The 67,195-nt window shown below is 43.1% G+C and overlaps 1 protein-coding gene and 1 pseudogene across 1 annotated transcript; both read left to right on the top strand.

Annotated features, from left to right (window-relative positions):
* Positions 1-16,387: 16,387 nt before the first annotated feature.
* NR2E1 (nuclear receptor subfamily 2, group E, member 1) lies at positions 16,388-47,483 on the top strand. The gene is made up of 9 exons (XM_006839951.1): positions 16,388-17,107; positions 21,563-21,708; positions 24,881-24,968; positions 26,524-26,759; positions 28,115-28,261; positions 30,554-30,650; positions 31,038-31,187; positions 31,419-31,524; positions 46,014-47,483. The coding sequence occupies exons 1-9, from the start codon at positions 17,083-17,085 to the stop codon at positions 46,174-46,176; spliced, it is 1,158 nt and encodes a 385-aa protein (XP_006840014.1). The 5' UTR covers positions 16,388-17,082; the 3' UTR covers positions 46,177-47,483.
* Positions 34,510-35,960, top strand: LOC102822921 (annotated as a pseudogene).
* Positions 47,484-67,195: the final 19,712 nt, after the last annotated feature.

Genomic DNA, 67,195 nt, shown 5'->3' with positions numbered 1-67,195 from the left:
GTAGAAGAATTAATGCTTTTGAGTTATGACGTTAGAGAAGAATGTTGAAAGTGCCATGGGCTGCCAAAAGAACCAACAGTGCTGTGTTGGAAGAAGTGCAGCCAAAGTGCTCCTTGGAGGCCAAGATGGCCAAACTTCGTCTCTCATACTTCGGACATGTTGTCAGGAGGAACCAGTCACTGGAGAAGGATATCATGTTTGGTAGGGTGGAGGGTCAGAGAAAAAGAGAAAGACCCCCAGCGAGATGGATTGGCAAAGTTGCAGCATCAATGGGCTCAAGCGTGGCAACAGTTACGAATTTGGCCCAGGACCAGGCAGTGTTTCCTTCTGTTGTGCATAGGGTCGCTATGAGTCAGTTCTGTCTCGATTGCACCTAATAACATAACAACAATGGCCAAAATGGATTCCTGATGTGGTGCTTTAAGATCAGCACTGGATTACAAACCACAAAGTCTGTGGTTCAAACCCACCAGCTGCTCCTCAGAAATCCAATACAGGGTCACTATGAGTCAAAATTGATTCAATAACACTTAACAACAACCACATGAGTAAAATATTTAATGATGTAGAAAGCATCAAAAGAAGGTGGAAGGTATATACAGAATCACAGTATCAAAAAGAAATGATCAATGTTCAACCATTTCAAGAGGTAGCATATCATCAAGAAATGGTGGTACTGAAGAAAGAAGTCCACAGTGTACTGAGGTATTGGCAAAAAGAAAAAGAAAAAACTCCAAGAGTTGGTGGAATACAAATTGACATCTTTCAACAAACTGATGCAACACTGGAGGTGCTCACTCATCTTGCCAATTGATTAGAAGGGATCCATATTTGTGCCCATTCTAAAGAGATGTGACCCAATGGAATGCTTAAATCATCCAACAATATCATTAGTATCACATGCAAGTAAAATTTTGCCGAAGGTAATTAAAAAATGACTGTATCAGTAAAGTGACAGGAAACTGCCAGAAACTCAAGCTGGATCCAGAGAGGACTTGGAATTAGGAATATCTTGCTGATGTCAGATGGATATTGGCTGAAAGCAGAGAATACAAGACATGTATTTGTACTTTATTGACTATACATTTGACAGTGTGATGCATACATAACAAACTATGACTACCATGAAGAATAGGTGTTCCAGAATACTTAATTATGCTCATAAGGTACGTGTACATAGACCAAGAGGCAGTTGTTTAAACAGAACAAGGAGATACTGAATGATTACAAATCAGGAAGATGTGTGCCAGGGTTGTATCTTTTCAATATTCTTATTCAATCTATATGTTAAGTAAATAATCTGAGAAACTGGATTATATGAAGAGTATGGCATCAGGACTGGAGGAAGATATGCAACAACGTGAGATGTGCAAATGTTACAACCTTGCTATCTGGAAGTGAAGAAAACTTAAAATACTTAGTGACATAGATCAAAGGCCATAGCCTTCAGTACAGATTGCACCTCAATGTAAAGAAAACAAAAATCCTCACAACTGGATCAATAAATAACATCATGATAATTGGAGAAATGATTGACGTTGTTGAAGACTTCATTTTGCTTGGATTCACAGTCAACACTTAATGATGCTGCAGTCAATAAATCAAACAACACATTGCATTAGACAAATCTGCTGTACAAGACCTCTTCAAAACGTTCAAGAGCAAAGATGTAAGTTTGAGGATTAAGGTATGCCTGACCCACGCACGATATTTTCAATTGCCTCAGATGCATGTGAAAAGTCGGACAGTGAATAAGGAAGACCATAGAAGAATTGATACATTTGACTAATGGTGTTGGAGAAGATTACTGAAAGTACCCTGGACTGTCGGAAGAACAAACAGATCTGTGTTGGAAGAAGTACAGTCAGAATGTTCCTTAGAAGCCAGGAAGGCACAACTTCATCTCTCATACTTCAGACATAGTATCAGGAGGGACCAGTCCCTGCAGAAGGATATTATGCTTGGTGAAGTGGAGAGTCAATGAAAAAGAGAAAGACCCCGAGTGAGATGGACTGACACTGTAGCAGCTGCAATAGCCTCAGGGGTAACCGCATTTGTGAAGATGATGCAAAATCAGGCAGTGTTTCATTCCATTTTTCATAGAGTCGATATGATTTGGAACTGACTGAATGGCACCTAACAACAATAACAATGAGACAGTATGTCACATAACAACAACAACAAAGTAAATTTGAATTTAAAAAGCAATGCGTCCTATTCCTGGGAATCTATAGTATAAAATCTCTTGCAGACATTTAACAGGAGACTGTATAAGAGATACTCATCACATTGTTCATAATTGCTGAAGAAAGAAAGAAGAGGAAGGGAGGGGGTGGATGGATAGATGGATGGATGGGTGGAATTAAAGGGAAGTAAAGGAAAAGAGGGAAAGAACCCAAATGCTGATCCACAGTAGTGAGGATTAATCACTTGTGGCACACTCAATGCACAGTACAATAGTATACACCAGTGAGAATGCACCATGGCACAGAAAAAGCAGAAAAGACATAGACTGAGTCTTAGAATGCATATCTAGAAATAACACCATGATTTACCATGTGAATGTACCATGATTTATTTAATACCAACGTTAAAACAGAAAGTTTCGAGAAAAGTGCAATTCCCCCAAAATTATATAATGTATGCATCCATTTAAGTTAAAACAAAATTTTTAATGTTCACAATATATTATTTATGGATGCATATATGATGGTTAAACGGATGAAGAAATAAAGTATTAGAAACGCTCGGGAGGATGATTACTTCTGATATGCGTTGGCAAAGAGGGGAAACACAATCCAAGTGTGCACACACGGATCCCCTTGGGGAGACTGAGATTCTCATTTGTAACTGTGGCTACTGGGATCTGAGCGTTTGTTTGACTTTGCTCCTTAAATTATATAGAATAAAAAAGGATATAGATATATTTATATAGTATCTTGCATGTACGATACATTTCACAATCAAAATATTTTTTTTAATGTTACCCAACCAACCAGTTACAGTTCAGTCAGTTCTGACTCATGGTGACCCTGTATTTGTAGAACTGTGCTCCATAGACTTTTCAATGGCTTATTTTTTGGAAGTAGATTGCCAGGCCTTTCTTCTGAAGCACTCTTCAGTTAGCAGCCCAGTATATTAACCATTTGTACCACCCAGAAGGCCTGGGTGTTATTTCTAGACATGTGTTATCTCTAGGATCTTGGCTAACATTCTAAGGCTCAATCTATGTCTTTTCTGCTTTCTATGTTCCAGGAAAAGCTATTAGAAAACTCTACCCTTATATTGATTTAAATCTTGTAAACTGCTGGCTTGAATGCTCATTTTGGATTATTACTACTGTATTTTAGATCTGGTGCTGTTCTTGCTACTGATTTGACAATTTTCAGAAGTCAGATTTCAGTACTTTTTTGCCAATTTGACCACACCCCCTTTCATGGATGGATCTTGTCAAAACCACCCAGTATCTCGTGTCTGAAGCCCTACATCTAAAGGCAGAAGTCATCATCAGTCATATTCTGAGTGCTTAGAGGCTGTGGTCTAATCTTTCTATTAGGAGACAGGAGAATTTGTCATCAATTCCTTCTAAACCTACATATTGCTGTCAAACGATTCCTTCCAGGTGGAAAGTTAATAAACCATATTTTTAAAAATTTTCTTTCTAGATATGCAACATCTCAGTCTTCACAGTCTCATTCACCTTTTGTGCGCTCACTATGTTCACATTGGTGTGTCCTTTTGCAGACATGGACACACTTAGCATTGTTACTCTTGCCAATGAAGGTCATATAGCATAATACTTTTTGGCAGGCCTTAGTAACTTTCCTAACAAACAAAAGCTGTGTCTCTTATTTGATTTAAACATGCAAAGATATCAATGAAAGTATATTGAGGATTGGTGGGATAAAAATGTTGATTCCCAAATTTATCTTTTGGGAATTCAAAATATACAATAGCAACAGCTGTTCTACATTTCTATCAGAGACTAGTAGCTAAGTTATTGAAATTTGAAGTTGTGACATCTTTACATAAATATTTGCCCTTAATTTTCACAGCATCTGATTCAACAGAAATCTGGAAGGGCTCATAGTCTGGCCCAGAGAAGATGACAGTTTTAAAATGGGGTTGAAAAGGAGCCAAGGCTGGATTCTGCCAGCAGGACTGTCTACATTCATTGATCTGACGTTGTCAATGTCTAGGTGACTGCCTCCTGCTGCTAAACTTGAGCGTGGCCTTGAAGGCTTTCTTCACCCCTCTTTGGGGCCTGCCACAGATTCAGTACCTGGCATCAGAGTTCTCCCCTAGAGGTGTCTGCCTAGAGAGGTGCCGGTACACAGGCTTGGTGCCTCTGGCAGGACCACACTCAAGCTCGGCTGTTCACAACTCATCCCTCTCATAAAGTCACTTTGCTAGCAACAGCAGAAGACTCCTTCATAAAATAAAAACCTTTCAACCTCCCCTTTTTCACATGGCTCAAGACTTCCTGTCAACACAGAGCTTCCCTTAGACCAGAGCATGGTTCCTCCTTCCTGTTGATTCACTTGGGATTCATGCAGAGGAATGTGGCTTTTGCAAGCAACCACTACTAACCCAGTTTACAGCAGAAGCTTGTAGGCTGGGACTTTCTTCGATTTTTGTGCTTAAAGTTAGGTCTTGACACTCACAGTGTCCGCTCTGCCTGACTTCTCATATTTTTTGAGGAGAGAAAGAACAGGAAACAGACGTCTGGTCTCATACCTCCATCTGTGCTGATCAGACCAGTGAGCATGTTACCTCGGGCAGCTTGTTAGAAAAATAAATCCTTAAGTATGGTGTATCAACAAAGAAACTAATATGTCTGTCTCCAAATGCTACACAGGCAAGATGGTGATGCCCTGTTTTGGGTGATTCCATCCGGACACGTCCCTCCACCCCACTTCCCTTGCTGAGAAGATTGATTTATATTTATAGAAAGATTGTAAATTGAGGCCTTACTCTCCTTCGTCGACTTCCTTAGGCAGACACAGTAGTTGCTCAATAAATATCTGATAATGGTCACACTTCCCAAGGACTAGAATACCAAGGGGGGATGCGCAGTTTTTACGCTCCTAAATCCCCTACAAATTCATTCCCTCCCCGTGTCCCCCACCCTCGTCTCCCCACGCCGGCGAAGATCTAAGCTCCTGCCCACAACGAAGGTGTGCCCCAAACCAGACAGGGACAGAGGAGCAACACTCGCGTCCTTGCCCACCTCCGGGCTCCCCACGGCCCCTGTCTCTCCCTCCAGTTCCTTGCTCCCCCCCCCCCCAAGTCTACACCCACTCCCCCCCACCCCACCCCACCCCCGCGCAGCAAGATCGAAGGGAAGGAGCAAGTGGAGAATCTTGGCCGCGGATCCCTCCCCTGCCTTATAAAAAAGAAATTGACTTTTGTTTGGAGTTTGTGAAAAGTGGGGCTCGGGGCCCAGTCAATGGGGCGCCCCGCGGCGCAGGCTGAGTGGAGCTAGCGCGAACCGCTCCGCCGCGGCCCCAATTAATCCGCCCTTTGAGCCGCCCGCCCGGCCGCCCCCGCCGCCGCCGCCCCAGCGGCCCATTGTTCGGCCTCGCCGGGCCGCGGGATTTACCCTTTTCAAACAGCCGGTTTTGTCCCGGGCAGTTCGAGCGGAAGTTTCTCACTGACAATTTGCCCCAAATAGATAGATTTGTCAGAAGCGACCTTCGAGAAGGAAGCAAAAAGCCACCGGCCCAAGGTTGGACAGGAGGCGGGGATTCTGATACAGTTCAGCTTCGCACCCCAGCCCCGCGGACCTGCAGCCTGCCCGGGGCCCCGAATCCCTGATGCCTGCCGTGGCAGCCACTCCGCGGGCCTGGCCTTTATTTTACTCATCTGTAAAATGGGACAGCTTGTCGCTTGCAAGCCTTGTAAATCCAGAGCTTTGGGTCAATTAGCGTGGTCAACGTTCATTTTCGTACGCCCTCCCTTCCCTTTTTTCTTTTTTAAATAACTGTCAGCATAAAACCTGGCGAGGCCCCAGTCTCCGGGTGAAGCAGCTTTGAAAATGGATCTTGGTAGCAAGTTCCGGATGGTGCACGTGCTGCTTCGGCGCTGCCCTCCGGCTTCTCCTTAACAAAGATGTCAACCGTGCTAAATCACAGGTGGTGCCTTTGTAAGGTCGGCTATTGTCCCCTCATAAGTCAAGATATAAAACGCTTTGTACTGAATGGCCCGCGATCTGAAGCTCTCAACTTGGGAGTCGGGCTTTTCGATTTTTTTTTTTTTTCCCACCCACCAGAGCCACTCTTCTCTCAAATGACCTCACTTAATAAGCAAAATTTAAATTGGGGGGGGGGGGGAGGGAAACCAACGCGCTGTTGATGAAAAGAATAGTTACTGATTTCTTCACACTTAATGGCAAGTATGAGTCTTTTAAAATACAGCCTCATACCAAACAGATCTGTGAATTTTAAGCAGAACTGAATTGTATTAATCAGTTGATGGGTTTGTTCATTTTCTCTCACTAGACGGGAAATACAAAGGTTGGGACTCCACAGCATCTATTTCCACTGTACCCTAGCAATCCCTTTCTTTAGTCCAGAAAATGTCCTGCTTAGTTGCACATGAGAGAAAAATTGAAAACAAAACAAAAATCTGTTATTTTGTTTATCCATCAGGTGAATACACACTTCAGCATCATACAGAGGAAACCCTAGGTGGTCTTTAACAAGATTTCAGCGGTTAAGAGCTACAATTTAGAGAAGATGACAGTACATACACAGTGTCAACACTATTTAAAACAAACAACCCAGACAACAGAATAATGGTTATTAACTATGATGCTTTGGGTTTCTAATTCCCCATGCCTGTTTATAGCACGAAACAGCTGCAGGATTTTTTTTTTTTCTCTTTTAAAACGATGTATGTACATCGTTTTAAAAATTGTGTTATACAAAACAGTCCCTCCATATGGAACTGAAGTGAATGATTTAGTGATGCAGCCAGTGGTAAGAATGTTTCATGCCAAAAGGACTCTTAGGAGCCAACCCTTCAAAGTAGTACTCTAGGAGTCAAACCTTCCAAGCATTGTATTTCTCTCTGAAACATGTCTGTTACTGTGTGTCATTCAGAATGGGTCATTATTCTTGGGTTCAAGAATTTTTTTAATTATGAGGCTACACTATCATGCCTAAATAAATGAAAACACATACACAAGTTTTTCAAATCTGATTAAAGTGTACAACTGTACTAACATGTGCCCCTCCTGAGGTTTGAAAATACTAAAGTGAAAATAAGGTGAGATTTTTGTTCATAATCGTTTTCTCACCCACCCAGACAAACATTATGTCTTTAAAATGACTTTAGTCTGAGCATTAAAATGAATGAATTTTCCTGTGCATACTAGGTATACAACTTTAATCATAATTTAGCTAATGTATACAAATGGAAGTATATGAGTCTATTTAAGGTTCAAAATATGTTCAGTTATAAATATTTGAATAGTATTACATTTATAGCTAACCATAAAGATGCAGACTAAAGTTGAATACCTCCTCTGTTTTTGCAATTGTTGTTTATTAAACATTCCAGTTGCACTAAAAGGTGGTAAAAAAAAAAAAAAAAAAAAAAAACATATCAAAGAGCCCCAATCTTCAAAAAAGACATCTACAGGAATCCTCCTTACAGAAAGATACACATTCTGGGTGGTGCATGTAACTCAAACATATCTTTATTTAATGTCCTGAACTGCTAGAAATGTTAGATTTGAAATCACCCCCAAACAATGTCAATTACACCTGAAATTTTAGAAACTAAGAAGAAATGCCTCGGATCTCCTCCTGGGTTGTGAACTACTATACCTGAAAGGCCAAATCCTCCTCCTCTCAGCAGGCAATCATCTTATGCCCTGAAGCATGAGATCTGATTACCCCTATCATCATCTTAGCTTGCATAGATACAGATGTTATTAACGGCTGTAGTTTATCCAACCCTTTTTAAAAACGCAGCTGCAGCATTTGACTTGGGGACCTCCTGTGAATCCCACTGGTTGACTCTGTCTTGCACAAAGCACGTGGGATTTGGGGGTGGGAGAGGAAAGAGGGAGGTTTGTTTTGTTTTGGAGGTTTTTTTTTTTTTTTTTTTTTGAAACAGAGTTTCCTAAATAGCCACTCAGCATCTTTGTAAGTGATGTGAATTCTTAAATTACTTACTAGAACAGGGCTCCAATGGAGTACTTACGTGAACTAGATTAGTGTGAAACAAAGCATATTAGAATGTGTGATGCTTTTCACTGCACTGGTAGAGATCAAATGTGTGGTTCTGACAGTCTTATTACTGTAATAAAGAATCATAGTTCTCAAATATGTTAATCACATTTAAAGCAGGCTACCTAGTTTTATTAATAATCATGCTGAATTAGTGTTTCAACTAATGTTGAAACAGTAGTATGGATAAGGTAGGTCCTAAACCTGGTGTAGCGCTGTGGGTTAATGCACTGGACTGCAAAGTCCATTTAAACCACAAGGTTGGTGGTTCAAGCTCACCAGCTGCTCCTCAGAAACCCTATACAGGGTTACTATGGGTCGGAACTGACGTGACAGCACGTAGCAACAACAATTAACCTGGTATGGTGTTGTAAGATAACCACAAGGTTATTGTTGTTGTTGTTGTTGTTAGGTGCCATCGAGTCGGAACCGACTCATAGCGACCCCATGCACAGCAGAACGAAACAACGTCTGATCCTGGGCCAACCCAGGAAATTTAAAGAGACAGTATATACATAAAGCCAAGCAGCCACCACTCGTCTGTCGTGCTGTGGTGGTTTGAACCAGCAGGGTCACCCATGGTGGACAAGTTTCAGATGAGCTACAAAACAAAGACAGACTCGGAAGAAAGAGTGACAAACTACTTCCGAATTGCTAGTCACTGAAAACTGTATGCATAGCAGAGAAACATTGTCAGATATAGGACTGGAAGGTGGGAGGGCACTCAGAAAGCGATTGTGGAAAAAAATGCCTCCTCAAAGTAGGGTTGACCATAATGACATGAATACAGTTAAGCTCGGGGGAGAAAAGCACACAGAACCTGCATTTGCTGATGGGCAACAACTTAAAATGAAGAGAAACCACAAGGTAGGTGGTTCAAATCCACCAGCAGCTCTTTGGAAACCTTATACAGGTGGCTATGAGTTGGAACCGACTTGAAGACACTGGACTACAGCAACAACAAGCCTGCTGTAGAGGGAAAGAGTGGTGTTTTTAAAATCAGAAAGCTCTAGATTGTTCATACATATGATCAAATTAAGAGATTAATTGCTCAGTCTAATTATTGACTTTTTCTCAGCATCTATGATTAGTGTTTCTAAGTAGCTTCCCTTGTCACTCACATCATCTCCTCTGTGAAACAGAAACAGACCACACAGGTTTTCTATCCCTTGGGACACAAAATTTTAAGAACTGACTGAGAGGGAATTTGAATAAAACCCTATGAAGTAAAGACTGAGGTTGCAAGAATACCAAATTATTGTTTCAAGACACACAAACCACTTTTCTTAAATCTGATTACTTCACTCCTGAGTGAAATTGCCATAATTGGAGCTTATAGAAGGCCTGCTGCAGTGAGTATTTCAACGAGAACTGGTTTCAGCATCACATCTGGGTTTGGGGAATAGTTTCTGTCTTGAGAGGTGTGACCTAGAATATACTTTGTCTCTAAGGCTCTCAACTTTCTTATTTGTGAATTGATGGAATTAAGTAATTACTAATCTGCAAGGTTCTGGTGTAGTGTTGTAGGATAAACACTAGCCTGCTAACCACAAGATTGGTGGCTCAAACCCACTAGCCGCTCCTTGGAAACGCTACATAGGGTTGCCATGATTCAGAATCAACTTGACAGCACTTAACAACAACAAAAAGTCCATTATAGGAGCTCTGATGGTACAGTGAGTTAAGCATTGAACTCAATAGTTCAAACCCATCAGACTCTCCTTGGAAGAAAGATGAGGCTATCTGTTTCCCCAAAAGATTTATAATCTCTAAAACCCTATGGAGCTGGTCTACCCGCCCCCCCCCCACCGAACTATAGAGTCAGAATTGACTTAGTGGCAGTGGGATTTTGTCCACTGTGACATTTTTTTAATGCCCCATATGACTCATGTGCAAAGACCTGGAGTTAGAAAGCCAAAAGGGAAGCCCATGCTCAACATTTCTCAAGCAGAAAGAACTAAAGAAAAAAAATCCAAGCCTTGAGTTGCAATATTGAAGGATTCTATGAGCAAAATGTTGAATGATGCAGAAAACATCAAAAGAAGATGTAAGGAATATACACAGTCACTATACCATTTCAAGAGGTAGCATATGATCAAGAGCCAGCGATACTGAAGAAAGAAATACCAGCTGCACTGAAGACACTGGCAAAGAACAAGGCTCTAGGAATTGATGGGATACAAAGTGAAATCTTTCATCAAACTGATGTAGCACTGGAGGCATTCACTCATCTATGCCAAGAAGTTTGGAAGACAGCTACCTGGCCAACTGATTGGAAGAGATCCATACGTGTGTCCATTCCAAAGAAAGGTGACCCAGTGGAATGCAAAGACCATAGTACAACATAGTTAACATCGCATGCAAGTGAAATTGTGCTGAAGGTAATTCAAAAGCAGTTGCAACAGTATTGACAGGGAACTGCCAGAGGCTTAAGTGAGATTCAAATGAGGATGTGGACAAAGGGACATCACTGCTGATACTGGATGGATCTTGATTAAAGCAAAAAATAACAAAAAGATGTTTATCTGTGCTTTATTGAATATGCAAGGCTTTCAATTGAGTGGATCATGACAAGCTATGGATAACATTTGGAAGAATGGGTATTCCAGAACACTTAATATTATTGCTCATGAGGAACTTGTACATAGATCAAGAGACACTGGTTCAAACTGAAAAAGGGGACACTGAATGGTTTTAAATCAGAAAAGATGTGCGTTCTTTCACCATTATTCAATCTGTATATTGAGTGAATAATCCAAGAACTTGGATTACATGAAGAACATGGCATCAGAATTGGAGGAAGACTCAAAAACAACCTTCAAAGTGCAGATGATATAACCTTGCTTACTGAAAGGAAAGAGAACTTGAAATACCGATAACATAACGATCAAAGACCACAGTATTCAATGTGGGTTGCATCTCAATGGAAAGAAAACAAAATCCTCACCCCTGGACCAATAAATAGCATAATAAATGGAGAAATAACAGAAGTTGTCAAATACTTTATTTTTCTTGGATCCACCATCAACATTCATGGAAGCAGCAGTCAAGACAGCAAATGACGTATTGCATTAGGCAAATCTGCTGCATAAGACCTCTTCAAAGTGTTCAAGAGCAAAGATGTCATTTTGAGGACTAAGGTATGCCTGACCCAAGCCATGGTCAGGCGCACCTTTAATGCCTCATATGCATGTGAAAGTTGGGCAATAAATAAGGAAGATCATAGAAGAATTTATATATTTGAGTTATGGTGTTGGAGAAGAATATTAAAAGTACCATGAACTGCCAGAACAAACAAATCTGTGTTGGAAGAAGTACAGCCAGAATGCTCCTTAGAAGCCAGGATGGCCAGACTTCGTCTCTCATACTTCGGGCATATTATCAGGAGCGACCAATTCTTGGAGAATGATACCATGCTTGATAAAGTGGAGGGTCAGCAAAATAGAGGTAGACCCCAACAAGACAGATTGGCACAGTAGCAGCAGCAAAGTGCTCAAGCTTAACAACAACTGTGATCATGGTGCAGGACCGGACAGTCTTTCGTTCTGTTGTGCATAGGGGTTGCTATGTTGGAACCAACTCTATGGCACCTAACATCAACAACAACCACATGACTCGTATGCTTTCTGATTCTAGGCTAAATGGAAGCCAAGTCAGACTGTTATTCAGCAGGGAATTCAGAAACTACCTGGAGGTCAATCTCCCTCAGGGTGTAGTCTGCTTTCTTGGTTCTCTAGCCATTCTTTCAATTTTGAAAAACAAAAATGGCACGTGCTGCTTCTCAAGGTTTAGAGAGCTAGAGGACCTGTTTCTGCTCCCTGCTGTCTATCTCCCTCCACTACCCATCTAAGCCTCAAGCTTTTATTGTTAAGTACCATCAGGCAGATGCACTCATAGAGCCACATTCATAAAACACCACAATGTGCCAGAGAGGAACTTGATGGTGCATTGGTTAAACACTGATCTGCTAATCAATAGGTTAGTGGTTCAAACCCACCAGCTGCTCTGTAAGAGAGAAGATGGGACAGTCTTCTTCCATAAAGATTACAGCCTTGGAAACTCTATAGGGCAATTCTGCTTCGCCATATAAGGTGGCTTTGAGTCAGAATCAAATCCACAGCAGTGGAGTTGGATGTGTCAGAGTCTAGTGATCCAAAGATGAATCTCTGCCCTCTAGGAGTTCCTTGTCTAGAGGGCTGAGTAGTCCTTGTATCTCCTCCGAACTCTTGTCACTAAGGAAATCAGAAACAGGCAGCCTTTCTACCTGAGGAAAGAAGAGACTGCATTATTTTCCTGTTCCCTTGTTCTTGGTAATCACTCTGGTTGCTTTTGTTTTAAATACATCTCAGGTCCCAAATTAAAGCAATTTGATATGAATTGTTGTTGTTTAGAGCTGCCGAGTCAGTTCCGACTCATAGCAATCCTGTTTAGTGTTTCCAAGGCTTTAAATATTTGCAGGAACAGAAACCCTCATCTTTCTCCGGCTGGTGGGCTCAAACCTTCTACCTTGTGGTTTGCAGTCCAGTGCTTACTGTATGGAGCCACTGCACTCCCATTTGGTATGAAAACCAGAGTAAATTCTTTCTTGAACAAGGCAGGGCATAAGTTATATATATATATACCAAATAGGGTAAAAGATGAAGAAAAAGATTTTTCTTGGGGCAAGAAGAGCATCAAGATACAGTAGAACTTGAAAGTCTCTAAGTCAGCCTGATCCTAGAATGCAAATGAACAAGAGAATGAATAAATGCACAGACATGATTTGTTATTTGTTTAAAAAAACAAAAGAACATTTTCACACAGCATTGTCTTATTGCTGTTGTTGTTTGTAGTATTCATCTATCCTTGTGGCAAGTAACAGACACTCCTAGACAATGTATTCCTGGGAAGTGTGGAGAAAAAAATCCACAACTCAGCACCCATTGGGTTCTAGAAAACCTGGGTCTCTTCTGGATTGTTCTCAGTGTTTCCTTCCTGAACAGGAGGAGCCAAACAATGTGTAAAGAGGCCTAAAGTAGAATGAGGAATAAGTGTGACAACAGTTTATTTTATTCTGTTACTTAACAAGCTCCTCCGGAGCCCCTATTATGTACTAGACACTTTGCTCCATCACTCATATCCATTGGACAAGCAACACCATGGCTTGAATTGTAACTTGAAAGCAAATGAAAATCAACTTTATTCTTTATATAAACAAACAATAATAACAACACTTGCATCCGAATATCTTTTGGATACTGTGCATCAAACCTCAGTCAAGCTCAACTGGCAAATTTTTCTAGTGTGGATATTTCTCTGGTGTGGGTATTTCTCACCTCTGCATGTCAGTGAGGTAAAGGACATCTCAAAGGGATGAATTTCTCAAGGTAGAATAGTCTTTGAGAAGAAGTTTAAACATCTGATTGGTGGGGTGGGGTGGGGTATTTGCCCTTTATCAATCATTTCCTTACAAGGAAATAGATCACTGACAGTTAGTTTTGGAAATGATCCTGCTGTTTTATAGGCAAGTGACTAATCTTTTCCAGAGCCTAGAAAACTCTAGTCACTTGCCCAAGGTTACAAGGATAGAGCTTGAATGATATAATCTAAGACTTAGTCCACCTCCATCTCCTAGTGCTTCAGTGGTTAGCTGTGCCTTCGGAGGCTTCTTGGGAAATTTGGAGGTGACTTTGCTCCCGTTTGCACATTTCTTGAGCACCTATTGTGAATCTGGGCCAGCGGATAAGAAGATGAAAACTCACTGTCCTTGGCCTCAAGATGCTTTCTTCTCTAAGATGTGACCACAAAACCCCAAGTGTCCACAGATCTGAAGCCCCGGTGGCCTGCAGCAGCTTTACCTTGTCAGAGTCATCAGCCACTTGCACTCCAGGATCCTCCCGAACCTGGTAGGAGACCCGGCTCCAGTCCCTCCCACCTATCGGCTTGTTTCTGCTGTTGCCATCGAACCAATCATGCCAGAAAGTCATCATGAGGATTTCAGAACTGCATTGTGATTTATGCAAAGCATGCGGATAATTACAGCTGGGCGTGCAGAACACAGGACGCACATGCTGAGTGCACGCGCGCGTGTGTGTGTGTGTGTGTGTGTGTGTGTGTGTGTGTGTGAGCCTCTTGCCAGATCAGAATGGTGTCTGTATCTACTCTGTGGACACTTCATTAAGGGCTAGTGAAAGTAGGAAAAGAGGGCATTCCCATTTTGATTTTGAGACTATTCGATGACCCTCAGGAGAATTTCCCCGAAATTTTGGTGCCTACAAATAAGCCAGTGGGAAGGGGTGGTTGATGAGTAGGAAACAGGAGTAGTTTGGAGCCCAGAGCCATATTCCTTCTACCTCCAAGCCCCTGCCTTGCCAATGGCCCACTAAACTCTTCCTCTCGAGAAAGGTCAAGGTCCAGTCCCCTGTTCTGGCCGAGATACATTACTTCAACTCTTGAAATTCTCTGTAATTAATCAAGATCCCCCACCCCCGCTTCCCGTGCCCATCTTCGGCTGTGGTGGTGATGAAGGAGGAGGAAAGTGGATTTCTGGCGAGAGCTAGAATTCTAGGGACCAAAATGGACCCTGGCAATGTAATCGCCCACCCAGAACCCCTTTCTTTTTCTGGGCGCGGAGTTCAAGTTTGCGCTACGGCGCGCGCCAGGCTCAAAGCGCACGCGTCTACCCTGGTTGGCTGTCAACAATGTTGATTTCCCGTCGCGACTCCTAAAAGAACCTTTAGGCATATGGCTTTGTTTCACAATTCCTTAATTGCGTCCCAATCCGGAAAATCGGGAGCGCAGGGTACTTTGGTAAATAGTCGTTCCCCTCCTTAGTGGACCCAGCGTCCGCCAACCCTGTGTCGGGGTCGCGGTGCCGCAGTACAGAGGACTAGGCTGGGAGGTGGGGATAGGGATGGGAAGCGGCCCAGTGAGCGGTTCGGGTCCCTGGCGGAGCCAGGGCTGCGAAGTTGCTGTCACGTGCTGCCTGCTTGCCCTCGTACGTCGGCTGAGGAGGGCCCTGGGGGAAAAAACCTGAACTCCCTGGCACGCACGCACCCTCGAACAGTCAGCCCGGGTGAGGGTGACGCCGAGTCTAAAGAGAGAGCAGGACCAGGGGTGGGAGGCACGTTCGAGGAGCGCGCCAGCTTGGGTTCCCTCCCCCGAACGCGCCGCAGAGCGCGGGAGAGCCGGAGGTGTGACCCCTGACCGCTGGCCTGGCCCGCTCCCTGAGGAGAGACTGGCAAGCTCTTGTTCGACAAGTTCAAGCTGCCGGGGAGCTTAAATAAGAATTAATCTCTTCGAGATCACCGCTCCCTCGGCGTGCGCTCGCCCTGCACGGCTCAGGAACGCCGGAGCAAGGGAGCTCAGGAATCACGGGATGGCGGGCGGGCGGGTGCTCTCCAGAGTCCCTCGGCCCGGGCAGCGACAGCCAGAGATACCCACTGGAGGTGAGCTACGGGAGGGACGGAAGCTCTGCCTTCCAGTCTCTCCGGTGCAGATATTGGAGACACTGGAGCTCCTCGTGCTCCGTAACGGGAGCAGGCAGTTCTCTCCCAGCGGCTGGTGCCCAAGTGGACCGCGCCGAGGCCACAAGAAAGCCGAGTCGTCGGCAGCACCCATTCCCAGGCCCCAAGTTCGCACACAGAGCCTTCAGCTGTAACTTTCCGTAGATAGTCGCAAAATGAATCATTACTCACCTCGGGACAGATGCAAGTTTTACCCAACAGAAGGGCCAACAATGATTCAACTCACATGGCTATGTCCGGCGCGTTCAATCACACACAAACACACAGCCACCCAGTTCTTCCACGAATCTATCTGTCTGGCTCTCTGGAGAGAAGGGGGAAAGCATTTTGAGAAAAGACCATTCTCTCCTCCCCTTCCCTCTTGCCATGAAATATAAGAATTCATTTTTATTACAAGAGCGGCATGGTCCTCACCATCACGCGCTCACTTATTCTCACTCTCCAGTCGTCAGCTCGGAGAGCGCCTGCATTTTCTTTGGGAGCCGCTTGGAGGTTCATTAATATCATTAGCATTTAACCCCCTCCCTCTTCCCACCCCCTCCCCGCACATGGCTGACGTCAGACCCCGCCAGGAGTTGGGGGAAAAGCTAAGTGGGCCAGGGACGCCCTATTCCCCTCCCCGCGGCTGCCTGTCAGAGCGCTTCTGGAGATATTACAGGGGACCCAGCTTGCAGAGACAGGCACAAAGTCACAGGGTAATGAACTTCGGGGACCCTTTGCCGCTGCGTGCGCGGCTCTCCCCGGAAACCAGGACCTCGCCGCCTCTTCCCTCAGAAGACTTCCCGGCCATCTGGTTGTCCCACTCTGTGCTCTGCCTCGGGCAACGCTGAGCCCATCGGCCTCTGAGACCCTGGTCGTGTGTTCGTTCCTTTCAAGTCCGGCCATCTGCAGAGATCTGCCGCACTCTGCATGCCTATGGAAGGGAGAGATTAAAGACTGAGAAATAGGAATGGAAAGAGCCAGAGATTTTGCCCTTTTCGCTCCGTAGGAAGATCATTTTCGTGTCTCCATCTCTGTCCTTCAATCTCCCTCTCGTGCTATCCTCCCTTCTCCCTCAGTCGGCCTGTCTCTCCATCCGTCTGCCCATATCAACATTCCCCACAGCTGCAGTTTTGCAAGAGCCGGGAAGAAACTCAAGGATGTTTACATTTCCACTGTGGAACGAATTCTGAGCGCCCGGGGAGCAGCAGCGCAGTGCGCGACCTACACCCACCTGTCCATTCAGGGAGCCTCGCAGGCTGGAGGGCAACTGGAGAGTGGCGACGCCGGCTGGCGAGGCGGGCGCTGCCGGTCGGGACGCGGGCAGCGCCCACCAACCGCTCCGCCCCGGAACCGCCAGCATGAGCAAGCCGGCCGGATCAACAAGTGGGTACCTCTCGGGGCCCAGGCGCGCAGTTGGAACGGGCGGGTGGGGAGATGGGGAGCTCCTACCTTGGGCACTGCGGCTCGGAGCCCCAGAAAGGGAGTCCAGGGGGAGTGTGCAGTTTGGCCCGGCAACTTGCAGACAGTAAATCAGAGCGATTCGTGTGGAGGGGAGAGCAATTTCGTTACCTCTGAATTGCTTGATTTCCCCCTCTCTCTGGTGCGCTGGGAAGGTGGCGACCCTCGCAGCCCAGCAATCCCGCAAGTTGCCCCCACTTCCTCGCTAGCTGCCGTGGTGGGGGTGCGACGGGGAGGGAACTGGGCTGCAGCTCCAGGAGAAAGCACAATAACACACTCGTTTCAAAACTGCGAGCTCCAGCGCGCAATAGCAGCTCTGCGCAAAGCGGATTTTGACTGGAATGCTTTGCACCCCGTTTCTAGCTAGTTCAAATAATCCTGCAAACTGGAAGTAGAAACAATTTAAAAGTCACATTTCCTTTAATCCTAAACCCGCGGAGGTCATAACTGGGGAATTTAAAGTATGGTGAAATGCTCTAGCAAACAGCGGACCAAATCCCTAATCCGGAATACTTTTCGAGCGGGAGCTTGGCAGAGGCGGGAGTGCGCGGCCTGTTCTCTGAGCGCGCTTTTCTTTTGCCTCAAACTTCCTTAGCTGCTAGAACTCTCCCTCAAAACGCCAAACCGCGGCTGACCTCAACCCTTTACCCACTGAAGCAGGAGTGCAGGGCCGCAGATGTGAGCGAGGGCATTCGCGTGAAGGATGCCTGTGGTGCCCGAGAATGTGCAGGCCCGATCCAGAGACGGAGGGCATGGCCGCAGGGCTCGGGGCTCCGGTACCACTTCGGTTGCCGCTTTCTGGCTATCGGGGGTTGCAGGTCCCAGGATCCAGTCTCTGGGGCGGTCGCTGCCGCAGTCTCCCAAACTAGGAGTCTTTCCACCGTCTTAGGCTCTATGTACTCTCCACCTTACCCCCAGTCCACTAGCCCTTATTGTCCCGAGTCTTTTAAAGTTGGAAGAGTACGAGATACTTTTGAGGATTGATTGAACATCCCACCTGAAATCCAATTTTCCCCGTAAAGAAGTTGGCTGTGTTTTCATTTTGTTCGTATGTTTTAGTTTGGGCGCTGCCATTTTAAAGATTAGAGCTAAATGAACATGAACAAAAAAGAGAAAGAGAACTGTACCTAACTAGGGCGGAGGGAGGAGGGAAGGACTGTTCATCGCAGCCTAATCGCAGAGCGGACACTTGTGTCTCCCGTTGGCCTCGGGCCTACCCCGGCACTTGCAGCTTGAAGCTCTGGGGAGTTCACAAGCTGGCCTTTTGTGGCCCATGTCCCGGGGGGGTGACTGTCCTTCCCAGGAGGCGCCGAAGGAAACCTTCCCTGTTGCATTCCGAGCTACGGCCAACGGAAAGAGATGCCCGTGGGCCTCGGTGGACCTCCTGGTTTGCTCAGACTGGGGCAGGCCTTTGCCGGCACCCCTGGAAGTAAGAAGTCACGGGTTCTTTCCTTTACTTGAGGTGCAGAGCTGCTGTGGGTCGGGGAACTTAAAAGTGAGGCCTCGCAGGCGAGGGAAGGGGTGAGCGCAACGCCCGGCTTTGCCAGGGTAGTGCCTGCGCGCCATGGGCTAGGACACAGGACGACATGGACTTTTAATGGAAAGATGTAGCGGGCATATTGGGGAAACTTTGGAGCTTTCCAAGTGGTTAAGAGCCTGAATTTGGTCTTGGGAGACTCCAGCTCCCGCGCAGGTCCGGACGCGGCTGCTGAGGTCTCCAGCACCCGCGGCGCCGCTGCACCAAACCCTCTACCACCTGGTAGCAGCTCAGGAACCAGTGGGGCCCAGGACAGAGGAGGCGAGAGCGCAGTGGGCCGGGCAGGCCACACAGGGCCTCGAGGCCTGCCTCGGCTCCTCGCTCGGCTAGTCACCGCTGAAAGCAGAGCCCTGTCACCCGCCTGGGTGGTAACCAGACCCCGGCCAGTCATCTCGGCAGGCCAGACTAACTTCTTTCAACAATCTTTGATGGTAATTACAGTAATCGAAGCTGCCTTATATCTTTAGGCAATTATGACACACAAAAAGCCCCCTGGGGACTCCCTGGCGAGGGAAGGTAAGAACGGTTTTCCAGCCTCCTCAAGCACCCGCTCAGCTCTCGTCGAAGCTTGCTAGGCTTACTGCATGAAGGGACCTTTGCAACGGGGTCAGCTAGCTTGTCTGCTGACCCCAAGTCAAATTAACGTGTCCGAATGGCCGAGTCGGAGACGCAGATCCGAGGTGCCCCGGCATTTTCTCATGCCTCCTTCCTGCGTCCGCCCAGCCTGGTGGCCTGTTTCTAATTTGCCTGAGGGTCCGCGGCTCTCAGGTCCCGGCAGGAGAGCCTATCTGCAGCCACAGCGACCCCAGGAAGCGACCGTCGAGGAGCCAAGTGGGTGATCCGCGTAGGGTCCCCCACTTTCCGCTGGTTCTCCCTCCACCCTCACAGGGTCTTCCAGAGGTGTGTGTCCTTGGCCTCTTGTACCCATAGAAGCCGGGAAAGGAACCCAATCACTACTCTCCATTATGTTCATCTTGGCATCATGAAAAGTGCCACAGAGGGCAGCTGGGGCAACAGTATATTAGGGCTCCAGTTTTGGACCTCAGCAAGGCCAGGGGTCGTGTTATGCTGAGGAGGATGACAGCCAACTGTGGAAACCAATTTTGTCGCTTGCAGAGTGAGCGTGGGGCATTCTAGCTCGCACCCCTATCTTCAGTACGGAATGGAGAGCCAGATCAGCCAGGCCTCGCTGGGCTCTCACCAGCCCTCCCTCCTCCCCCTCCCCCGAGCCACCTCCTCTCCCGCCCAGAAGGAGAGGGGGCGCCCAGGCGGTGGCCACCGCGCCGCGCGCCTCCCCCGCCGGCCTTTGTCGCCGTCCGAATTCCCATGCTACTCTTTTTGACGGGTCACTGGTGGCTCTATAGGCAGGTGCCGCGGCGGGGTTGTAATTACCCGGGCCGAGCCTGTTCGTTATCGACCCCCACCCCACCCTACCCGGTCTGTAGCTCTTTCCCTCCCCCGACCCCCGCCTCAACCTGAGCAGCGCCGCCCAAGCCCCTGCGCGCGCCCTTCCAACGCCCGGGGGTCGGGCAGCAGGTTCCAAGCTTCCACGCCTGGGGCTCCGCTCGCCGCCACTAGCGAGTGGTTCTCACCCTTGTTACCCTAGGCGAATCGCAGTCCCCTCGGTTGTTCAAGGCCTCATCTATCTAGCTTCGGGGAGGCCCGAGGTCTGGGGTCCCAGCCTGGAGACCGTAGGACCCGTTGTGACGGGGAAAGAAATCATTAACTTTATACTTTTATCTAATGCCCCTTTGTTTGCGCGAGGAAGGATTACTAAATCCTTATAAACCACCCCCAAGCACTTGTTGGACGCTTGAACAGTAGAGATAAAGAATTGTCTCCTTTCTGCAAGTCGCTCCCTTGGGAGTCACCCTAGACTTGTGGGTGTCAGAGAATTCCAGGGAAAGTTCTCTTGAGCTAGTCTGCGGAGAGAGCGGCGATGCCGCCTAGAGAAACCAGGCATATCCTTTCAAAAGCCAGGCGTCTAGTGGAGGGGGCACTGAGAGGAAGAAGTGGTGTTGTCGGTGATTGTTTTAATAAAACCAGGACCTGGCGTTCCAAAGCAAGTTTGATGGTGAGCAAACTTGGGGAGCGGAGGGTATAGGGGTAGCTGTCCCACGTTAACCTGTTGGGGAATCTACACACTCCCATCGCTCTCTTCTCTCCTGCCTGTCCTGGTGCTAGGCACTTTGGAGTTTTTTTCCTAAAAGAAATAATGCCTCAAAAACGAAAGCCTTTCTTTAAAATAAGTAAAGTGAACCTTGAGCAAATAACCAGTACCCTGATTATCATTAATAATCCGAGTATTAGCATTACAATAATAATCCCAATAATCACAACGGCCAGTGAAGCTCTGGGGAAACTCGATTGCCTTCCAGCTGCCATTCCGGGTTCCAGCCTTGTTTGTTTTTCTTCTTTTCCCTTTTACATTTCAAGTTTGTCTCCTCGCGCGCTTACTAACAACTTTTTTTCTGTTAAATGCAAGAGCCGGGGAGGGAGGCGGCCAAACTTTCCGCTGAGCAGAAAGGCCGCGGCGGGCCGTGCTGCCGCCGGGGCCTGCTGTAATCTTTTATTCCAAAATGGGTCTCGGCGATTAGAGGAGACCCAAATACATGTAGCGGTGCATGAATAATGCTCATTGTAGGAAACTGACACTTGCTCAAGAAAAAAAAGTTTGGCTATAAAATCACTTCATTATTTGCTTTTACCGCAGCTTCGGTGCTAATCCCTTCAGAGGTCAGATTGCTTAGCATCTCTCTCTCCCTCTCCCCTTCCTCTCTCGCCTCCGCCCTCCTCTCTCTCTTTCTCTCCCCTTCCCCCCTTTCTCTTTCCTGCAACTTCAGGCCGCATTTTAGATATCCCCTGTAAAGTGTGTGGAGACCGCAGTTCGGGAAAACACTACGGGGTCTACGCCTGCGACGGCTGTTCAGGATTTTTCAAGCGGAGTATCCGAAGAAATCGAACCTACGTCTGCAAATCTGGAAACCAGGTACTTTAGCCAGGGGTTTCGTGGCCCGCCCCCCCCCCCTTTGTGCCAAGGACCCCTCTGAATTTCCGTGCTGCAGAGGAGAAGGGACCGGCCCCTTACCTCCTACTTCCTCTTCTCCTGCCTGACTCAGCTTTCTGGGGCCCCTTTGCTGGGAAAGTTGAGAAGAGGTAAGGAAAGACAGTTTGCAGGAAGTTTGAAATCGCAGCAGTTCCTTACGCCCTCTTTTTGAATCCTCTGACAGATTTTGACACTAGGTGAGGCTCATACCCAGTGACTACAAAGCCAGCCCTAGGAGCCTAAAGAGCTTTAGAATCTCAAACACAAGTAGTAAGCCTCCCCACCCACATGCCTGGCAGCACCCAAGCCTAGTCCCCTGATCACCCAATGGGAACGGCAGCGCAAAGGGGCATCTGAGTCAAGGTTAATGTTAACTTTGTTTGAGACCCAGTGTGAATGTTGGCCACTTGGAACAGAAAGTCATATTCTGTGAGGGACTGGGTTGTTTCAGCTCTGGAGAAGCAGGACTGCTCTGGAAGTGGGCCCATGGGATTTCAGTACACATGTGGCCTTGTCAGTAAAGGGCAGGGTGAATAAGAAGAGACTACTCCCAGGGAAGGTCCAACTAGAGCTTTCCTCAAAGTTCCCACACTTCTTTCCTCCTGCTTTGCTTAGAACACACGCTTCTAGTTATCTTTTGGTCTTGAGCAGGCAGAACTGCCCCAAGGAGAATGGGGAGTCAGGCATGGGATGAATGTGAGCCACAACTTCTAGAAAGATCCATCAGAACCCCCTGACTCCATTTCCAGCTCAGTAATAGGCTTGCTTCAATTTAGGAAACCAGTCTTTGAGTTCCATACTTTGTCCTTCTATTACCCAAGGACATAGACCTTCCAGATGCTGGGGAGTCCATTAGTTAGAAATTGTCCTTTGATAACCAAATGTTGAAATACTTATCACTAATCAATCTCTCTTTCACACACACACACACACACACACACACACACACACACACACACACACATTGTCTGATGCTAGTGAATTATCCTGATATTTTTTTTCTGAAGCCTACCTGTTCATATCCATCTCTGATAGATTTAGATTAACAATAAAAAGCAAGACATTTGCATTTGGGCAAGTTATTTTGAACTTTCCACCTTTTCCATTGGGTGCACAGTTCTGTATCGGTGTCCAGCTTCACCATATGGACATATCACACTATAGACACACAGGGATACCCAATAGCTCCATGGGAATGTGGGGTTACTGTGGGTCATCAGATTTGAGCAGACTGCTACTCAAATTATCTTTTATTAAATCTTTGCATTGAATAAACTTAGGAATGTTATGCCTGATAAAAAGGCATGGTCATCAATTCCATATATTGGTGTCAGTCTAAGTACTTGTGAAGAAGTGTTCACCAGACCCAGTGTTCCTCTCCTTGCAGAGAGAATAAATGGACCAAGCTGAGATGTTCATCTCTCTCACAAACTCCAGATATTTATATACATTTGCTCTGGTTTGGAGATACACTTAAGGACTAACACAGACTCCCATTTTGCGTTACTATGTTTATCAAAGTACAGAGATTATACCATTCATTAGAGGACAGACAGACATTTAATAAGAAGAAATTATTTAAACCTCCTTACATTGAGCTATTTACTACACTGGCCAAAGACGAAGCCCCAAATAAATCACATAAGGACCAAGTGAATTATTTTATTCAAATTTCCTCCTAAAATCAGGTAAATAGTATTTAATTTATTATGGATAATAATTAGGACATTTATAAATTACGTTATGCCTTTAATCAAGTCAGTATGATCTGGAAAAAAAAACTGCATTATATTGTGTCACTTCCCCCACCCCAAGCATATTTCATACACCAAAAAAGAAAATATACATAATTTTTGTTGTTGTTGTTAAGTGCTGTCAAATTGGTCCCAATTCATAGCAACCCTGTATAGGGTTTCCAGGGAGCAGTTGGTGGGTTTGAACTACTGATCTTGTGGTTCACAGTCCAGTGCTGATCCTACAGTGCTACACCAGGAGTCCTGTATTATCTTTAGTGTATAAAATGTTTTGAGATTGTGAGGCAAAATAAAAATAGATCTCTTCTATTTTCTTTCTTCCCACTCCTAATGTCACCTGTAGCAACTTATATAAACACAGGCAGGAGAACACCAAGCTTTGTGTTTATGCTTATGTTCCCTCAGTAATGATGCCTATAAGAAACTTTCTCTGTACATTTCCTCTTTTACTGGCCAGCATTTCCCCACAAAATTGCATTTGGTAAAACATTTCTCAAGCCTCTCAGATCGATATTTTAAAGACAGTGGCTAACTTTTTTCAGCTTGGTGCTGATATTCTCAGTGCATAGGCTCAATGTCATTTCATCAGACAGCCTATCACCTTATCTTTCTGGTGGATGTTTCTAGATGTTGCCCAGGGCCTGGGTCTTCCCTTCCCACCCTTTTCTTCTGTGGGCTTGTCTTCCTTACCACTTTGGTTTCCACTTCACTTTCTGGGAATGTTTGTGTTTCCATGAATCTGGGCTGAGGCTACTCTTTAAGACGAACTCTCAAATATGCAGGGTATAAGGATTGCTTCTAGTGCTAAGGCTTGGGGCAGAAGTGAAAGAACAGGGGAGTGAATAATAAATGGGAGCTCATCTGGAAAGTGACAGAAAGAGGTAGATTTCAGACCTGAAAAGTAGAAAGAAAAGCTGGGGGAGATGGGGGCCTGTGGCGGTTGGAATCCTGACTAGCAAACCTGCCAGCTCGATACTCAGTTTAGAGAACTTCGCTGGGGCGAGGTCGCTGTCTTCGGTCCTGAAAAGTCTCGTCCCTCCCCACCACCTACTCATGAGCACTCCCTTTCCAGTACGGTCTGGCGTTCTGATTGCTCAGAGGTTTTTTGTCCGCGTTTAAAAAGACGAGGGTGGGGGTGGGATGGGGGTGTTCCGCTTGAAGTAGTCCCAAGAGTCCTAGCCCCTTTTCTAGCTGGTCCTACAGTCCCTCAAAGCCCCTTGTGTGTCTCAGACTCAGTATAGCCGCTCCAGAGCCTGTGGCCTGGCAGGTCCGGTAGGAATGCTGTGTCCCACTGCCCGGCGCGGAGCTGGCTCCCCGGCCCAAGGCCCTGAGGACCGCTGACTGCCTGCTTTCTGTTCCAGGGAGGCTGCCCTGTGGATAAGACGCACAGAAACCAGTGCAGAGCGTGTCGGCTAAAGAAGTGTTTGGAGGTCAACATGAACAAAGATGGTAATCAGTGAATCCCTTTCTTCTTCTAATGTTGATTGAGTAGTAAGTAAATTATATGTACAGAAAATACTCGGCAGACCTATGCATGGAAATCATCTCTCGAGTACTTCTTCCAAATGCTGGGCATTGGCCTCCGGCTGTCAGTCGTATCCTTCCTCTTTCTCTGCACGAGCTCTCTCCTGACCACCTTGAACTCCAAACATCAAGGCCCATGCCCACAGAGAAAACAACCACTACCGAGAAGACAGCGGTCCTGGGGTCTGCCCCCTCCTATGGGTTGGGGGAAGAGGACTGCGCAATAGCTCCTGATTCACTTCTTACAGTTCTTCGTGGCCACCCCCTGTTAGACTCCCCTCAGGATCTCATTTCTGAACAGTATCCTCAGAAGGGTGTTGTGGGAGTTGAGAAATTTGGGGAGAGAAATTTGCAAACGTACCCTTGCCTGCAAATGTACCACGATGCCTATGCGGTTCGCATGCCCGAGGTGGGCGTTTTTAGAGTCTTCTTATGGAGACCTGGTGTGGCTCTGTGGGCTAATGCCCTAGACTGCAAAGTCCATTTGAACCGCAAGGTCAGCGTTCAAGCTCACCAGCCACTCTTTGGAAACCCTATACAGGATCGCTATGAGTCGGAACCGACTTGACGGCACTGACCAACAAGAACAACTTGATTCTATAAAAAGAAGAGGAAAGGGCCTGGGGAGACAGGGTGACTCCTCTGGGCGCCTCGGACACCCAGCCTCAGGAGGCGTGCAACAACGACTAGGAAATCCCATCTATGCATCCCGTTGAGGCCTGTGAGGGCATCCAAGGCCGGGGCGGTGGAGGTGGGGTAGTGGGCGGGGAGGGGATGGGGCCTCCCTCCGGACTAGGTGCCTGTGGTTTTGCAGTGGCCCCAGTACGGACAGGTGGCGGCTCCACAATGCACTGCCGTGTATGGAGAGTTCCTTCCTCTGAACGCAGGAAGCAGGAGGGAGCGGCCAACCTGTTGAATTTGTGTATTGACAAGTTGTCAAGCTCGGAGAGCGGAAGATTGCCCTGAATTAATTTGTTTGTTTAAACTGTTAGTGGTAATTGTCACATTTCCCCTGCTTTCCTTCAGCACACTTGGTGACAGCTCTCCCTAGTCCTATCTCCTAATATCCCCGGAGTTTGGGCCCTTTTCTGCTTGGGCCCTCGGTGATCCAAAGACATTTTGCGGGGACAGGACGAGGGGGAGGACAGAAGTTGTCCTTGGCGGAGGAGGAACCATTAGTGCAGAGATTCTCGGCCTAACTGTGTGCAACGTTTGCTGTCCCCTTCGATGGGGCCAGTGGGGTCGAGGGTTTCCGAGGTACTCACGCCCAGAGAGTCTGGTTTCCCTGCGACTGCTATGGATGGGGTGGAACCCTGGATAGACAAAGTCTTGCTCGTGGCTCCGCCGACCATTATCATGGGGCGTTGGGCACGCGTGCCTCCTCTTGTTCTCAGCCTTCCGCTCTCACAAATTCTCGGTCGCAGCTGTCAACGCGTGTCTGATTCTGGGCATGCATGCGTCTGTCCTTCTGTCTTTGCAGCTGTGCAGCACGAGCGGGGTCCTCGGACGTCCACCATTCGCAAGCAAGTGGCCCTCTACTTCCGCGGGCACAAGGAGGAAAACGGAGCGACCGCGCACTTCCCCTCAGCTGCGCTACCAACACCAGCCTTCTTCACTGCGGTCACACAGCTGGAACCTCACGGCCTGGAGCTGGCCGCTGTGTCCACCACCCCTGAGCGGCAGACCCTCGTGAGCCTGGCTCAGCCCACACCCAAGGTCAGTGGCCTTACTAGGCCCAAGGAGACTCATACCGAGCAGAGGAAGGAGAGGGCTTCATCCACATACTTGAACTGGGATGGGGTCTGGCAAAGCTGGACAGGTCTTTTCCAGTACTTTGGGTCTCTGCAGGAAGCTCTACACCTCCGCTGTCCCCTGTTAAGCCAGGGGTGCTCAAACTTTAATTAGGGAGAATCACTCCCTGAGCTGGCTACACATGTGGACTCCTGAACCCCCTCCTCAGAATTCCTGCTTCAGCAAGTTAGATAGAAGTGTGGCCCAGAAACCTGCAACTTTAGAAAACACCCTTGGGTAAGTGGGTGACTGGTAGAACCCTGTCTAAATGGAGAAGGCAGCCTTATGTGTTCCTGGAGGCCAGAAGAATAGACTTTTGTTTTCAGGAACAAGAGCTGACCGCTGCTAGCCAAGAGGATCCTTGAGTTGCAGACAGCAAAGCTGTAGGTCCCTAAAGCAAGAGAGAAATATGGAACACTGTTAGGGCAGTTTGAAGGACCTTAGCTTGATTTTTCACTCATCTTTCACTCTCTGATGAACTACTTGGATTTGTTTACACCAGGATTGAGTGCTTACTTAGTGTTAGGACCAATGCCTGAACCCCTTCCAAAGGCTGCCACCTAGGGACTGTCCTTCACACCTCCTGCTGGTACCCACCCATGGCCACTCCTCCTCACTCCAGGCCGAGTGAGAAAGGCCTAGGATCTCCCCCATAGAAGGACCAGCTGCAGCCCCACACTGCAGGGAAGCCAAACACCTGGGCACAGACACACACACAATATTTAATATTGCTTTCTTACCCTTGATGTGTATAATAAGCTCGGGAAAGTAGTGTTATGAATATGTTGTCAGTTATGAATGGGAATGCTCTGTGAATGATTAAGATGTCTAATTGAAATATTTCCATAATATACTAATCCTTTCTAAAAATACTCATATGCATATTTGTGTTTGGGATGCCTATTAATTTATACTTTTTTCACATCTATTTTTATTTACACAAATACAAGCAGCTCTTGTCTATATTGGGAGCTAGGCCTGGCACTTGGCTCAGCCTGAGGGAAATTTTTTTTACAGGGGATAAGAAATCTAAATGCCCCTCTCTCAAAGGAACAGGCCCCCAAAGAGTGGAAGTGGGCCTCACCCAGCCATTTTTATTTCTCAAGCTGTATAGATAGAGATGTTTGTTTTTTATTCACAAATGGCAAATGTACATTTAAACAGAACACTGGAATTCCTTTTATTTCCTTCGTTGTTTTAATTAGAAAACTTTGAAGTTGGCTTTTCTGGCAAAACTGGTTTTCTCACTTCCAAGTGTCTTTTTGTCCCCCCCCCTCCAGTACCCCCATGAAGTGAATGGGACCCCAATGTATCTCTATGAGGTGGCCACGGAATCTGTGTGCGAATCAGCTGCCAGGCTTCTCTTTATGAGTATCAAGTGGGCCAAGAGTGTACCAGCTTTCTCCACGCTGTCTTTGCAAGATCAGGTACAGCTGAGTAGACACTTAGGTCTTGGGGAAGGAGGGGTGGTTGGGAAAAAAAGCAACAGTAATCAATCTTATAAAACTGGAAGGTTGTTGTTGTTAAGTACCATGGAGTTCCAACTCGTAGTGACCCTGTACAGGGTTTCTGAGGCTGTAAATCTTTATGGGAGCAGAAAGCCTCATCTTTCTCCTGGAGAACGGCGTACCAGGATACAAATCACCAGTTGTCGACAGCGACGAAGAAACTATCTTTACTAGCTTATTTCTATGGGTTCAAAATATATAACTATGGGATCTTTAGTAAGATATGTATTTATCCTATTTCAGGAAAACTGAATCTGGTCTGCAAAAAACATAAAGGAACATTTATCATAAATATGTGTATATATATATATATATATATATATACATTTATTTGAGTTTAATTAAAACAGCAAATTCAATCTCAAAAATTGTATCTGAATAAAATTTTAATTGATAAAGCAATGCTTAAGAACACTTGAACTTAAAAAAAAATAAGGTGATGAGCGTATTCTCCTATGAGATATTTGCAACTAGTCTGATTATTTTATATTTACAGCTTTACATTTTTCATCTTGATCCTCAGTTTTGGAAGGTGCATTACCTATTTCTTGGGGCTAGGGTCCATTCTGTTGTTGTTGTTCTTTAAGTTCTTTAGAGATTTTATAAACAAATGTGCATTTTGCAGAATTCTTTAGTTCTAAATAACAGTCAGAGGGAAGAAAAGCATGTGCCACTAAAAATTGTATCATACCCAAACCCAGAAAGTTTGTTGTTAGGAATATCAGAAATCATTAGAGATAGCAGCCTTGTCAGCATTTTTCTAACCTGAAAGGAAAGAAAGAAAATGAGGTGTTCGCAAACCATTGGTTGTTATCTTGCACATTCACTGAAATTAAGGACAAATTCTACAAAAGGCTGATAAGTAGTTCTAAAAGCAGAGGGTTTGTTTCTTTAATTCATTTCATACCTAATTAAGACATAATAATGCCCCTTAATCTGAAGTACATTTCCTACAGAGAAAGCTGACAATGTGCTAAAAACATTTAATCTTCCAGCATGGGATCTTCTTTTTTTTTTTTTTTTTTCCAAGACCTGGAATTTTAGAGATAGCCAAAGTTAGATAATTTTTCACTTAGAATTTAAAAAGTATTATTTCCTGTACCTAATTTGAAAACAAACTAAAAATAAAGCATTTTGAAAACTAAACCTAATTGTAATTTTGGTTACAAGCCTTCATAATTCAGGTCTTTACCCCCCAAACAAAATCTTTTCACATAGATTATCCAGAATTGGCTGATCTTTGAAGGATTTCTCAAAAATGGAGATTTTTTTTTTTTAAGGTGGTTATGTGTATCTGTTGCCAGATTTACTGGTTGAATTTAACCATTTGTTGTATGCCTGTGAGTGTGTATGTATGTGTGTGAAAACTAGCTTTTTTCCCCTTAAAACAAGTATTGTAGACTCGTTTATCCAAACAAAAATTTATTTACTATCTGTCATTTAGACCTTTAAAACCCTTCAAAAACAAGCAAACTGCAGTGAAATGGGACCCAGTATCTTAATTTGGAAAAGGAACCAGATTTTAATTTTAAATATTCAGTAGCACATTTTATTAGAATGAATATGACAAGCACCTTGATGCTGTCCACTTATGATTCTCAGAAAAATCAGGCAGTGAGATGAGGTAAACTCAGCTAAACTCCATTAACATAATTACACCCTGATTTCCGCACACCACCCCCCATGCCTCTTGGGAATTAGTGATCTCTCTCTCTCTCTCTCTCTCTCTCTCTCTCTTTCTCTCTTTCTTCCAGCCCAAACCCCCTTATCCCTCAAGGAAGATGGGGGCCCAGCTCTGCAGGCTTAGTCAGGAATCCTCCACCCTGATAACACATTTTATATGAGGGGGTCCATCTGCTGTGCTGCTGGTGGCATTTCATAGAGCTAGGGTCTCTGGTGAAGTTTCTATGTGGTCAGTAATGAGTGGATACAAGGACAAGAAGGAGGAGCCCTGTCCTGAGGAGAGCAAACTTTGGGAAATTGAAATGGCTGATTCTCAAACGGATGTGTTTATCTATAGGCACCTTTCAAAAAGATAAAGGAAAAGCGACAATATTCAGTTGTTGTTGGGGAGTTATTTTTTTTTGTTGTTTTTTTTACTAAGACAGGCATTTAAAACACTTTTTTAAATAATGGAAATTTACATACTGAAATTGTTTATAAATTTATAAATTACACGCTATATTATATTATACATCTATTGTATGACAGCTGATGCTTTTGGAAGATGCTTGGAGAGAACTGTTTGTTCTAGGAATAGCACAATGGGCCATTCCGGTTGATGCTAACACTCTACTGGCTGTATCTGGTAAGAATTGCACAATTTAATGACTTTGTTGTAGAAATTACCATAAAAATACATTACTGAAAAAAGAACAACATGTAAAGAATAACAAATTCCTGCTGAACAATAGAGTATACCTGTCATTTATAAATCTATATTTAAATGCAAATAATGTTGTTTTGTTGCATTCATGACTGCTTGCATTGTTATTTAAATGCAAATTACTGTGTTTGTTATCATCCAAGAGAAGATTTTATATTAACTTTCATACAATATAGCCAGTTTACATGGAATCAGATATCTTAGAGTGACAATTGAATAGATATTGATATGCAGAATTTTGTCAAAAATCAATATTAAATCATGAAAATGCCTTCATATTAGAGCATTTATTCCATATTTTTATTCTAGGCATGAATGGTGACAACACAGATTCCCAGAAGCTGAACAAGATCATATCCGAAATACAGGCTTTACAAGAGGTGGTCGCTCGATTTAGACAACTTCGCTTAGATGCTACTGAGTTTGCCTGTCTAAAATGCATCGTCACTTTCAAAGCTGGTAAGCAGTTACACACCCAGCCTCTTCCCTCTCCCCAATTTTGCCACTGCATTAATTCAGCCCCTCAAAGTCCAGACTGGTTTTCAAGGATGCTGACTCTGCTAGTTAACCGTTTCCAGAACCTGTGCGGACCTGCATGTTCTCCTGGCTAGCCATCCACTGCCAGAGAGGTACTTTCCCTGCTTTTAGTCCCTGTGCTGCATATCACAGTTTCCTGGTCTTCATTTCTAGTTCCTACACACAGTGGTTCTGAACTGAGAAGTTTCCGGAATGCTGCCGCCATCGCAGCTCTTCAAGACGAGGCTCAGCTAACTCTCAACAGTTACATCCACACCAGGTGACCCTCGTTTGCCTTGAATGTGTACTTAAGAAAATTGCTTCCATTGTGAATGCTCCAGCAGGCAGTAATAAGCCAGTTCAAACATTGTGACTAATTATCCTGTTGCCAGCCTGTTAATTTAGTTAGAATCTATGCCCTCACCTATCTTTTGGGGTAGGTGAGAGGAATGAATCAAATTAGATTATCATTGCCAGACACATTATAGCTGTCCTGGTGAACAAGTCGATCCTTCAACATAATTGAACACAATTGTGTGGAAGGACTCGGATATGGAAAGGGTCAAACATGAAGGCCAAAGTCATGGTTGATGTATTAAAGAGCAGCCAAATCATCCTTTAAAAAGGCAGGTGTCTTTCTTTGAATGCCAGTCCTAAATAGAACTATAGAACTGTCCGGAAAAGCTGTTCCCATTCTTACCCTGGTCTGGCTTTGGTGACTGGTATTTGTCATTGTGAGGCATGCTATTGTTGTTAGCTGCTACTGCTGTCAAGATGGTCCCTGACTCATGGTGACCCCATGCCCAATGGAGTGGGACTGTTGTGATCATAGGGTTGTTCACTGGCTGATTTTTTTTCAGAAGTAGCTCCCCAGGCCTTTTTTCCTAGTCTGTGTTAGTCTAGAAGCTCATTTGAAATGTGTCCAGCATCATAGCAATGTGAAAGTCTCCACTGACAGAGAGGTGGTGGCTATGTTTGAGTTACATTGACTGGGAATTGAACCCAGGTCTCCCATATGGAAGGTGAGAATTCTGTCACTGAGCTCCTCCTGCCCCCATTTCGAGTCATGATACTGGACTACTCTCACTACTCTCACTACTGGGAGAATCTTGTCTTGGCTATTCACATTATCTTCCAGTCACGGGGACTCCAGGAATGCCCCTCTAGTCCACCATTGGATAAGTCCACCAAGACGTACAGGATATCAGATTTCATTTTCAAATGAACAACGCAAGTCTTTGAACGAGCAGTGGAATCTCTCTAGCCAATCAGGTTAGGGCTGTGGTAGATGTGAGGTTAGAATGTAGTTGCTATTCTGTTTGTTCTCTAGATTGATTTTGAAGGGTTGCCTATGGAAGCTTGTCTCCATCATCTCAACACCACCCACAGGCACTTTGCTGGGAACAACTAAACCAAATGGTTATAAATCATTAATGTCTTTCTCACCTTAAAGGAGGAATCCCAGTGTGGCGCTGTGGGTTAATGCGCCAGACTGCAAAGCCACACCAGGACTCCAGAATATATATGTTGTTGTTGTTGTTATGTGCCGTGGAGTCAGTTCTGACTCATAGCGACCCTGTATAGGGTTTCCGAGGCGGTTTGCAGCCCGATTCGTAACCACTATGCTACCAGAGCTCCATATATATATATATTAGATATTTAATATTTATCCAAAATTGTTAATTGAGTAGTACATAATTTGGGTATTTTATCCCCCCTAACAATTAACTTGATTTCATAGTTATCTTTGACACTTAGAAAAATCAAGGTATAAAGAATCTTAAACTGAGAAGAACAGTTATTAGTTTTTTACCTCAGACTCACACTGTACAGGCTGCCATGGAGTATTGTGGAACACCAGAAAGAACCCCACCACTCATCTATCAGTTTGTCATACTGTGGTGGTCTGTGTGTTGCTGTGATGCAGGATGCAATACTGCCAGTATTTTAAATGCTAGCAGGGTTACCCATGATGAACAGGCTTCAGCAGACCTTCCAGACTAATACAGACTAGGAAGAAGGAGAAGTGGACCACTTCTGAATGCTTAGACACTGAAAATCTAATGTATAGCAGTGGAACATTGTCAGATATAATGCTGAAGATGAACCCCTCAGGTTTAAAGTCACTCAAAAGACACCAGGGATGAGCTGCCACCTCAAAGGAGAGTTGACCTTAATGATGTGGATGAAGTTAAACTTTTGGGACCTTCATTTGCTGATGTGACACAACTCAAAGTGAGAGGCTGCAAACATCCATTAACAATTGGAACATGGAATATACAAAGTGTGAATCTAGGAAAACTGAAAGTTGTCAAAAATGAAATGGAATGCATAAAGATTGATATCCTAGGCATTAGTGAGTGGAAATGGATTGGCACTGGTTATTTTGAATCAGTCTTGATTTAATATGCCAGGAACAACATACTGAAGAGGAATGGCACCGCATTCATCATCATAAAGAACACTTCAGGATCTATCTTGAATTACAACGTTGTATGTGCTAGGATTATATCCATAAGCCTACGAGGAAGACCAGTTAATACCACTATTATTCAGATTTATGCACCAACCATAAATAAAGCCAGTGATGATGAAATTAAAGAATTTTACCACTTCTTCAGGCTGAATCTGGTCAAACATGCAATTAAGATGCATAATTGATAATTACTGGTCATTGTAATACAAACATTGGAAACAAAGAAGAAGGATCGGTAGTTGGAAAATAAGATATTGGTGATAAACACAATGCTGGAGATCATTTAAAAGACTTTTGCAAGACCAACAACTTATACATCTGGACCTCTCCAGATGGGATACATAAGAACAGAATTGACTACACCTGTGGGAAGAGACCATGGAGAAGCTCAATATCATCAGCCAAAATAAGTTTAGGGACCAACTGTGGAACAGACCATCAATTACGCATATGAAATTCAGACGAAAACAGGAAAATTCAAACAAGTCCACTAGAGCCAAAATATGAGCTTGAGTATATTCCACCTAAATTTAGAGCGCATTATAGGAATAGATTTAATGCACTAGACACTCATAACCAAAGACCAGAATACTTGTGGGATGACATCAAGAGCATCATTCATGAAGAATTCAAAATGAGAAAGACAGGAAATAAAGGAAAGACCAAAGTGGATGTCAAGAGAGACTCTGAGCAGACGCAATTGCATCAGGGTTCTCTGCCATCCGCCTTGTTGTGAAGCAAAACCCGTTCCTCTCCTGATCAGAAGTACAGGTTGAATAGACCAAAGCAATGGTTATAGAGAAGACTAGTCCCCTGCTGGTCAGGTGGGAATTTGTGAGGCAGCCTCGGAAACCCTGTACAGGGGTCGCTGTGAGTCGGAACTGACTCCATGGCACACAACAACAACTAGACACTGCTGAACCAGGCCCCAGACATGCTGCATAGATTTTATGGTAAGAACTTTTCTTATGTCCATGGAGAATTGCATTCAAATGGAAAACCAGTAGATGCAATCTATGGACAAAAATAAATCCATAGGAAAGTGATGTTACAAAACTTTACCAACTGCCACACTAAGATTCGCCATGTTGATGCTCATGCTACTCTAAACGATGGTGTGGTGGTCCAGTTGATGGGGTTGCTCCCTAAAAACAACCAAGCCTTGTGAAGATTTATGCAGACATTTTTCCTTGCTCCTGAAGGCTCTGTTACAAATAAGTTTTATTTTCATAATGATATCTTCAGATACCAAGATGAAGTCTTTGGTGGCTTTGTCACTGAGCCTCAGGAGGAACCTGAGGAAGAAGTAGAGGAGCCTGAGGAAAGACAGCAGACACCAGAGGTGGTACCCGATGATGCTGAAACTGTCTATGATCAGACTGTCAGCAATGACTTAGAAGAACATTTAGAGGAACCTGTTGCAGAACCAGAGCCTGATCTGGAACCAGAACCAGAGTAAGAACCTGTATCTGAAACCTAAGAGAAGTCAGAGCCAGTATTAGAACACAGTGCTCCTGAGGAGACTCAGCAGAGGGGTCCCCAGCACCTGCAGATAGCTCAGACGGCATAGGAAGACTTGATGACATTTTCTTGGGCATCTGTGACTAGTAAGAATCTTCCTTCTACTGGAGCTGTTCTCGTTACTGGGATCCCACCTCATGTTGTTAAAGTTCCAACTTCACAGCCCCGTCCAGAGTCTAAGTCTGAATCTCAGATTCCACCGCAGAGACCTCAGAGGCATCGAAGAGTGTGAGGACAATGAATAACTATTCCTCCACAGCGGGGCCCTAGACCAATTCGTGAGGCTGGTGAGCAAGGTGATGTTGACCCTCGAAGAATTGCGAGACACCCTGACAGTCACCAACTCTTTATTGGCAACCTGCCTCCTGAAGTGGATGAATCAGAGCTTTAAGACTTCTTCCAAAACTATGGAAATGTGGTGGAGCTGTGCGTTAACAGTGGTGGGAAACTACCCAATTTTGGGTTTGTTGTGTTTGATGACTCTGAACCTGTTCAGAAAGTTCTTAGTAACAGGCCTATCATGTTCAGAGATGAAGTCTGTCTGAATGTGGAAGAGAAGAAGACTCGAGCCACCAGGGAATGGGACCCTCGAGATAACCGCCTGCGGGGACTGGAAGGCCCTCGAGGTGGGCTGGGTGGTGGAATGAGGCCCTCTTCATGGAGGCATGGTGCAGAAACCAGGATTTGGAGTGGGAAGAGGCGTTGCTCCAAGGCAGTGAATCAATCCCTCCATACTGGTCATCATACAGCAGTACAAACCCTAGTTCCTGCAGAAGAGTGAATTTCTTCAACCAGCTTTTGGTATCTTGGAGTATGAGCCTAATCTGTTAAAAACTGCTTACGTGTGTACACTTTTACTCCTTTTTGTGTTGATGGTGTGTGTGCCCCACCCTCCTTTCTTCTCCTGATCTTTTAGTCCTTCACCTCCAATTTTGTGAAATATTTTAGGAAAAATGGATTTAAAAAAAAAAAAAGACTGAATTTCCTTGCTTACAGACTGGATTTTTGTTTTGTTTTGTTTTTTAATAGCCATTTCCCCAAAGGAATGTGTCTTGCTTATCACTGACATTTGGTATGTTTCATTCATTGGAATATTTCTTACTTATTTTCTACGTGTTTCAAAAGCCTGTAAGAAATACAGGATTGGATAAAACATTTTGAGAGCAAGAAAAACTGAAATGATTTATTCTTTTGAGAATCATCTTCTGGTGTGGAGAAATTGCCATTGGAAAAATTGAAAACTTTGATTCTCACTGGTGTGGTTAAAAATGGACTGAAAGAGTGTTCGAGGTTTGTTCTTTTGCTATCAGACAACAATGTCAAATCCCACTTTTTTTTTTTTTTTATCATTGACATTTAAATTGTATGATAAGTTTTAAATGTCTATAATACAACTGATATGCTTTTCTCTTGAACTGTAACAATTTTTTGAAGTGGAGTTTTTCTATGTTTAATTTTATTTGTAAAAAACCAAAACCACGAAAAAAATCCCCCAAATCTGAATAACACCAGCAACAAAACCAAACAGCAAAACTATTGTGCCTTCTATTTATCTTTGGTTCCACTCTTGGAAATTGTGGAAAGAAAAATTAAAACAAACAAACAAAAAAACAACCCTAAAAAAAAAAAAGAGAGACTCTGAAACTTGCATTTAATTGAGGAAAAGCTAAAGCAGCAGGTAGAAGATATGGTGAAGTAAAAGAACCAAAGAGAAAATTTCAAAGGGCAACTTGAGAAGACAAGGTCAAGGATTAAATAAAATGTGTAAATACCCAAGAGAAAAACATGCTTAGCATTTCTCAAGCTAAAAGAACCGAATGGAAAATTCAAGCCTTGGGTTGCAAAACTAAAGGATTGCATATGGAAAACATTGAATATAGATTTGCTGGAAACATCAAAAGAAGATGGAAGGAATATACAGAGTCACTGCACCAAAAAGAATTGGTTGATGTCCATCATTTCAAGAGATAACATATGATCAAGAATGATAATATTGAAGGAAGAAGTCCAAGTTGACTAAAGGAATTGGCAACAAACAAAGCTCCAGGAATTGATGAAATACAAACTGAAATGTTTCAACAAACTGATGCAGCACTGGGGGTGCTCACATGTCTATGTTAAGAAATTTGGAAGACCTGGCTAACCAACCGGTAAAAATCCATTTTTGTGTTCATTCCAAAGAAAGGTGATATAACAGAATGCAGAAATCATCAAACAACATCATTAATATCACATGTAAAATTTTGTTGAAGATAATTCCAAGACAATTGCAGCAATACATCAACAGGCAGCTGCCAGAAATTCAAACTGGATTCAGAAAAGGATATGGAATGAGGGCTATCATTGCTGAAAGCAGAGAATACTAGAAAGATGTGAACTTGTGCTTTATTGACTATGTACTTGACTGTGGATCATAACAAACTATGGGTAACATTGTGAAGAATGAGTGTTCTAGAACACATAATTGTGCTCATGAGGAACCTGTACATAGACCAAGAGGCAGTCATTTGAACAGAACAAGAGGATTCTAAATGTTTTAAAACAGGAAGATATGAGCTGGGGATATATCTTTTTACCATATTTATTCCATCTGTATGCAAGTAAATAATCTGAGAAGCTGCATTATATGAAGAAGTATGTGACTTCAGAATGGGAGGAAGCCTCATTAACAAGGTTGCAGATGACACAATCTTGCTTGTTGGAAGCGAAGAAGACTTAAAATACTTACTGATGAAGATCAAAGACTATACAGCCTTCAATATGGATTGCACCTACCTCAATATTTATATAAAGATCCTCACAACTGGACCAATAAATAACATCAGGATAAATTAAATGGAAAAAAATATTGAAATTGTCAATGACTTCATTTTGCTTGGATCTGCAATTAATGTTTACAGAAGCAGCAGTCAGTATTAGGCAAATCTGCCTCACAAGACCTCTTCAAAGTGTTGAAGAACAGAGATATCAGTTTGAGGACTAAAGTGTGCCTGACCCAAGCCATGGTATTTTCCATTGTCTCATGTGCGTGTAACAGTCAGACAATGAATAAGGAAGTCTAGACAAGAAGTGATTCACTTGAATTATGGTGTTGGAAAAGAACATCAAAAATATCATTAACTGCCAGAAGAACAAACATATCTGTCTTGGAATAAGTACAGCCAGAATAGTCTTGAGAAGGGAAAATAGCAGGCTTTTATCTCTTATACCTTGGACATACTATCAGGGGGACAAGTCCGTGGAGAAGGATAACATGTTCAGTAAAGTGGAGGGCCAGTAGAAGAGAAAAAGACCCCTCAAAAAGATGGGTTGACACAATGCTAACAACAATTGGGTCAAACACGGCAGTTCTGAGGCTGGTGCAGGACTGGGAAGTGTTTTGTACTGTTGCGTGTGGTGTCACTATGAGTCGGAAGTGACTGGACAGCATCTAACAACAACAGAAATAACTAGATACCATTCCTCACCATCACATAAACAAGGTAGAAGTGTTGCTGTGACTCAGACCATAGAAGAGAGAAAAGCAAAGTGGGGAATGGTGGTGGTTATGTGCCATGGAGTTGGTTCCGACTCATAGCGACCCTGTATAGGGTTTCCAAGGCTGTAAATCTTTATGGGAGCAGAAAGCCTCATCTTTCTCCCATGGAACGGCTGGTAGTTTTGAAAGTGGGGAGTAGGGGAAGAGAAATTCTAGTTGAAGGGACTGAGGGGAGATTTGGAAAGGATGCTGGAGGAGACAGCGTGTGACTTTGTCCTTGAATAGAAGGGCTCAGCAGGATATGTATGCAATGTAGTGGGACTGGTGAACAGCCCTAGTGGTGCAGTGGTTAAAGTGCTTGGCTGCCGACCAAAAGACTGGTAGTTCAAACCCACCAGTCACTCAGCAAAAGAAAGATGTAGCAGTCTGCTTCTGTAAAGATTTTCAGTCTTAGAAATCCCATGAGGTAGTTCTACGCTGTCCTTTAGGGTCACTGTGAGTCAGAATCAACTCCACAGCAGTAGGTAGTGGAATGTCTACAGGTGTGTGGGAGGTGCTGGAGAGACAGGTAGGGAGAGAGTCTGAGAGATCCTGAAGGAGCTACTTTACAGTGTAACCTGAAGAATTATTGCATAAATTAGCAAACATCTATTTCAGAGAAAGAGCATGTATACTAATACTCCCTTGTCCCCAAAGCAAGGAAATGATTTGTAGAAGGAAAACATCTGCTATGACAAGGGATTCTTATTTCAGGATATCAACTACAGTTCTAATTTTATATTACCATCAAGAGTCAGACAGGTGATAAGACTGACTATACCTTTCTCCTTTGCTTTCCAAATCAGTGAACACTCTCTCCTCTAGCATTTTACTATCTAGAAAAATAAAATCTGAAATTGGAATGAAAAGTTAGTATGCCGATTGAGCTAATTGCACATTACAGCTCCGCTAGCTAGTCCTCTCACTAGGACGTAAGTAGAAGGTTAGGAATTAGCATTTCACACAAACTGAATGTTGTAACTAAAGATCAAATACATGAAGCTATGCTACACCAAAAACACTTATACCTGGACTGGGAACTTAGATGGAGTCAGGAACATAGTCTAAAAAATAATTTTGAGCTGTTCAAGACAACATCTCTCTCTTCATACACACATGCTATTGTTTCTGGGTAGTACAGTACTCCACTTAAAATAACCACTCAATTCTTGTTAACTGACTAACCAACCCATACCTAATTACAGAATAAAACATGTGGGTGAGTAGACTCACAAAATCAAGAGCTAATTATCTATGGAGTCTCCAAAATCTGCCTTTTAGGAAAATAATTACTTTCCACAGTGTTTTCTCACCAGGGGAAATTTTCAGCATGTTGGGTGGCTGTAGCAGACATGGTAGAGACGTGTCTACACAGCCAACACCTCCCATCCACTTCATGGCTTTCTTTTCTACCTGATCCTCTGAAGGGATGCAAAGCTGCTCAAGAAGAGACATGATCAAGATGAAGGGGAGATTGGGTCTTGGGATTACATTCCAGAGAATGTTCAGGAGGTGCATTCAGTAGAGAGAGCAAGTGTCAAGATTTATGCATTAAGAAGACTGTACATAAGCATAGTCATTTCCATATCATGTTATTAAATGTGTCTGGTGGTTCTTATTCCTGAGTAGTCAGGAGACTAGGCAGTGAAAGACCCAAATAAGGTCCTGGGAGGCCTAGAATGAATCATCACCCTAGTACAAGTCCCTGAATGGTGCCATCGGGTGATGTGCTCATCTGCTAGCAAAAGATTGGAGGCTGGAACTCATCTACAGGTGGCTTGAAAGAAAGAAAGACCAGATGAACTACTTCTGAAAAAAAAAAAAAAAATCAGCTATTAGAAACCCTCTGGAGCAGAGCCCTCCTCTGACAGAGGGTCACCATGAGTCAGAATTGACTTGATGGCAACGAGTGAATTATTATCAAGTTTGGAAGAGGGATTCTTATGTGCTCAAAGCTCAGATATAAGTGTGTAAGTTGCTCTTACAGTGTTTATATGACCAACTCCTTTGAAGGGATTTTGATAAACCCCAGTTTCTAGCATGTTGTGGCCATAGATTAAACCTGGTTTAGTCATAAATGTGTCTCCTTGGGCACTGGTTTAGGTGGTTTATTTCAGTGACATGAACTCTCCTTATGATACCTGATTCCAGGTTACTGGCAGAAGTACCAGGGCTGCAGTGAGGGGTGGCTTACGGGCATCCCAAAGCAGCAGAAAACTGAACTTGCATATCTCAGCACAGATATATGTTGGACATCAAGAGAGGAAATTGTTAAGCAGTTTCTCATATCTTTAATTATATGCCAATTTCATTGACATGAAAGTTGGGTGGCAATGCCACCCAACAGTACTTAGTGTTTAATTTGCAATGTAATAAGGATGGAATTATTCCTGAGAGCGACTAAGTATAATGCCTGAATAATAATTTGGAGAATTTCATAGAAAAAGAAGCCATTTTATATGAGGAGAAACAGCCTTGTGAAGGAACCCTGAAAATTAGGAAATGTGGATTCTTTTGCTAGCTTATTGTTGACACTGTGGTGGTTTTTCTATGCTGGCAACTATAGGAATTATTATTTGGCTGAAAATCAGTACTATGTTTTTGAAAATTGTTTTTTCTCCAAACAAAGTGTGTAACCCTTTTGCTAACATAGAAAGCATTAAACCATGTAATTTTGGCAACATCACTTAGGTTGTCCATACCTCAGTTATTCTACCTGTGAAACAAGGAGAGCAGTACCTATCTGGGACTCTCTCGCAGGGATTGGTAGGCACTTTCTAGTTGGTTCTGACTCATAGCAACCCTCTTTGAACAACAGAACAAAACACTGCCCTGTACTGCACCATCCTCACAATCATTACTATGTTTGAACCCATTGCTTCACCCACTGTGTCAGCTCGTCTCACTGAGGGTCTTCCTCTTTTTCACTGAACCTCAACCAAGCATGGTGTCCAAAGTGTAAGACAAAGTCTCAACATCCTTGCTTCTAAGGAGCATTGGTCTGTACTTCTTCCAATAAAGATTGTTCTGACAATCTATTATTCTTCACCAACAGCATAATTCAAATGCCTCAATTCTCTGTTTGGTCTTCCTTATTCATTGTCCATCTTTCACATCCATATGAGGTTACTGAAAATACCATCGCGAGTCAGGCACACCTTCATCCTCAAAGTGACATCTTAGCTTTTAACACTTTAACGAGGTCCCTTGCAGCAGATTTGACTGATTTATTGACTGCTACTTTCATGGCTGCTGATAGTGGATCCAAGTAAAATGGAATCTTTGACAACTTCATCTTTTCTTCATTTATCATGTGGTTGCTAATTGTTCAAGTTGTGAGGATTTTTGGACATATTGTCAGGAGGGACCAGTCACTGGAGAAGGATATCATGTTTGGTAAGGTGGAGGGTCAGAGAAAAAGAGGAAGGCCCCCAATGAGATGGATTGGCCAAGTGGCAGCATCGATGGATTCAAGCGTAGCAATCGTAGTGAGGTTGGCCCAGGATCGGGCACTGTTTCGTTTTGCTGTGCATAAGGTCGCTATGAGTTGGTACTAACTTGATGGCACCTAACAACAATAAATGTTAAGGGGTAGAGTCCTGGTGAGGCGTTGTAGGGTAAACACTGGGCCACAAGGTCATTTGAAACATGAGCTTGGCGGTTTACACTCACCAGCTGCTCCTCAGAAGGGTTGCTATGAGTTAGCAACAACAAGTGATAAGGTATAATCCATTCTGAAGACTGTAGTCTTTGACTTTAATCAGTAAAACTCTTCAAATACACATCACTTTCAGCAAACAAGATTGTGTCATCTACTTATAGCAGATTGTTACTGAGTCTTCCTCTAATCCCAACGATGAGTTCTTCTTTATTTAGTTCAACTCCTCAGATTATTTGCTTAGCCTACAGATTGAATAAGTGTGATGAAAGGATCCAACCCTGACACACACCTTTCCTGACTTTAAACCTTGCAGTTATCCCCTTAATCTATTTGAAGGACTGTATCTCAGTCTATGTACAGGTTCCACATAGGCATAATTAAGTGTTCTGGAATTCCCATTCATTGTAATTTTGTCCATAATTTGTTGTGAGCCACAGAGTCGAATACCTTCTGTAACTGAGGGTGGGGGGAAGATAGGGGGCTTCGATAAATATCTGATATTCTCTACTTTTAGTCACGATCCATTTGAAATCAGTAATGCTATCCCTTATTTGATGTCCTCTTCTGAATCCAGCTTGAATTTCTGGAAGATCCATGTACATGTGCTGCCATGTATATGGATCTCTTTCAGTTAGTTGGCAAGGTTGTTGTTGTTGTTGTTAGGTGCCATCAAGTCAGTACCAACTCATAGTAACCCAATGCACAACAGAACGAAACACTGCCAGGTACTGGGCCCACCTCACAATTGTTGCCATGCTTGAGCTCATTGATGCTGCTATTTAGCCAATCCATCTCATTGGGGGTCTTCCTCTTTTTCTCTGACCCTCCACCTTACCAACCATGATATCCTTCTCCAGCAACTGGTCCTTCCTGGCAATATGTCCAAAGTATGAAAGACAAAGTTTGGCCTCCTTGGAGAAGGAGACTCTGGCTGCACTTCTTCCAACACAGCTCCATTGATTCTTTTGGCAGCCCATGGTACTTTCAATATTGTCTTCTAACACCATAACTCAAAAGCATCAATTCTTCTATGGTCTTCCTTATTCACTGTTCAGCTTTTGCCTGTATATGTATATGAGATTACTGAAAATACCATGGCTTGGGTCAGGCGCATGTTAGTTCTGAAGTTGACATCTTTGCTCTTCAACACTTTAAAAAGGTCTTGTGCAGCAGATTTGCCTAATGCAATAAATACGTCGTTTGATGCTTCCATGAGTGTTGACAGTTGATCCAAGAAGAATGAAGTCTTTGGAAACCTCAATCTTTTCTCCCTTGATAAGAACGTTGTTTATTGTTCCAGTGGTGAGGACTTTTTTTTTTTACACTGAGATGTAATCCATACTGAAGGCTGTGCTCTTTGATCTTCATCAGTAAATATTTTAAGTCCTCTTCACTGTCAGCAAGCAAGGTTGTATCATCTACCTATCGCAGGTTGTTAATGAGTCTTCCTCCAATCCTGATGCCACGTTTGTCTTCATATAACCCAGCTGTCTTCCAAATTTCATGATAGATGAGTAAGCACTTCCAATGCTTCATCAGTTTGCTGAAACATTTCAATTGATATTCTATCTATTCTTGGAGCCTTGGTTTTTGCCAAGGTCTTCAGTGCAGCTTGGCTTCGTCCTTCAATACTATTGTTTCTTGATTATATGCTGCCTCCTGAATGGTTGAATGCCAACCAATTCTTTCTGGTACAGTGACTCTGTATATTCCTTCCATCGTCTTTTGATGTTTCCAGCATCGTTCAATATTTTGCCCATAGAATCCTTCAATATTGCAACTGCAGGCTTGAATTTCTTTCTTTAGTTCTTTTAGCTTGAGAAATGTTGAGCATGTTCTTATCTTTTGGTTTTCTAACTCTAAATTGTTGCACATTTAATTATAGTACTTTGTCTTCTCATGCTGCCCTTCGAATTCTTCTGTTCAGTTCTTTTATTTTACCATTTTTCCCTTTTGCTTTAGATGCCGTACATTCAAAGGCAAATTTCAGAATCTCTTCTGACATCCATTTTGGTCTTTTTTTTTTCAAATGACTTTTTAATGACATTTTGCTTTCTTCATGTATGATGTCCTTGATGTCATCCCACAACTCATCTGATCTTCAGTCTTCAGTGCATCAAAACTGTTCATGAGATGGTCTGTAAATTCAAGTGGATTACACTCAAGATTGTACTTTGGTTCTTGTGAACGTGTTTTAATCTTCTTCACCTTCAACTTCAACATATATATGAGCAATTGATGATCTGTTCCTCAGTCATCCCTTGGCCTTGTTCTGACTGATGATGATTGAGCTTCTCCACCCAATGATTCCTGTCTACTCCATCTAGTGAGGTCCATATGTATGCTGCTGTCCAGTTGGTTGCACCTGATAGCGACCCGGTATAGGGATTCTGAGGCCATAAATCTTCACAGTAGCAGAAAACTTCATCTTCCTCCTGCAGGACAACTGGTGGACTCAAACTGCTGACCTTGTGGTTAGTAGTTCAACTCATAATCCACTATGCTACCAGGGTTCCTTGTGTATAGTTGCTGTTTATGTTGTTGAAAAGAAGGTTTTGCCATGGTCTTGTAAATTTCTACCATGACATCTCAGGGTCATTTTTATCACCAAGGTGATATTTTCCAACTCTTGATCTTTGTTTTCAAAGTTAGCATTCTAATCACCAGTAATTATAATGCAACTTGATTGTATGTTTGATCAATTTCCAACTGCACAAGTTGGTAAAGATCTTCAGTTTTTTTCATCTTTTGCATTAGTGGTTGGTGTGTAAATTTGAGTTAATAGTCATTTTGACTAGTCATCCTTGTAGACGTGCAGATATTATCCTATCATTGACAACACTGTATTTAGGATAGATCTTGAATTGTTCTTTTTGAGGGTGAATATGACATCATTCTACTTCAACTTTTCATTCCCAGCATAGTAGACCATATGACTGACCATCAGAATGTCCATTACCACTCCGTTTCAGTTCACTAATGCCTTGGATATCAATCTTTAATCTTTCTGCTTCATTTTTGATGACTCCGAATTTTTCTTGATTCGTACTTTGTACATTCCACATTCTAATTATTAATGGATGCTTGTAGCTATTTCTGATAGTTTTCAGTTGTGCCCCATCAGCAAATGAAGGTCCTCAAAGTTTTGTTCCATCTACATCATTTAAGACTGACTGACTTTACTTTGAGGAGTCAGATCTTTCTTACTCATATTTTGAGGACCTTCTAATCTGAGGGGGCTCATCTTTCGGCACTATATTAGACAATGTTTCACTGTTATCCATAAGGTTTACACCAGCCTGTTTTTTCAGAAGTAGATTGCCAGATCCTTCTTCCTAGTCTATCTTAGTGTGTAAGCTCTGCTGAAATCTGGCCACCATTGTTGACCCTGCTGATATTTAAAATATTGGTGGCATAGCTTCCAGCAGTACAGCAACACACAAGCCACCACAGTGTGACAAACAGACTGACCATGTGTTATTAAAAGTCCCAATTCTGGGAATTATATTGGATCTGATGTGTGTTCAAGTATAAGATATTAATTATTATTGGTAATAGACTCTGACCTTGCTCTCACGGCTTCTCATATTCCAGATATCCCACACAACCCTGTCGCTTCGGAAAACTCCTATTGCTTCTGCCAGCTTTACGTTCTATTAGCCCATCAACCATAGAAGAAGTGTTTTTCAAAAAAACCATTGGCAACGTGCCCATTACAAGACTGCTTTCAGATATGTACAAATCCAGTGATATCTAAGCTCATAAAGTACCCACTTTTCAGAATGGGATAGTATCAGATGGACTTCTACCCATGGAGAACAAGCCTCAACTAACAAACCTTTCAGGAAGCATAAGCCCTGGGAATGTGTAGCTTTCAGGGGGAAAAAATCCAATTGATACAAAACAAGTACAATAATTTTGACCTTCAGCATCCACCAGGGCAAGGCGGCCCAGAAGGAAAGGAGCAAAGGGATTATCTGAGCAGAGACCTCATGGCTGCCCTGCCCTGGGAGTGGAGTGGAGTTAGGGCTGCCACAGTCTGTGTCATTCTGCCTCTTACCTGGAAGACTGGGCTGAGCTACCAAAAGCTGAAACACAAGTAGTGCTTTCCTTTCCTTCCTGGCATATGAAGTTGGGGAACCAAACACATTGCTCTGTGTATAATGTCCTACAGCGGCCTTCAGAACGATCTCTTGTTGGAGCATTATCTTTTTCAATCATTTTAACATTTTATCAACAGTTTCTCTTCCTTTGTAATCATTAAGTGGCCTTCACAACTGAGTTAATAAGTGAAAAGTAGCTTATGCCGTGATTTGCTTTTGCCCTGTCTTCTTTTTTCTTTCCTTTTTCTTTCGTTCTTTCTTCCTCTTTTTAATACCATAGGCCAGGCAACCTTGTAAAAAGAATTGGTGGATGAACATCAGATTCTCACCAGGACTTCAAGTTGGATAACATCTCAAAAACAGAAGAGCTTTACTAAAAGAACCCAGTTGAGGGAGGATAAATAAACACAGCAAAACCAAATAGAGAACTGATGAGTGGTTGACTGAGGCAGATTGCTGTCCCATTAACATAGTGCTGAAACCAAAGGCAATGGGGGTCCAAACTCGTGGTTCGGAGAGTCACATCAGACAGTGAATGAACATGGACAGGATGCCAGAAGGATTAACCTGAACATTAACAGGTTTCTTGATTGGTCTATTGCTAACAATCCGAGACTCTTCAATGCCTTTCAGAAAACTCTGGTTTCTAGTAAAGCTTTGGTTATGTGCACATGCGTGTACACGCACACATACACACACACACACTGTCCACACTATAAGCTGCTCCTTTGGTATGAATCTATACTTATGGAAATGTAGAAACAAACATTTTAAAATAGCTGCTGTACTTCTCACATTTTGATTTATTAGGTACTAGCACTGAGGGGGAAAAAAATCAGCACTTGGACTATCATAGTATGAATAAAACTTTTCTTGTACAAAGTGAATTAACTGATTTGTGAAGTTAAAAGGTTGTACTCATTGTATTTACAAAGAATAAAAATATATTGAATTTAAATGAGCTTTGCCTGATTTCTTAGCCTACCTTCCTGGCTGGTCTCACTCATTAGATACAAGGTGGCGATGACAGCAGCTGGCATTAAATCGGAAGCTCAGAGCATTCCATCCTAGAGCCTGAAGAACTGAACTACAGAGGCAATTTCCTTTTTACAGTGAGTCCCATTTGTAAAATGATGAATAAAGGAATAAAATATAAGATCCCATGCTGTACAGCTCTCAAATGTAATTGCATCTGTTAGAAAAAATTGCCATGTGAGGAAGAACAAGGCCAATTAAGAGTCTTCATTTACTTCTCTGTTTCTAACTCTCTTGCCAACATTTCAGTGCTGACCAAGAACCTGAAATTATTTAGTGATCAGGAAAATAAAATGTGGAGAACTATATTGGTAAGTAAGATGTGGAAGGACATCCAGATGTTCTCAGAAAATCACAGGGCACTGGCCCCTAAGCCAGAGGCAGGTGGTGGAAATCAGAGGTGCCAAAGACTGGAGGCTGTGGGCTCTTCCTGGGCAGCAGTTCCTGCAAGGGTCTGGGACAAAGGCACAAGCAGCTCTTGGCTAAAATGACCTTGCAGGTTGTATGTGTGCAAGTTCTATCAACCATGTCCACAGAAAATGAAATGTTAGTCTTAAGGAAAAGTGGTATACTTAAAAATGTAACAAGAATGTTGATTGCAGTGCCTTCGTAGTTTTACTTAAATGTCGATCAACAGAGATTAAACACATTGCAGTTTGTGTCTACACTATAGACCAATAATTAAAGTGAATGGATGAGAGCCACTGTATCGACATGGGTAATCTGGAATATAATGTGTACAAGGGGCCTTCAAAAAACTCATTATCTTTTACATCCATTTCCTATGTGTTTTTGAAGCTCCTCATATGTGTGTGGAGGACAGGAGTGTCTAAACCCAGGGTACCTATAGTTTGGTTCTGTTTTTAAAGTTTTTAAAGGCATTGGTGGTCCAGTTATAGAACCCTTGTCTTCAATGGTGGAGATCTGGTTTTGATTTCTGGCCAGTGTGCCTCTTCAGAATCGCCACACATCTGTCAGTGGACACTGCATTACTACGATGCTTGTCTTAGCTTCTTAGTGATGGTTTAACAGAAATACCACAACTGGGTGGTTTTAATGAACATATAATTAGTTACTCACAGATTAAGAGGCTAAAAGTTGAATTTAGGGTACAAGCTCAAGGGGACAGCCTTCTCTGTCCACTCTGGGAAAAAATCCTTGTCTTGGCTTCTCTAGTACTCTTCTTGGAGTTCTTTGCAGATCTCCATATGGCATCTGTCTTTTCCCCATTCATATTCCCTTGCTTCTGTAGCTAACCTGGTCTTTCAGATCTCAAAAGTGACTGACTTACACTGACAGGGCCTCAGTAACACACCAAAGGAAACCCTATGCCCAAACAGGATTACATTCACATGTACAAGGAGTTCAGATTTACAACATATATTTTTGGAGACACAATCCAACCCATGATAATTGTTGAGCAGGTTTCAGAGGAGCTTCCAGACTAAGACAGACTAGGAAGACAAGCCTAGTGATCTCCTTCTGAAAATTAGTCAATGAAATCCCTATAGATTACAATGGTCAGATCTGTTACTGATCCTGGGACTGGGCAGCATTCTCTTCCATTGTGCATGGGACCTCCATGAGTTGGGCTGACTCAACTGTTACTAACCATACCAACATATAAACTTTTACCATCTATAAAACCATACTACCTAATGTTTATGGATATATAAATATATAGCAAAAACATTAAAAGAAGCATGTGTGTGATAAACACTCACCGCATGCTAACGGTTATTTCCAGGAAAGGACTGCATTGGTGAAGGGTACCAGGGACCTTCAAATGTTGCTGTAATATTTTATTTCTTGAGAGAAAAAATAATAATAACATGGAACATATTAAATAAATGTCAAGAGTTCATAAAACTAAATAATGAATCCAAGATTGCTCATTAATGTATTACTCAGGATTTGCTGCAATCATGCTGAATCCACCCCAGATTTTTATGACAGACACTTAATTCTGAATCCTGGGATTGTCTGTCAATCCTGACTCTGTAGGGCGTGGTTGAGATCAGCTGGGCTATAGACTAGGTTTAAATCTGCTCAGTGTTTTCCCATTTGAGACTAGTAACTTCCGGAAACAGACTCTTTTCATGTTAGAGTGCAGATATGCAAGATGGAGAGCTAAACCATGCAAGCACGTTTAAAGCTGCTGCTCACATCCCTTTTGCCCACTTTCTACTGAGAAAAGGGAGACACATGACCAAGCTCAATGTCAAGGGGGCAGGAAAGTATATCCTCTTTATTTTATATCCTTTTCATTTATAATGAAATTTATCACAATCATAATCTATTTAGAACATTATAATAAAATTACAAGGAGTTAAGATTCCTGTAACAAGTTACAGATTACTATCTCCCATTAGAATTGCTTTTGTTTTTGGCATCTCTGACATTATAAACAAGAAACAAACTCAGTTTTCAACATTTGAAAAAGCCCAGACTTAAAATCTCAGAGGCACTCTCTCCTGAGATTTTAGATGTAGATTTAGGATCAGCTTCTTTGGTTAGTGTAAGAACCTGACTGTCGTGTGGTATGTTTCAAAGCACCGTCACTTCTGGTTTCATGGCAGAGAAGGCATTTTTGCATGGGGGCAATGAGACATGCATTTATTCTAGCTCCCCCTTCAATTCCTGTTTCTCCTTGGGAAGGTTGCTTTTTAAGAATATAGTTTATAAGCTATGACAACTAGATATTGAGTCCTACATTTGTGTTTGAATTACTTTTAGTTGTTCTTTGACACAGAGAAAGAACAGGGACAGAATTTAATAACTGAACTGAGATTCCCAAATGATTTCCCTTATAGTTTAAAGTTTATAATCCAATCTAGGAACACAACAACGGAACCCATTGGCTAGAGATCTGCTCAGTGATTTACTCACTTGATCATTATAAAAATAGGAACAGTCTATTTTTATGCAACTTAATTTTTTGCGGTTCTCTCTTAATGGTACATGTGGATTGACCACATTCTTTTTAACATCTACCTTTCTACAGATGGACAACAGTTTATCCAAGGAATCTCCTATTGCTTGCAGTTTTTTACAACAATAAACTAAACTGTCAAGAGCCATCTTTCTATGTACACTTCTGTGAACTTGTGGGAGTATTTCTGTAGAATACATTCTTAGAAGTGGAGTTTCTGGGTCAAAGATTATATGCATTTTTAATTTTGATGGATATAGCCAAATGGCTCTTTAAAAGGGTTATATCAATTTGCATTCCTGCCAAGAGGATATGAGAGGGCCCATTTCATTGCTCAGAATTTAAAAGTGCTTAATCAGACACTGGCTTGATGAACACTTCAAAAGCTGTTAAAAAAATACAGAGAATGCATATATTTCTATTACAAATATGTCTCTGCTAAAATGGTTACTGGATTGACTCGGTAGGTTTCACCCTGTACACATGGTTAGAGCTTGGCGCCCCAAACTTTTCAGACGATGCCTCTGTGAACTTCGGGGTGCACCCATGTCATAATGAAGGTAGAGAGAAAATGGATAAATGAAAATGCAGAAGCAACGCAGCAAACATTTTCTGTTCCTGAGATGCTGCTCGAAGAATCTCAAGCCCCTCATTTTACAGTAACTTATAAACGCTTCTGGAAATGGAAGAACAAGGCTCTCTTTAACTGGATGACTCTAGTAGCTTTACCACAAGTGACTAATAATTTATTTTCTATATAGTCTGTTTTGTTTGAATCATGTGTTTAGATTTGGGGGTCTCACTTTGGAATACAAAGTGGCTTTTTCTTCCAAATATCACTGACCTGAATACAGTCCACTAGGAAGGGTCTTCAGAGCTTTCAGCTGCATGCTGTGAACTGGGTTCACTCAGCAATGTGGCAAGGGCAGGATGTTGCCACATATCCTGGGCATCTTCATGATGTACCACAGTGTTGCAACACTCATTTTGGGAAACCATGAGTGGGGTCAATGTACTGAGGAGGGCAAGGTGATAGATTTGATCTTTAGATGAGCCAGGTGACCTTATTCTGTCCAGGGCACTGGTACCCTCGTATCAGTCAATCATTACATACCAGGACGCTGAACAGGAGTTAGGAGAGGGTCAGACACTTCATCGGTTGGAGACCAGTGATGGTTCAATGGCAGAATCCTTCCCTTCCATGTGGGAGACCCAGGTACAATTCCTGATCGATACGTCTCACCTCAAGAGTAGCTACCACCGACATGTCAGTGGAGGCTTGTGTGTGGTTATGATGCTGAACACGTTTCAGTGGAGCATCTAGACTAAGACAGACCTGGAAGAAAAACCTGGCAACTACCTCTGGAAATCAACTAAGGAAAACCCTGTGGATCACAATGGTTCCAATTCCATTGTGCACGGGGCCACTATGAGTTTGGGTGACTCAACAGCACCTAACAACACCATCAAGGCTAGAAAACAGCTCACAGCCCTGTCCCACCTATCGTCAACCCAGAGCATCTTCGTCATACATGCAGAGATTACCCTAGCAGTGCACTTTGTGGAAGGAGCCAGGAGCATTGGCCAAGGTGAAGGGTTCCAGGTGTGACCACGCAATCTTGAGCAAACCAGTTAGTCTCTCTGCACCTAAGCGTTTTCATCTGTATAAAGAAGCAGGCGGCTCAGGTGTGTCGAATTTCTCTTTTTCTGTCCTCACATCTCATGGTTATTTTCCTCAAATGTGCCAGGAGACCACAAGACGAAATGTCCCTTGGCAATAAGAACTAATCAGATTAAACTCATTTCCAATCTGCTTCACCTTGGCTCCTTGCCAGAAGAATCCTTTCGTTTAGGAAAGCTTTCTGAGTCTTGGCTGGTCTGTGAATCACCTGGGGAGCTGTTAAAGCTCTCCATGCCCAATTACAACAGGATCTCTGGGGCGGGTCAGATTCCAGTACATGAGGAGGATGAGAAGCCCAGTGCAGGCCTTCAGTCAGGAAGCCTGGGTAGGGCATTCACCTTCAAGACCCAGGCTCCTCTGTGCCACTCATCCCTCACGCCTGCTTGCTCTCTCCCTACTTTCTGGTGACCTTTTAAAAAGTTAATTCTTCCCGGCTTGTCCTGTTCTGGCCTGTCACTGAACTCACCCCGCTGATTGTGGCACTTATGATTGAGAACCACTTCTGACCGCTTCCCTTTCCCCAGAAATTAACGTGATCATTAAGGCTTATAATTTCACTCACCAGTGCTATCAATCAAGGGGCTAGGAAACAGAGTTAAGGGTCCTTTTGTAATTGGCAGCAGCCTGTGATTCAGAGCCCAGCATCCAGGGTCTGTGGGGAGGCTGGGGGAGGGGAGGCTTGGGGTGGAAGATTTTGCCTCTTGGATTGACTTCCAAAGGTCTTTGTGTCCTGCTTCCCCAGGGGCTAGCCTGCTTCCCATTCTTCAGCTGCCCTGAATGTCAGTGTAAGGAAGTCAGTTCTTGCTGACGGCACTTTAGGCTTGTGTAGTGGTTACGAGTCAGGCTGATGACCTCAAGGTCAGCAGTTCGAAACTACCAGCCATTCCGCAGGAGAAAGATGAGTCTTTCTGCTCCCGTTAAGATTTGTTGTTGTTGTTGTCAGGTGCCATCGAGTCGGAACCGACTCATAGTGACCCCATGCACAGCAGAATGAAATAATGTCCGATCCTGGGCCAACCTCACTACTGCTGCCACCTGGCCAATCCATCTCATTGGGGGTCTTCCCCTTTTTCTCTGACCCTCCATCATACCAAGCATGATATCCTTCTCCAGCGACTGTTCCCTCCTGACAATATGTCCAAAGTATGAGAGATGAAGTTTGGCCATCTTGGCCTCTAAGGAGCACTCTGGCTGCACTACTTCCAAAACAGATGGTTGTTTTGGCAGCCCATGGCACTTTCAGTATTCTCATCCAACACCATAATGGAAAGGCATCAGTTCTTCTATGATCTTCCTTATTCACTGTCCAGCTTTCGTATCCATATGAGGTTATTGAAAATACCATGGCTTCGGTCAGGCGCACCTTAGTCCTCAAGCTGACAGCCTCAAGATTTACAGCCTCGGAAACCCTATTACAGTGTCGCTATGTGTCAGAACTGACTCCATGGCACACCACCACCACCACCACCACCCCAAATGCTCTGCAACAGAAAAGGTCTCTCTAGCATCCCTGGCCTTGGGAAGGCCAAGGGTCCTTTCACTGGGGACTCAGGTCTCATTGGGAAGAGGCTGTGGGTCCAGAATGTCAGTTCTGAAGTGAGATTGAAGCTGTCAGGCCCAAGGGAGTAAGGAATAACTCCTCCTACCCCATTGTTAAGAGATACCTTGGAGCCCCGCACACAATAGGTGAGCCCATACTAAACCCTTGGGGCAGGATCCCCTCTGTGCCTTCACAACCTAATATACCTTCCTGCTCAAAGGAAGGTGTGTGGTCAGAGTGGCCCTCGGACCAGTGTTGCGTTTTCCTTTCTTGGGAGGGGTGGACTGTCTGATTCTGTTTCTAACACAGGCTGCACCTAGTGGAATATGTTATATATCCATTCGTTGTTTAATACTGCTGAGTCAGTTCCAACTCATAGAGACCCCCTGTATAGGATTGCTGAGGAATGGTTGGTGAATTTGAACTGCTGACCTTGCGGTTCAAACCAACCCTGCAGTCCAGTGCTTATCCTATAGCACCACACCAGGTAGATGGTATTTGGATCAAAGGTGAAGAAATAGCCATTTTATTTCAAATACGGTATTATAATAACACTAAAAGTGACTTTATTTCCAAGACTATGGCCCTGAGACATCCCTTAAGTCTGTGGATCAACTTCAAGCCACACAATAGCTAGGTCTCTGAAGTGGATAATAGCCCAGGGAGAAAAGTACTCCTTAAAACAATCAGTCATAGAGATCAAAAGGGCAGCTTTTATCTAAAAACAAAGCTCAGAAGGCAGGAAGGGCCAGGAAAGAAGGATAAATAGAAATGGGGGACCCAGGGAGGAAGTGAGGCGAATGCTGTTCCAAATACTCTCCAAGGAAGGGATTTACAATCAATACATGAAACAAAATGGATTTATGTTTTTTTAAATGCCTTTCCATTTTGTTTGGTTATTTTTTTAGGTCGCATTGTAGGAAAATCTGGAAGAGAAAATATCATCTATAATTCCACCTTTCATTTTTGTCCAATTTTTCTAGTTCTTGTACATGCATCTATATATTCTAACACAAGGAGCCCTGGTAGCGCAGTGAGTTACAAGCTGGGCAGCTAACCACAAGGTCAGTGGCTCAAAACTCCCAGCTGCTCCGTGGGAGAAGGATGAGCTTTCTGATCCTGTAGTATTTAGGGCTTCAGAAACCCTATACAGGTTCACTATGAGTCAGAACCAACTCCACAGCACCTAACCACTGTAGTTGTAATCATAATGATATGGATTGAATTGTATCTTTCAAAAATATGTGTTGTAAATCCTAATCCTACCAGAGTCCTGGTGTGGCACAGTAGGATATGCATTGGACTGTTAACCACAAGTTGGCAGTTCAAACCTGCCAGCGGCTCCACAGAAATCCTATGCAGGGTCACCACGAGTCAAAACCTACTTGAAAGCATTACCAACCACAACATACCTGTGGTTGTAAAATTCTTAATCCCAATTGGGACTGAGTCTCCTTTGTTATGTTAATGAGGCAACATTAGTAGAGAATGTGTCTTAAATCAATTTCTTTTGAGATATAAAATCAGATTAAAGATGTTCTCCTATGTAAACCCACAAAATTCACAATAGAAACTTTTTTTTTTTAATGAGGGGGAAAAAATCAGATTAAGCAAGCAAGAACAAAGGGGAAGATACGTGGCCAAGGATCACTACGGAAGCTAAAAGAAGCTGAAAAGAAAAAAGGACCTTCCCCTAGAGCTGAAAAAGAGAGCCTTTTCCTAGAGCTGCTGCCATGAATTAGGACTTCTAGCTTCCTGCTATTGTTGTTAGGTTCTGTTGAGTTGGTTCTGACTCATAGTCATTCTATGCACAACAGAAGGAAAACTGCCCAGTCCTGCGCCTCCTCACAATCTTTGTTAAACTTGAGCCCGTTGCTGCTGCCACTGTTTCCAATCCGTCTTGTCAAGGGCCTTCCTCTTTTTCACTTACCCTCCACTTTGCCAAGCATGATGTCCTTCTTCAGGGATTGGTCCCTCCTGATAATTCGTCTTAAGTATGAGAGATGAAGTCTCACTATCTTGGCTTCTAAGGAGAATTCTGACTGTATTTCTTCCAATACAAGATTTGTTCTTCTAGAGGAAAAAAACAGTAATCTGATACAATTTGATGAACTTGACCTACACCTATGGATGCAGTAGCTCAAAAGAGGGAATGAATCTTTACAGCAAGGATCATACCCACCCCCTCGATACACAGGGTTGACAGGGATGAGCAACTTGGACATTAGCTACCCAAGATAGGGGGCCTACAAAGGCAAGAAATGACTGGCTTACAAGCTTTCAAGAGGGAGCCTAGATCTAGAGGGCGTGGAGGAAGGTAGAATCTCCAGTGAGTAGTATTCAATCTGTCTAGGCAGGGCTGATGAAAGGTAATGCAGATAGCGCTCATGTGGTACGATAGTGAATAATTGCTATCAGGACTGACTGTGAGGGTTGAAAATGTAAAGGTAGACATTTTGTAGCAAAAGGAAGGGAGTGGTTGACTTAGAAGTCTAGGAGCGGAGGTCCCTGGGACCATCAAGGGAGAAGAGCGGAGAGCAAGACCCTACCCAGAGAAACAGTGATGCCAGAGATGGAGGCTGAGGCGATGACGTGGAGAGATGGAGCAGCTGGGGACTCTAGACCCAGAGAGGGAGAGGGGCTGTGTGCTGACAACCAAGGGACAGACTTGTGGGGTATACCCTTTGGTTGGTTGATAATGAATGGAGGGGATTGTAATCATGGCAATGAAATGGTATACGATAGGATGATTGTAAACTATCACATAACTCACAATAAAACATTTAAAAAAAAATGATTTGTTCTTCTAGCAGTCCATGGTACTTTCAATTTTCTTCTTCAACACCATAAATGCGTCAATTCTTCCATCCTCCTCACTCTGAGAAAATCACATTCTGTCTCTAAAAGCCATCCACTTGTGGTATTTCTGTCATAACAGCACTAGATAATGAAGACATATAAAGATCACATTATTTTGCATTCCGATTAAGAACACTTTGTCAATAATACTTTTTTTTAGTAGTGATGAAGTCTTAAGGAGCCCTAATGGTGCAGGGGTTAAAGCACTTGTTTGCTAACAGAAACGTTGGCAGTTCAAATTCACCAGCTGCTCCTTGGGAGAATGATGTGGCAAGATAACAGCCTTGGAAACCCTCTGGGCAGTTCTACACTATTCTATACATTGACTCAGTGGTATATGTGTGTTTACATAAAAATTGTGTTATTGCTGTTGTTAAGTGCTGTCGAGTTGGTTCTGGCTCATAACAACCCTGTAAAGCATTTCCGAGGCTTTAAATCTCAGGAACTGGCAGGCTTGAACCATGGACTTTGTGGTTCATAGTCCAGTGCTGAAGTGTGCCATAATTTACTTATTGTTCTCTATTTAGATAATTGAGCTTTACAAAACTGCTTAATGAAATAACTTCACAGCCTTTGGAACAAATGTATAATGGTTGTCTGTTGTTGTTTTTAGGTGCCATCGTGTAGGTACAAACTCATAGCAACCCTATGCACAACAGAATGAAACACTTCCCTGTCCTGAGCCAATCTCACAATTTTTGCCACGCTTGAGCCAATCCATCTCACTGGGGGTCTTACTCTTTTTCTATGACCCTCCACCTTACCAAACATGATATCCTTCTCGAGTGACTGGTCCCTCCTGACAATATATCTGAAGATAAGAGATGAAGTTTGACCATCTTGGCCTCTTAGGAGCACTCTGACTGCACTTCTTCTAACACAGATCTGTTGGTTCTTTTGGCAGCCCATGGCACTTTCAATATTCTCCTCCAACACCATAACTCAAATGCATTAATTCTTCTATGGTCTTCCTTATTCACTGTCCAGCTTTTGCATGCATATGAGGTTATTGAAAATACCATGGCTTGGGTCAGGCTCACCTTAGTCCTGAAGCTGACATCTTTGCTCTTCAAAACTTTAAAAAGGTCTTGTGCAGCAAATTTGCCTAATGCAATACATCATTTGATTTTTTGGACTGTTGCTTCCATGAATGTTGACGGTTGATCCAAGATAAATGGAGTCCTTGACAAACTTCAATCTTTTCTCCATTGATAAGAATGTTGTTTATTGGTCCCATGGTAAGGATTTTTGTTTTCTTTACACTGAGATGCAATCCGTACCGAATGCTGTGGTCTTTGATCTTCATCAGTAAGTATTTTAAGTCCTCTTCAGTGATTGTTTAAAATTTAGATTCCTGGGTCCCACCTCCTGAGACTGGGATTCAGCAGATCTGATGTGGGGTCCAGACATCTATATTCGACAACCCTGATTAAGTTGATACCAGATCCATGCTTCCAGAAACATAGCCTTGAGGCTTGCCTTGATTGTTCTCTAGAGCCACTAAGGGTAGTGGTCACAGTTCCACCATGAAGACACCAAGAGAAATTCTTTTCATCTTTGGCTCTTCCAATTAACCCCAAGAACAGGATTTCAATGTCTCCTCCAAGGTATGAGTCATGATGGAACTTCTTCTCTACCTGACTCATCCTCAATATTCACTGCCCTTGCAGGCCTCTGGGAGGCAGGGAAGAAAATGCCAGATGATAATATGTCAGATCTTTGTGGGCCCCTAGTCACAGCAGGAGCCTGGGAGCTCTAATCCTGATACCTTATTTGAGGAATTCAATATCCAAATGATGGATAAGGACATGATATCTCTTCTTTCTGACTGATAAAGGAAGTGGGGGTGGGGAGGGTCCAAGCGGTCCATTTGGTGAAGGGGGTCAGTAAAGAATGGTATAGGTCATCATTTGGTTCACCGCTGCTCCCGGAAGTCTGACCTACTCATGTTCTACTCTCTAGTCTTCTCTGCTCTCCAAACCAGAATAGTCCCCTCAACACGTTCTCTTTCCTCACCACTGAGTTTTGGTTGTATACAATTATGTGAAAAAGAGGAAAACTGCCTGCTTCATTTTCTACTTGTTTGCTTCAAATCCCTCAAGTGTTGGCCTAGCTATGAGCAAAGAAGTTGAGCAGGGCAGGATCCCTGGGTTCAGAAAGAGGTACCAGAGGCACAATGAATAGACTGTGATGACAACCTAGAGTAATAGCTACAAGCTTCCACCCCAATATCTGGCTGTACTTTCAAGAAGGGAGAGAAAGCGCCACCCCCCCCTTTAACCATTGAAATCAAGTCACTACCTCTGTGTCACCTATCTTGAGTTTTGTTTCAGGGCCACAGTTGTGGGTTTATTCTTGCTTTGCCTTCATTTCAAGCACATGTCATACGAATGTTTTTTTGAAAGTGATGAATAAATGAATTGTAATGATACTTTAAAAAAAGATACAAAGGATATGTTTAAACTTATTGGAAAAAATCCATTATCTTTTCATTCCTTTTTCCACGAATTTTTTGAAGCCCCCTCATAGTGCCTGGTTTCTGAAGGGATGAAACCAGTTTACAGACATTTTCTAATCACCTCATATCCCTCATATTGTCTTCATTAACAATGTTAGTTGTATTTGTTTTCCTAATTGTCTTATTAATATAACTTCACACTATTGAGGGGAGGGGTACAATGACAAAAAAAAAACACAAAAAAAACCATGAAATTGGAAAACATTAACTAGTTACATCATCTCTAAAAAAATCAATAGATTTTTCTAGGACCCCAGTCCTTTATTTCAAAAAGGATTCTTAAAACATATTTTAGTAGAATTAATAACATTCCTAAAGTCATTAGGAATGTTATTAAAATAAATTTATTTAAGACATACCCTATCTAATATTGCTTTGGAGTTAATGTTTATCTCTAAGTGCCATAGAATAAGTACTGGACTGCTAACCACAAGATCGGCGGTTCTAACCCACCAGCCTCATCTCAGAAACCCTATCTATATAGGTTCGTTATGAGTCAGAACCGACTCAACGGCCCTTAAAAATATTACTTTGGATAAAGTTTTAAGGTGCCCACAATAGTCACCCTTTATAAGAGATGCTTCCAGTCTCTGGAGAGATATTGAGAAAAGAAGAAAGCCCATGATCTGATCCCAGACTCTAGAGATGTTGGCTTTCATAATTTGCTGGTATCCCTCTCTTGGGTGATAAGTGCCAGGCTTGACCAATTTGAAATGTTTTCTAGGATCAGCCTGGCTGTCTTCTTTACTTAGGAACTAGATAGAAAGAGTTTTATATACTTGCCCTCTTCCAACAGTTTGTCAATTACAAGTTCGTTTCAATGAATAGCTTTCATAAAATGCAAATACCCATGGATAGGTTTGGATATGTTTGAGGCACACTGTTGTTGTTGTTTTTAGGTGCCATTGAGACAGTACCGACTCATAGCAACCCTATGAACAACAGAACGAAACACTGCCTGGTCCTGAGCCAACTGCCTGTTGCCACACTTGAGCCCATTGATGCTGCCATTTTGTCAATCCATCTCACTGAGGTCTTCCTCTTTTTCTCTGACCCTCCACCTTACCAAAAATGATATCCTTCTCCAGTGACTGGTTTCTTCTGACACTGTGTCCAAAGTGTGAGAGATGAAGTTTGGTCATCCTGGCCTCCAAGGAGCACTCTGGCTGCACTTCTTACAACACAGATCTGTTGGTTCTTTTGGCAGCCCATGGCACTTTCAATATTGTCTTCCAACACCATAACTCGAAAGCATCGATTCTGCTATGGTCTTCCTTATTCACTGTCCAGCTTTTGCATGCATATTTTATTGAAAATACCATGGCTTGTGTTAGGCGCACCTTAGTCCTGAAGCTGACATCTTTGCTCTTCAGCACTTTAAAAAGGTCTTGTGCAGCAGATTTGCCTAATGCAATACATTGTCTGATTTCTTGGCTGATGTTTCTATGAGTGTTGATAGTTGATCCAATAAGAATGAAGTCCTTGACAACTTCAATCTTTTGTCCGTTGATAAGAATGTTGTTTATTGGTCCAGTGGTGATGGACATCAAAATACAGTAAGTATTTTAAGTCCTCTTCACTTTCAGCAAGCAAGGTTGTATCATCTGCATATCGCAGGTTGTTAATGAGTTAATATAACCCAGCTTCTCAGATTATTTGCTCAGCATACAAGTTGAATAAGTATGGTGAAAGAATACAACCCTGTCACATACCTTTCTTAATTTTAAACCATTCAGTGTTCCCATGTTCTGTTCAAACAACTGCCTCTTGGTTCATGTACAGATTCCTCAGGAGCACAATTAAGTGTTCTAGAATACGCATACTTCACATTGTGAGACACACTAGTTGTTACTTTCTACCCTCGTTTGGGTATGTTACATTTGGGCATGTTTCAGGCCACTTTAGTGTTGTTACTCTCTACCCTCGACCCTTCTTTACTATATAGAAATTGACATCTATGGAAGACATCAACAGATTATCTTGGCCTTGGCTTTCACTTGGGTTTGATTAGTTAGATCCAGAAGGAAATTAAAGAGAAGGAGGAATGTGAAGTTGGCTTCTTTCTTATGAGGTTGGTGTGACTTGGCTGCGTTTCTCAACTTCAGGCCGCAGCTCCTGTCAGATGGCCCTCTCGGCACAGCTCTCTTCCAGAACTCTCCCTTCTAACCTAGGAGTGGTAATGGTTCTCCTATTTAGCTAGGGAGCTGTACTATCTATCCCTGTGGTTTCTCTGCTTCTTATCCTCATCTTTGTAGATAGCCTTTTTATTAAACCCTCTTCAAATTAAATAATTTGAGTGTGCTAACTGCTTCTTGCTGTACCTGCATGATACAGGTAATTAAAAAAACAACAACTTTTTATTGTGAATTGAGTGAAGGTTTAAAGATTAGATCATCAGTTTTACATTCAATAAATCATACACTTTGTTTCAATCCCCTCCGTGCAACAACCGTTATCCCCCTTCTTCCCTGTGATTCCTATTTTCATTCCACCCTCCTTCTCAACTTTGAGTAAATGTTGTCCTTTTGATCTTGATTAACCATTCCATGGTGGGCATTCCTTACTAGTGTTGTTTCCCCCTTATGTACCTATCTACTGCTTGCCTGTAAATTGGGCCATGAAGGTAAGTTCTGTCCCAGACTTGAAGGGTGGTTGAGGGACATAGACCTGTTTTTTTCTGACCAGTAAGCTTGGTCTTTTTAAAATATATAATTTTGAGTTTTGTTCCACATTTTCTGCCACTCTATCTGGGACCTTCTAATGTGATTCCTTTCAGAGCAGTTGGCAGTGGTAGCCGGGCACCATCTAGTTCTTCTGGTCTCAGAGTTGTGGTGATTGATGCTCACCTGCTCCATTGGTCCATTAGAGTAGTCGATTCCAAGCATCTTCAATTTTCATCAGTCTTTTTTCCACACATAGAGAGACTAATAGTTGCACTTTAGATGGCCACTCCTGAGCTTTCAAGATCCCAGTCGCTACTCACCAAAATAGGATGTACAACATTGTCTTTGTAGACTATGTTGTGCTAACTGACCATGGTGTCCCCTGAGACTATGGTTCTGAGTCCTCAAGTCCAATAAGTCATTGACAAGATATTTGATAATACCTGAAAAGTTTTCATCATTTTGCCTGGATACAGGTAATATTTTGAACATGATTCAATAAGTTAGTGTGTGTGTTCCATTCTGAACATTTGACTTTTGCTCTTGTCCAGCTGAGATATCAATTTGTGTAAGAGAGAGATTAGGGTTTGTTATAAAAATAAGAAGAAGAAAAGGGAAAAAAGAAAATTTCATGCTGACATACAAAATAGGTTTGTTGTTTAGTGCCATCAAGTCAGTTCCAACTCATAGCAACCATGTACAGAGTTCCCAAGGACTGGCTTACACTGCTAACCTTGTGATTAGCAGTTCAGTGCTTATCCTACAGCATCACAACAGGACTCCAAAATAGATTTAAACAGCAATACAAAAATATTACAAGCTAGGCTATTATCTTGTGTTTTCTAAATTCCTTTATTCCTTCTCCATTTTGAAAGATGGACCACAGAGAACTGAGTTCACAGAGTTCTCCTGAAAAATCAGAAAGAATTCTGCTTCAGTCCATGACAGTGGAATAATGAGTTATTGGTGGTTGAAGTAAAGAGAGAAAATGAAAGGAGCCATTGAGTATGATGAAAGAAGAAGACAAAACAGAGATGAGAGTGAAGCAGAGTGAGTTCAGCAGATGTATTTGTTCCAAGTTCAGCAGAGGTATTTGTTCCTTTGGCCTGGCATGAAGGAAGGGTGTGGAAAAGTGATGATAACGGAGGGAAGAAGGAATTTTCTGCCTCCAGATTCTGTTGAGACTGCTGTTAGGAGAGCCCTTTGAGTGTGCTCTCACAAATACTCTTGGAGTGGCTATATCAAACTGGCCACACAAATTGGAATGAGGTCCTCAAGTTTAACTGGAGTCCATGGGTGGTACTGATATACTCACTCTGCTAATGAAAGACTGAGGTGTTCAAGTCTACTGAGAGTTGCGTCAGAAGAAATGCCTGGTGATCTACTTCCAAAATAGCAGCATTGAAAACTGCCAACCTTGTGGTTAGCAGTCCAGTGGCTTATCCTACAGCATCACACCAGGACTCCAAAATAGGGTTAAACAACAATACAAAAATACTATTATCTTGAGTTTTGGATGGAGCACAGTTCTGCTCTACAACACATGGGTCTCCACAAGTCAGCATCATCCTGATGATAATCACGGTGGTAGAAGAGTTAGCTTTCTCTCAGTGCCCCTGTGACGTGGAAGCAGACTCAAGAACTAGAGGCTCACCATGGCAGTACAAAGTGACTGACCCTCAGGAGAGAGTAGAGGTAAACCATCGGTCCTGAGACTGTCTAGAAAATTTGGCAAAGATTCAGGGGTTGGCAACCACAAGGGCTAAAGTGGGGCCCTGTCACCCAGCTTTCAGTATCGGTTCTAAGCAAACCTGGAAAATAGACTTCAGTTTTCACCTGCTGTAAGGCTTACCACCAACACCTATTGGTGAGCAGCACTCAGCAGGAAGACACCCAGAGACCAGATAGGTGGGAGCACCATACCTATGGAGTCTAGTTTGTCCTCCAGCCCGGAGCACATTTCTGTGGTACCAGTCCACATTATGCAGGATACCTTCCTAGGAGGAAACCAGGGGGAAGAGGCCACTCTCTAAGAGACTGTACACTATTTAAAGAGTCATTTCAATTAACTGCACAAAATGGGATAAAAAGATAATGTTTCTCTCTAGCAGCCAGTGTAAGTTTGTTAAGCAAGCAAGTGAATTGTAGGTTAATTAAAAATAGGAAATATCTGTACATTTGAATTGTAACGGGAGTTTCATTTGGCCCCCTTATAATAGCTCTTGTTATTGCTGTTGTTAAATGCTGTTGAGTCCGTTTTGATTCATAGCAACCCTGTGTAGGGTTTCTGAGGAGTGACTGGTGAGTTTGAACCATGACCGTGCTGTTAAAACCAAACTTGCAGTCTAGTGCTTATCCTACAGTGCCACACCAGGACTCCATAATAGCTCTTTAGAGGTGGATAGTCCCCTGGACTGTAAATTGAAGGGTTTTAAATAAGAGAGACTTCCAAACTCCTGTTCTTCCTGGGGGAATGAAGAAGATACCATAAGCTCATAAATGATGATATTCATAATTTGTTCATTTATTCACTAATTCATTCATTGAGTAAGACTCACTGAGGGGCTACTATATTCCAGGGCAAGTCATGAGGACACAAAATGAAAGATAACATTTTCAAGGAGCTCCTAATCTAGTAAGAGAGAAACAGATAAACAAAGGATTACAAACAGTGAGGGTTGTTGTTAAACGCTGTCAAGTCGGTTCTGACTCATAGCAACCCTGTATGGGGCTTCTGAGGAGCGGCTGGTGCGTTTGAATCGCCGACCTTATGGTTCAAACCACCCTTGGGACTCAGCACATTATCCTGTAGCGCCACACCAGGATTACAACAGTGAGAGTACACCATCACAAAGGGAGGCACAGATATTTTGCTAAGGGAACATCAAGAAGAAAAACTTTAACTCTTCTGTGGGGCATTCAGTAAGCGTTCCATGAGCTGGTAACAGTTAAACTGACTCCTGAACAATGAGTAGGAGTGAACCAGGTACTGTTAGGGTATGGATGGAAATAGCAGTTTAGCTGGAACAGCATATGCAAATGCCTGTTGCCATGACATGTTAAGTCAAAGCTTCAGAGACTGAAGGACGTGGTATTGAAAAATCAAGGGTGGGGCAATGGTAGCATACAATGTTGAAAAATAATAGGTAAATTTTAAAGGGTTTCTTTAACATCTTGAGTTTCCATTCTTTATAGCCTTACATCCAGCCTTCTACTAGATTGTAAGCTCTTTGTGGGCAAGATTCACACTTGATTCATGTTGTATTAAAACAACTAGAATTGTATACTTATGAGGCAATCAATAATAGTTTGTTGAATAAAGAGCTAAATAAATTATTGCAGTGTTCTGAAGAGATAAAAGTCTATAAATTCATTTGACAAGTGTTAAGAGGATGTGGCATTGTAGAATCAACACTGGACTGCAAACCACAAGGTCGGCAGTTCAAACCCACCAGCTGCTCCTCAGAAACCCTATACAGTGTTGCTATGCATTGAAATCAACTCGACAGCACTTAACAACAAAACTAAAGCAATGAGAGGCTTAGGGACTTCCTCTAGTACACTCAGTAAATGTTTGTGGTCAGAATCCATTTAGGAATTATTGACTTCTGTGTTTCCCACCAAACCCTTCAGCATCACCAAATATCTGGTATCTATTCATGGGTTCCCTTTCATCCTGAACTGTCCCAAAAGACTTTACCTTTTTGTTTCAAAAATTCATCTCACCCGCAACTGCAACTCAGACATCCCTGGTGAAAGAAGACGGTAGTAGTCCATTGCATAATGCTGCCTCAGTGATAGTTCAGAAATATAAACAGCGATTACTAGAGAGAATTGAGGTCAGGAGGCTCTGTTGCCTAAATAGTTAGCTAAAACCTGGAAATAGTATATCTTTTCTAGAGAGCAAGTCAGTAGAGGACCTGAAACCTAATTTTACCTCCCAGCTGAAAGAATAAATTACCAATAAGGGATCATCTCCAAATTAACAGGTGTGTTGTTGTGTGCCTTCTAGTCGACTCCCTCTCATGGTGTGACTGTCTTAGTTATCCAGTGCTGCCACAACAGTAATGCCACACGTGGACAGTTTTAATAAGTGAAAATTTATTCTCTTAATTTGGAAAGCAAGAATTCCAAATTCAAAGCTCTGGTGAAAGGTCCTTGTCTCATCCCAGCATCTGTAGGCTCAGCATTCCTTGGAGTTCTCTCTGTGTCTTGACATCAATCTTTCTCTGGATCTAGGAGCTTTGCCCCTAGGGACTCCAGGCCCAAAGGATACACTCCTGGCTCTTCTATCTTGGTGATAATGTTGTTGTCAGGTGTCAGCCAGTCGGTTTTGACTCATAGCGACCCTCTGCACAACAGAATGAAACCCTGCCTGGTCCTGCGCCATCCTCACAATCATTGTTAAGCTTGAGTCCACTGCTGCTGCCACTGTTCCAATCCATCTCTTTGGAGATGTTCTATTTTTTTGCTGACCCTCCAACTCTACGAAGCATGACGTCCTTTTCCAGGGACTGGTCCCTCCTGATAATATGGCCAAAGTATGAAAGATGAAGTCTTGTCAGTCATCCTGGCCTTTAAGGAATACTCTGGCTGTACTTCTTCCAACACAGATTTGTTTCTTCTTCTGGCAGACCATGATACTTTTAATATTCTCCTCCAACATCTGCTTCCATGAATGTTGATAGTGGATCCAAGAAAAGGAAGTCTTTAACAACTTCCATCTTTTCTTCATTTATTTATTTTTTTCATGTTGTTTATTGGTCCAGGGTGAGGATTTTGGTTGTTTTTTTTTTTTGTTTTTTTTTTTTTTTTTTATGCTGAGGTGCAACCCATACTGAAAGTCGTATTCTTTGATATTCATCAATATTTTAAGTCATCTTTGCTTCCAGCAAGCAAGGTTGAATCATCTTCATATCACAGGTTGTTAATGAGTCTTCCTCTATTTTTGGTGCCGTGTTTTTCTCACATAATCCAGCTTCTCAAATTATTTGCTCAGCATATAGATTCAATAAGAATGGTGAAGGAGGACAACCCCCTTCTAAGACTGAAACTCAAAAGGAACATATGAGCAGTCATGTAAATTTGCCTACTGGTCTACTGGTGAATGGAAGTGGGGGAAAGGCAGCAATGAAGAAATGGGCTGAGTACAATCATGTTCCATAGACTCCCGTTGACCTGGAGATGAGAGAGAGAAGGGGAAGGGCTGGTTGGTCCAATGTGTGGTGAGACGTGGGGACACCTGAGCCCATGGACAAGGACATAGCCACAGAGGGCTAGAGCTAAGAGTGAAGCATCCAGCTGATATGAAGTGAGGGGAGAGGCACAAGAACACCCACACTTGCAGATAGTACCCATTTGACCTAGCCTCGATGGCTTGATAATCAGAACTCAACTAGAGGAAGATTTAAAAAAAAAAAAGAATAAAATAATTTTTGATAAAGG

Source organism: Chrysochloris asiatica, unplaced genomic scaffold (genome assembly GCF_000296735.1).
Source record: "Chrysochloris asiatica unplaced genomic scaffold, ChrAsi1.0 scaffold00027, whole genome shotgun sequence".
In the NCBI taxonomy this organism is placed as follows: domain Eukaryota; kingdom Metazoa; phylum Chordata; class Mammalia; order Afrosoricida; family Chrysochloridae; genus Chrysochloris; species Chrysochloris asiatica.
The sequence above is the reverse complement of the archived record's forward strand: the minus strand, read 5'-3'. Positions and strand labels throughout refer to the sequence as shown.

What these genes read in the sequence shown, in the direction of transcription:
- NR2E1 (XM_006839951.1), top strand. Translation starts at nt 17,083, where the DNA reads ATGAGCAAGCCGGCCGGATCAACAA. An exon ending in TCTGCAAATCTGGAAACCAG is followed by an intron (nt 21,709 to 24,880) that starts GTACTTTAGCCA and finishes TTTCTGTTCCAG; the next exon opens with GGAGGCTGCCCTGTGGATAA. An exon ending in AACAGTTACATCCACACCAG is followed by an intron (nt 31,525 to 46,013) that starts GTGACCCTCGTT and finishes CTCATATTCCAG; the next exon opens with ATATCCCACACAACCCTGTC.